This window comes from Canis lupus, chromosome 2 (genome assembly GCF_011100685.1).
Source record: "Canis lupus familiaris isolate Mischka breed German Shepherd chromosome 2, alternate assembly UU_Cfam_GSD_1.0, whole genome shotgun sequence".
In the NCBI taxonomy this organism is placed as follows: domain Eukaryota; kingdom Metazoa; phylum Chordata; class Mammalia; order Carnivora; family Canidae; genus Canis; species Canis lupus.
Window position 1 is genome coordinate 70,113,811 of NC_049223.1, and position 71,365 is coordinate 70,185,175.

The 71,365-nt window shown below is 52.1% G+C and overlaps 1 long non-coding RNA gene across 1 annotated transcript; it reads left to right on the forward strand.

Annotated features, from left to right (window-relative positions):
* The first annotated feature begins 20,154 nt into the window (after positions 1-20,154).
* On the forward strand, positions 20,155-44,270 carry LOC119870048. Its single transcript, XR_005355077.1, has 5 exons — positions 20,155-20,415; positions 29,982-30,133; positions 31,262-31,440; positions 31,982-32,052; positions 41,316-44,270. It is a non-coding gene; the product is annotated as an uncharacterized LOC119870048 (long non-coding RNA).
* The last annotated feature ends 27,095 nt before the right edge of the window (positions 44,271-71,365 follow it).

Sequence of the window (71,365 nt, forward strand, 5' to 3'; positions counted from 1 at the left end):
ACACAAGGGACAGGAGGAAGGAATTAAGATCATTTCATTGTTATATGCTAGTTACACTACTCGTGAAGTAGTATAGTCTTCTTTGAAAGCAGGCTTAGATTAGCTACAAACGTTTACTGCAAACTCCAAGGCAACCATTTAAAAAAAGTACACAAAGCTATATAACTGATATGCTAAGGAAGGATAGAAATGAAATCATATAAAATGTTCAATTAAAACCACCAAAAGCAGAAAAAAAAATCTGTACTGATTTTTTGCCTAATTACATGACATTCTGGAAAAGACACAACTATAGAGACACGAGAAAGATCAGTAGTTGCCAGTGATGGGAGTGAGTAGAACACAAAGGATTTTTTTAGGGCAATAAAAATACTCAGTATGGTATTATAATGATGGATGCATGTGTTTATGCTTTTTCCCAACCCCAGAGAATATATACCACCAAGAGTGAGCCTTAAGGTAAACTATACACTTCTGGTGATTATGATGGGGTGTTGTAGGCTCATCCTTGGGAAAATGAACCCCATTCTGTTTAGTGATGTAGATGATCTGGGAAGCTCACGTGAACAAGGTCAGGGGATATGTGAGAAATCTCTGTGCCGCCATCGTGATTCTGTTGGAAACCTAAAACTGCTCTTAAAAACATTAAGTCTTTGGGACACCTGGGTGGCTCAGTCAATTGAGGGTTCAACTCTTGGTTTTGGTTCAAGTCGTGGTCTCAGGATTGTGGGATCAAGCATGCATTGGGCTCTGAGTTCATTGGGGAGTCTGCTGAGATTCTTTCTCTCCCTCTCTCGGCCCCTCCCTCTGCAATCTTTCTCTCTCTCTCTCTCTCTTAAATATATAAATAAGTCTTTGAAAAAATGAATTCTTAAAAACCCCCAAAATTTATTACCCTAAAGTTCTGGAGATGAGAAATCTCAAATGTGCTATTAGAGCTCCATTTCTTCTGGAGGTTCTAGAAGAATTTCCCTTCCTTCTTTGTTTCCCTCTTTCTTTCTTTGTTTCCCTCTTTTCTTTTCTTTTCTTTTCTTTTCTTTTCTTTTCTTTTTCTTTTCTTTTTTTCTTTCTTTTCTTCTTTTTAAAATAAGCTCCACATCCATTGGAGCCCAATGCGGGGCTTGAGCTTATAACCCTGAGATCATGACCTGAGCTGAAATCAGGAGTCATTTAACCGACTGAGCCCCCTAGGTGTCCCTCACTTGTCTTTTTCAGCTGTAGGTGACCCACTTTCCTCGACTCATGGCTCTGTACCTTTCAGTCTGATTCAGCCATCCTGCCTCCTTCTCTGCCTCACTTACCTCTTCTGTTTTATAAGGACCCTGGTGATTACATTGGGCCCACCTTGAAACTCTAGAACAATATCCTCTCAAGATCCTCAATTTTGTCACGTCTGCAAAGTCCCTTTCAACATGCAAGATAACACACATGCAGGTACCAGGGACTATTATGTGGGCATCTTTGGATGGCCACTGTCTTGCCTACTGCAACCTGCCCTCTGTCCTCCAAAGATTCATGTCTATCCTACATGCAAAACTCGTTCACACCATCCCAACATCCCCCATAGCCTCAATCCATTGGTAGCATCAACCCTTCAACATCTCAACATCTAAGTAAACCAAATCAGGTATCTGATGAAATTCTGGGTGTGAGACATCCTGGGGCAAAATTCCTCTCCATCTGTGGACCCATGGAATGACCTTGATGTCATCTGGTGGAGAATAAGGATGTCAGTAGTGCCCACCTGTATCACTGTGTCAGGGCTCATCCAGGAGAGGCAGAACCAGTAGGACAGGGTATGTAGGCATATACCTCCATGCATGCGTGTGTTACACACTAGGGCTTGATTAGAGGGAATCAGCTTCTGCACAACTCTTGGCTGGCCACACAGTCTTCGTAAGGCTGCTCCCACATCTGGAGCCTGATGTCTGCAGGCAGGCAGTGGGGGGGAGGGATGAGAATGAACAGGGGCGGTGGTCTCGCTGCTCTGGGCCCCGATAAGGATGCCCCCCGGGGCTGCCGCAGGGAGGGACACACCCTGGTAGGGGCCCTGCAGCCTGGAGCCTGGCGCGGGAGGGTCCCAGACCCAGGGGACTCCCTCCTGCCCACACCCTGGGCCCAGACACCCCGCCCAGGAGCATGCTCCACGGGCACCCTGGTGTCCTGCGCCACTGCCCCTGGGGACGGGAGCCTGCGCCAGCCCCTCCCCTTCCCCGGGCCTCAGTGTCCTCATCTGTAGAATGGGGATAATAACAGCACCTCCCTGCAGGTGGCGGTGAGGACTTGGTGAGATAATCCTTGCAGAGTGCCTGGCACAGAGCCAGGCACAGATGACACGCCGGATCGAAGGCAGCAAGTGTCACTCCTGAGCTGGGGGCTCCACAGGGGCCTTTTTACACAGTGAGCTCCAGGACCCCGCAGGAGGGTTGTCATTCCCACAACTATCATCGGCTCCGTGTGTCCTTTCCAGAATCCACGTGGCTGTGGCTCTCCTGACTCCCTGCCGTCTTCTCTGTCTCTGTCTGGCTTTGACGAGAGGGGCCTGAATCAGTCTGCAGCAGGGACTTGCTTGTGCTCACAGGAACTGTCCAGTTACCTTGATCATCCCACCGAAAGCCTTATTTTCCTCTCCGTGGTTGATGCCGAGAGCACAGACCTGTCAGGGTCCCGCGCTGCGCCTCTACGCACAATCCAGGCTGCGCACAGCCTCCCCCACTCCCTCCTGACCAGCAAGGGGCTCGTCGCTGACAATTTGGGAGAATGCAGCCAATCCTTTAAGACACGATATGTAAAAAGCAAAATTGGCACAGTATGAGCTATTCCTTTTCTGTCTTTCTTTTTTTTTTCTTCCCTCTTTTAAATGACAGTATCTCTTGCTCATTTTTCTGTCTCACAGAAGATCTTGAAAGAATGATCCTAAGGAAATTCATTAACTCCTAGGAAGCTCTGGCTCCTCAAAATGCATTCATTTACTGTGTGAAATACGGCTCTGCGAATGTGGAAATGCAGGCAATTTCATGAGGCCATAAAGGTGCCAGCTTGAATTGTCTCGCTGTGGAGCTGTCTATAATTACCTGCTCCTAACTGGTGCTCGGGGCTTCTGTTTCCAGATGTGACACTCGGGGAAGTGATGCAGCCTATGTGGGTCAGTCAGCCTGCCTCCCCCCTGCAAGGCGCCCAGGTGAGGTCCCACCTGCTCCTCTCACCTGGGCCTCGCCCTAGAGCCCAGGCCTCTTCTCTGGATGACTTCACTTTTGGGCTCCAGGCCCTACCTCTGGATCTGTCTGTGGCCCAGTTGGCATGAGTCTGTGAGTCCTACTCTCCCTCTGCTTGTCCAGCCTCTTAGATCCTTTTCCACAGTAGAATTGGGCAGACAATCTGGCAGGTGGGGTTGGGCTGGATTTTGCAGCATCCCCAGACCAGGGGCGAGAGTTTGGGCTACAGAGGCACCTGCTCTGCCTGTCTCCTCCCCCTGGCACATGGAGTTAATGGAGCTAAAGGGGTGATGGGCCCACCTGGGACTGTCTGACACCTCTGCTCCTCTAGACCACTGTTGGTACCTGGGTCCCCAGAATTCCCCATCGGAATGGCCCAGGGCCCACTTCCTGAGCCTGGTGGGCCTCTCCCCTGGGTCTGTCTGCTGAGAGTGGACACACAGTGGGGTGAGCACCCTGGGCCTGATGGGTGCCCAAGGGTGTTGTGGAGGATTTGAAGGTGTGTGTTGGTGTGTTCTTGACACAGTAATGTGGTCCTTGAAGAGTGGGGTGGATCTGGGGATAAGCAGAGAGGGGGGTGGGCCCAGGAGGGGCCGTGGCTGGTTCTTCCAAGTCTGGGATGGAATTAAAATCAAACGTGGTCATATACGTTGTTGTTAAGTCATGGAAGGTTAGGATATACATGATTTTTTAAATATATTTTTAAAGATTTTATTTATTTATTCATGTGAGAGAGAGAGAGAGAGTGAGAGAGGCAGAGACACAGGCAGAGGGAGAAGTAGGCTCTATGCAGGGAGCCTGATGTGGGAATCGATCCCGGGTTTCCAGGATCAGGCCCTGGGCTCAAGGCGGCGCTAAACTGCTAAGCCACCCAGGCTGCCCACATAAATTTTTAAAGATTGTATTTTGTATTTTTCATGAGAGACACAGAAAGAGAGGCAGAGACATAGGCAGAGGGAGAAGCAGGCTCCCTGCAGAGGGATGTGGGACTCAATCCCAGGACCCCAGAATCACACCCTGAGCCAAAGGCAGATGCTCAAAGGCAGATGCTCAGCCACTGAGCTGCCCAGATGCCCCTAATGATTATATTTTAAAGTAATCTCTAAACCCAACATGGGGCTCGAACCCACAACCCTGAGATCAAGAGTTGAACACTTTGCCAACTGAGCCACCCAGGGGCCCCAGATAGGATAGAGTTTATCAGTTTGCAGCCTTGACTTATCATTTTAAATATTTAGGAATGTGGGGCCTCCATCTGTGCTGTTGCCTGGGCCCCTTAAATGTCAGGGACACACTGGAGCACCTCCTGTGTGCAGACAACATGCTGGGCCTGGCATTAGGCAGGCAAGGCAGGTAATGCAGGCTGCCTCCTCCTTCCATTGTTAGGAGGGGGGGAGCCGGGCCGCCTCCTCTGATCTGGTCCTGACCCAGGGGTAGGGAGGCAGGGAGGGCAGTGGAGACCTCGCCCGGCCACGGTGCCCACCCTGTGGGAGCAGCACGGAGCCCATCCATCTGTGGGGGTCATTATCTCATGCTGTGTGAGGGGCACACCCTGCCTGCCCAAAGCACATTTGTTGCTATTCTGGAGAAAACTCGGGCCCTGTGAGATGTGGCTCAAGAGGCTGATAGGAGCCTCGCAGGTGGGTTTATGGGACTCTGTCCTCTCCCCACGCTGTCTCATTTACTCCTCACAACCACTTTGCAAGGGCGGTAGTGTCATCCTTCCCGTTTTCAGGTCTGACTATTGGACGAGAGAATGTCAAGAGAATGTCAGCAGAATGTCAAGAGCAAGTACCAAGAGCAGAGTCAGAGACAGGGTAGTGAAGTGTGGGATCAATGGGGCAAGGTCGAGGTCATTCCCAGAATCCTTGTTACCCAGCACAGAGGATGGCCTGGAGAAGGCCTCTCCTGGAGTGTGCGATAGCACAGTGATGACCCAGCCACGGGCCCAGGGTATGGAAGCCTCACCAATGGGCAACTCAGCCTGATCCGCCTCCTTCCCCACTTTCTGTCAGGCCGGGCTTCTCCAAACTGTTCCCTCTGCCCTCTAGCATGTAGGCCCTTCTCTCAGCCTCCCGGAATGCACCAAGCTCCCGCCCGCCACAGGGCCTTTACACGTGCTCTTCTCTCTGCCTAGATTACCCTCCCGGTCCCCATGGCTCTTCCTCACTGGGCAGGCCAATCTATATTATTGTGTCTCTTTCAGAGCCTCCAGGCCATCTCCTGGGTGACACTTGGCCCAAGAGTGATGAGTTAATGATGTGGGCAGTGATGCGTCCAGTGCATCTCTCCTCTACTGCTGCGAGCTCCATGAGGGCAGCCGCTATGTCTGGGTCACCTGTCTCTCCAGCATCATAGTCTGTATAAGAAGAGGGAAAAGGGATAGAGGAGGGGAAGGTAAACCAAGTCCTGTGGCTCTGATTGACCTATGAAGCCTGGGACTCCTGACCCCAGCCACCTTCTCTGACCCCAGGCTCAATCGGCAGACTCAATCCTGGGCTCCTGTCATTAGAGCATATTGCGTACTGCTTCATACATGGTGTGTCCCCTCCTGCCTCCTCATCCAGCCGGGGGACCCTCTGAAGGCCAGGATTTCCCCAGGGTGGGGGCACAGAGCAGACATGCGGAGGGTTTCTGAATTAATGAAGGAGCATCAAGAGACGAATGGCTCTACTCAGAGGTCAAAAGCCCTTTGCTCCGCTGGCTGGACTGTGGGTGTCAGGGCTACACCCACGCCACCTGCCCAACCCGTGACCCAGCGGGTGCGACAACCCTCGGAGATTCTGGGAAAATACATCACGCTCAGTGGAGCTACGCGGTCTGGGGTGTGTGGGGTCAGGGTGCCAGAGACAGTCACAGTGAGGGGCGTCCACATCACTGCTCTGAGAAGAGGGGTCGTTGGCATAGCTGAGAAGAACCTCCTGAGAAGGTTCCTGCCGTGGCGGGAGCGGACGTGTCCAGAGGCCGTTGGAGACATCGGGGAACTGACGAGTCACCAGGGGGAGACGGTCCCTGATCCCTCAGGCTGTGACCACCAGCGAGTTCTCAACTTCAAAATTCAGACACCCTCAGAGTCTTGGGGCTGCAGGGAGGTTTGGCTACTGACTGAGACGCCACATGGCCAGGACGCGACGTGTCACCGTGCGTGTGTTCACAGCCATCCCCTCCTCTCTGCCCCGAGAGCACTCCCACCCGCCCCCTGCACGTCTCCCCTCGCTCCTCTCCTGCCGTCTGAGGAGGACACCGTCTTTGTGGGATAGGTTTTATATGTTGGGGTGCGGAATCAAGAGAACCGGTAGTGGAGTGAGAGAGAGCAGGGGAGCAGCAGCGGGAGGTCACCTACATGACGGGGAAGGGGTCAGAGTAGCAGAGAAGCCAAGCCAAGCCCTGTGGTGCTGCTGGGGTGACAACTGGGGAGTGGGGTGGGGTGGGGTGGGGTGCTGGCCTGCGAGAAGCCAAGAAGCCGGCCGCTGCTCCAGGGGAGGGATGGGCCTTTGGGAAGTCTCAAGGGGACGATAAATTGGCTCCTCTTCCATTTTCATTGAGAGATTGGAGTAAAAATTGAAATTCCTTTTAAGGAAAAAAAATTCCTTTTTAAGGTTATCTTTGTTGCAGCACATTTGTGTCTAAGCTTAATTGAGTCCAGACACGGCCTGGAGTTCACCTCGGACTCGAGGCTGGTGCCCCTGGGGCCAGCCTGCCAGGCTCCCTTGTCACGAGCTGTGCAGAACGGGGGGGGGGGGGGGGGCAGGCCCTGCGAGCCTTCAGACGGGGCTGGGCTCTGCTCCTCCCTGCACCCCCAGCACCCAGGAGAGAGAGAAGGGAACGAACATTCGATATATGGCTAAAGGAAGTTGAACAATTAGGATGCTTACCGTTTCGCACCCCCTTTTGTAACCAGGGAGATTGTGGGCGCCAAAGCAGCGAATAAAAAGACTGCCATGGGGGAAGAATAAAATCAACATATTTTGAGTGCCTTCTATGCGTCAGGCACCAATGTGGTCAGATGAGGAAATAGACTCGGAGACGGGCAGAGACTCACCCAAGGTCACGCAGCCAGGCAGGGAGGAGCTGGGTGCAAACCCTGCCTGCCTGGCTCTACCTCGCTCCCTCTCCATGCACCCCGGGGCAGGGCAAGGGGGGGCAATGTGTGGCTTTGGGGGGTCTGGGCAGCCTTCAGGAAGGCTGGACTTTCAAGGGTGCTGAGGAATTTTAAGGAATAGATAGAGGTGTCATTTCCAGGAGCATCAGGGACAGCATGTCTGGAAGGACAGATGGGACTTGACCATAAAGTAAGAAGACCCTCAAAATTCACAGCTTTGCATGACTCTTCCTTCCTCCCAACTGGGGTCAAACTCATGGAGTTCATGTGCCTGTGAAGACTCACGTAGGGCGTCTGGATGGCTCAGTGGTTGAGCATCTGCCTTGGGCTCAGGTTATAATCTTGGGGTACTGGGATCGAGTCCCGTGGCAGGCTCCCCACGTGGGACCTGCTTCTCCTCTGCTTGTGCCTCTGCCTCTCCCTGTGTCTCCTCATGAATAAACAAAATCTTTAATAAAAATAAAAAAGACTCACATCTATTTTGCATCCCCAGCCCCGGAGCCCCAGTGGCCTCCCCTTTGCTGTCCACAGCCCACTCCGTCCCTCTGCCCAGGCCCTGACCTCTCAGCTGAGCCCCGCATCCATAGCATGGCCCATGTCTGCAAGAACAGCTCTGATGGGATGGGACTGGCTGGAGCAGATGTCCAGTCATGGGGCAGCTGGCTCTGCTTCGGGTCCTGCGAGGGCTGATTCTGTGGAAGGAGAGGTGCTGGGGGCTGGAGAGGAGGGGTGACAGCCATGGGGAGGTGCGCACAGGAATGCCCGTGGCATAGAGGGAGACGTGACAGATTCTGACCTCTGACCGGGTCCCCAAGAAAGGCTTCCCGGAGAAGCAGCACCAGGGCTAGACTCTGGGTACATCTACTCCCACATCCCGTGGGCCACCTCTGCCCGCTGGGGGCATGCAGGATCACAGGGCCTTCCTGCCTTACAGACAAGACGGAGGCCCAGAGAAGGGAAGTGACTTGTTCAGGGTCACACTAGGCTCGTGGGCATTCAGGACAGGAATCTTGGACCTCGGCCCAGAAGAGCTGTGTTAAAGGGTTTGCTCATCCAGGATCCCAGGACACCCCCCCCCCCATGTCCACTATGCAGGATGGTCACAGCTGTCACTCCTCCAGAAGTGCTGGGGACATTGGGTCCCCAGCTGGACTCCTGGAGTTTGCAAACAGATGGGAGCTGCTGAGGCAGGGGCGTAGAGAGGACCCTCAGAGGTCTTGCCACAGCTTTCTTCTCCCAGACAAAATCGAGATGGAGAGATCCCATTTCCTCTTGCAAGAGAGAGAAGGTGGGAGGGGTCGGCTGCTGGCGTGGGCTGGCAGGGGGAGAGATGCGGCAGGGGCCGGGTTGGGTGTACAGTGCCCACCCCGAAGCCTATGTGCCCACCATCAGCTCTCCCACCCCCTTGGGCTAAAAGACACTCCTTCCAAAAGGCAAAGTCAGCTCTGGCTGCCCCACTCCTGGTCCTCATCCCTGCTCCCTGCTGTCCTGCAGCCTGCAAAGAAAGCAAAATCCCAGAGCTTCCCCAAGTCTGGCCCCTCTGATGCCTGTATTAGAATCAGCCAACACAGCACTAAGCCTACTGAGCCCAGCTGTCCCTGGGATGCTGGCCTTCGGAGCAGCCACTGGGGTGGGTGGATCAGGCCCTGCCTGGGGACCCGGCACAGGGGACTCAGTCAGCACCCGATCAGTATGGAGGCACCTCTGTGTGGCTCGGGGACACACTCAGCATCTCGGGAGGAGGATGGTTTCCGGCTGGTTGGCAGCCAGCACCTGCCTGACGCCTGGGCTTCCACCTGCTGAGCCGGGGGTGAGTAGGCCCTGGGCAGAGCGGCCTTCCTGGAATAGAGATGAAAGCAAGCACCTCACGCTTCCAAATGTTCTCCAGTTTCCCTCCCGATCACCCAGGGGTGCTGAGCCCCAGACTCAGGCCTTGTCACCGGGCTCAGGTGCTGATGTCACAGACAGCACAAGACTCTGGGTTCAGAGGAGCCTGAGTTCAAGTCCTGTCTCTGCCCCTCGTGCCCTGAGTGACCCGGAGCACATCCTCGATGGCTCTGGACCTCGGCCTCCCATCTGTCCTGGGGCAAAAGACGTGAGCAAAAAAGTAGGGCAAAAAGTGGTCAAGTGAGGAGGAGAGGATTCAAGCAGCACCTGGCCCTCCTGCATGAGGGAGGACTCCTCTGGTCCAAGCTGCCCATTGTCACCGTCACTGTTACAGCCACAGCCGGGCGGGGTGGTGAGAGCCTCGGCCTCCAGACTCAGCCTGGCTGCGAACTTGGGCTCCACTACTCACCAGTGTGTGACCCAGGCAAGCTGCCACACTGCACCGGGCCTCAGTTTCTGCATCTGTAGAACGGGGATGGTGGCAGTGCCTCCCCCACAGGGTTGCTGTGAGGATTCAGTGAGTTCACGAGCCTAGAGCACTTGGCCACCACACCTGCACCTGGTCCCAGATGACTGGCCCCAGAGCCCCCAGGGGGACGTCAGAGCTGAGACTGAACCCAGAACCTCCTGATGCTTCCCTGGCCACCGCTGTGACTCCAGCAGCCCCGGGGCTGGTCTCCCACCCCCTGTTGACGCCTCCGCAGAGTGCTCACTGCCTCCCAGCAGCGCCAACTTGCACGTCTCACTGTGGCTGTGCATGGACAGGAACAAGCAGCTCCCCAGCCAGGTTCTCCAGGCCACAGGACCAGCCCCGGGCATCCTCTGAGCCCTTGCCCAGCCCCGAGGGGGAGGCCGGAGTGCTGGGCGCAGGCTCAGGTTCAAGTCCTGTGCCCAGAGTGGGGGGCGCAGACACATCAAAGACGCAGAGCTCCTCACCGCCCCCAGGGCTGCGGGGCCCCACAATTCCACGACTGCTATCGCCCGCGTTTACCCCACCAGCTCCTCTGCAGGCTCATCCTCCTCTGCTCTCATCATCCTCCTCCCCCGTCAAGAGCCCCTCGACAAGCCTTAATCCACCTTTTCCAGACTGAAGCTTATTCTCTTCTACTGGTGATTCGGGTTGGCACATGGGCAGCCCCGTCCCAGCCAGGGGGGGAGGCGTGGGGTAGAAGCACGAGACTCCTGACCACCCCCAGCCCTCCTCGTATGGGAGCCGGGGGAGGGCAGCAGGGCCCACTGGAGGCCAGTGGGAGGCTCGAGTTCCCATCCTGGGCTCTAACTTCCACCTGCTGGTCTGAGGCACGAGCTTTTCTCATTGGTGAAAGTGGAGCAGAACCATGCCCTGGGCCACTTTCCAGGGCAGGAGAGGTTTCGAGAAACAGATGCTCTGCTCGTTAGAGTGCTTGGTCTGTTAACATTAACGCAGCTACGATGTGGCTGGAGAGGGCTTAGCGCCTTATTCTTGATCCCCTGTTCATCTCTTGTAGGGTATTTGCTGTTGTTAATTTGCCTCTCTGTTTCTCCTTCTCTGCCTTATTTTGAATTAATTGGGTCTATTTTTAGGAATTCCATTTGTATTTATCTACAGGCATTTCAGCGATACCTATTAGCATTTTTTTTAAATTTATTGATCTGAAGATCACAAAATACACGCTAAGTGCTGACCTTGTGTCCGTATTGTGTCGTGCGCATGGCAGCTTCATAGTAATAAATCCCTTAACGTGATGCCGTATTTTTGGCTGTAAGGAATCTAATGTGTCTTTAAAAATAAAATAAAATACCGCCTCATATTTACTCCCACATTTAAAATTTCTGGTGTTCTTCGTTACTCCTTTGAATATTTGCATTTCCATCTGGTACCATTTTCTTCAGCCGAAGGAACTTCGGTCTTTCGGATTTCTTATAATTCATTCCTACTGGTGACAAATTCCCTGAGTTTTCTTTTATGTTTTGATTTCACTTTGGCCTTTGAATGATAGCGACTACGGGATTGATGGTGCCTTAAAGATGTAAGGCCACCACCCTGTGGCCTCCCTGGCCTCTCGTCGGAGCTGGGCACTCTGTCATTCTCCCCGGCTCCGCAGTGTTTGCCACGGTGGTGAATTCACGTGGGTGTAATGCCATCCATCTCTGCTTTCGCAATGCTCTGGACTTTGGCTTTCAGCAATCTGTCGATGATACACCTAAGTGTAATTCTATTTAAATTCATTCTGGTTGGGGTTTGCTGGGATTCATCAACTTGTAAATATTTTTTCTTTCACCAAACGTTGGGAGTTTTCAGCCAATATTCCTTTAAATAGTTTTTTCTGCAGCCCCCAGCACACACGCGCACCTGCACATGCATGTGCATGCACACGTGCACCAGCACGCACACACATGCACACACGTACACACACCCTTCTGAAGTTGCGATCTCATATATGTTAGGGTTTCTACATGTCCCTGAGATACTGTTTTTTCTTTTCTAATCTTTATTTCTGTACCGTTCAGATTGGAAATTTCTGTCGATGCATCTTTAATCTCTTGATTCTTTCTTTCATCTCCAATTTTCTGTTTATCTATCTAGTGCTTTTTAAAAATACTGTATTTTTCAGCTCTACAACTTCCAGTTGGTTCATTTTTACAGGTTTAGTTCACTGCTGGGAATGTCTATCTTTCCATTCATTATTCTTTTTAAAAAGATTTTATTTATTCATTTGAGAGAGAGAGAGAGGAGAGCAAGTGCATAAGCAGAGGGGAGGGAGAGGGAGAAGCAGACTCCCCACAGAGTAGGTAACCTGATGCCAGGCTCCACCCCAAGACCCTGGGATTGCGAGGGTGGAGTGCTAGGAAGGCATATACGTAGGGGACCTTGTCTCAGAAGGCAGACGCTGAACGGACTGAGCCCCCCGGGTGCCTCTCCATTCATTTTTCTGAGCATATTTCTCTTTACCACCTTGAGTTTAATTATAATTCCTGCTTTAAAATTGGTCTCGGGGCACCTGGAGAGCTCAGTCAGTTAAGTGTCAGACTCTTGATTTCATGAGATCAAGTTTCATGGAGGGCTCTACACTCAGCATGGAGCTTGCTTCGGATTCTCTCCCTCTCTCTCTCCCTCTCCCTCTGTACCTCCCTCCAACCCCCCCGCCATATGAAAAGAAAGGAAAACGAAAAAAAATCTGTGTCTCATAGTTCTAACATCTGGATCATCCTGAGATGGTTCTCCTCTGATTGCCACTTTCCTGATTTTAGTTCACATTTTCATATTTCGAGTAACTTGGGATTTTTTCTTGGACATTATAGAAGTTATTTTGTAGACATTTTGGGTTCTTCCAGAAGAAGGAGGTTCCTGTCTGCTGACTCTGGGGGGCAGGTGCAGCCAGGGCAGGCAGGAAGGCCCTAATTAGTGGGGGTGACTGTCCAGCAGCAGCTGCTCTCACCCGCAGGATTCCCAGGTTCCATTTCTTACTTCCCCATCGTGATCTGTTCCCAATGTGGCAGGCAAGAAATCTTTGCAGAATACAGAACTGGTCCTCTGTGCCCCTTCTTCTGAGTCTCCCTGCCTTGCTCCTTGGCTCCCTCTCTCTTAGGCTAAAGAATGGATCCTCTAAGTTGGCCTGAAAGGCCCTGTGCATTCAGACCTGTGCCCTGTGCCTTCCGGAAACAATGCCTCACACGCTCCCCACCACTATCCACTCTGGAGGTCTTTGGGAATCTTCAATCCTCTGCGAGTGGCATAATTCTTCCTGCCACAGAGCCTTTGCACAGGCTCTTCTTTCTGCCTCTAGTGCTCTCTTGACCCACCTTTCCCCAATTACCCTTAACCCTTTAGTTTCAGCTCAACCATCATCCCCCGGGGATGTCCTCTCTGACCTTCTGTGACAAGGTCCCCTACGTATATGCCTTCCTAGCACTCCACCCTTCTCCCTTATAGTATTTATTATGATTACGAATTCACATTAACTTATGATATTCTTAGTGCCTGTTTGCTGAAGTAGATCGTCCATGATATCAGAGACTGTGCTGATCTTGGCTCATAGTGCAGTCCCCAAAGCACAAAATAAGCACTTAATAAATACTTGCTTTGAGAAAATAAATAAATAAATAAATAAATAAATAAATAAATAAATAAATACTTGCTTTGAGGCTGGGCGGTTAGGGGCTTGGCCTTAGCAAACACACTGCGCTTCTCAGTTCTAGGACTCATTTTCCTTTTGGAATATGGTTTTGACCCGTAAGTGTAGCTTATTTTAAGCAGAACCTTTCATAGCAAGGGACAGAAGCCAAATCACTTAAGCCATCTTCCCCACAGTGTGAAGAAAGGCTTCCTGAGAATGAGGCCAATACAGAAGAAAGCAGAGATAGGAAAATGAAGAAAGGAGGGGGAACCCCAGATCCAGCCACAAATGAATCAAGTTCTACCCCCCCCATGTTTTCTGGTTACATGGGCCAGTAAATAGTGACCCCTATTATCTTAAACCTTATAACCTTATTTGTAGGGAAATAAATGTATGAACCCATTACCTGAAATTTCCAAGGTAGCCCAAAGAACTAAAAATATAATAATGTTGGCAGACCGGGAGATGTGCTGGCATAGAAACAAGCTCAAGCCTCGCTCGTCATAGCAGGAAGCCGGGAGACAGCGGGACAAACGTATTATGTAGCTTTACGAGGATGCTGGTAGGAGAAACAGCTCAACCAGTTGAAAGTGGTTCCCTCTGCTGAGCGGAACTCAAGGTGAGAAGTTCAAGGGGCCCCTACTTCTCATTATCAGTTTCTCTGCACCATTGAGTTGCTTTGGCTGAAAAAGCCCACTTAATTCTTGTTTTATAAAAAATAGAATCTTGGACTTAAAACTAAGAGAGGTAAACATTAAAAGCCACATAGCTTATTTTGTTGATGGTATTGTGTGCATAGCATTTAAAAATAGAACCTGAGGGACGCTTGGGTGGCTCAGCGGTTGAGCGCCTGCCTTCAGCCCAAGGTGTGATCCTGGAGACCCAGGATCGAGTCCCACTTCGGGCTCCCTGCATGGGGCCTGCTTCTCCCTCTGCCTGTGTCTCTGCCTCTCTCTTTCTGTGTCTCTCATGAATAAATAAATTAAATCTTTAAAAAATATATAAAATAATAAAAAAATAAAAAATAGAACCTGGGAGAGTGCTCTCTCTAATGTTTAAAGAAAAAAAATGGCTTGGCCAGAAGTGGACTTGTTCATGGACACCACCATTCCAGGGAGCCTGTTTCTGGGGGAAGGAGTCTGAGCAGCAAGTGTTGGAGTCCCCCTTCCATGGGGTCCCTGTAGCCGTCTAGGCTCTAGAGCTATTCCTTTCTGGTTCACTCTCCCTGTAACTTCCCCTCCCAGGCCAATCTTTCCACAAGCCTGAATTTTCCTTTCTCCTCTGGGGGGAATTAGTAAGTGAAGCTGAGAAATCCCCCTGAACCTGTTTATTCTGAGTTTCTGTGATTCCGGAACAGATCATTTCTGAGGATAGAGACGATACATGTGCTGTGCAGCTCAAATTCCCAGCACTCAGCTCAGCACCTTGCACAAAGGAGTTATTCAGAAAATTTTGATGAAGTAATGAATTCTAAGATTCTGTAATCCTAAATGTCTTAGGCTGTAATTGAGTCTAGGATTCTGTGACTCTCTGATCCCAGAACTAAACTGCTGTTCCGTTTACCAAAGATCCCACCCCAAATGCCCACAAGGGGCAGGCAGAGAACGTGTATGAGTGAGACAACCAGACACAGTTCCTTAGGCCCTGTGGAGCGGGGCCTCTGCAGGCTTTGCAGATGGCACACTGGGACTATGACCCTCGCCCGGCCTACAGCCTGCGCCCTCGCCAGCGTGACACTGCCCATCATTACTGGCAGCTCAGCTGTGTGGCTTCTCTGTTTCTAGATTCTGGGCCTGGCTTCCCTTCTGGAGCTTGAGTCTGCCCTTTTGCTGCTTGTAGGCAGAACCTTTTACTGGAAGGAGCAGAACACAAATAGTTGGAGCAAAAGGTGTAACTATTTATATAGGGGATGGTGCTGGCTTTAGGCATGGCTGGAGGCAGGGACTCAAGCCTCTCCCTAGGGTCCTGCTTCCTTCCTTCTCTTAGCTCCACTTCCCTTTGTTGACATCCTTTTCTGGCAGGCTTTTTTTTTTTTTAAGATTTTATTTATTTATTCATGAGAGGCACAGAGAAGGAGGCAGAGACACAGGCAGAGGGAGAAGCAGGCTCCCTGCGGGGAGCCCAATGTGGGACTCGATCCCAGGACCCCAGGATCATGACCTGAGCCAAAGGCAGGTGCTCAACCACTGAGCCACCCAGGTGCCCCCTCAGGTGGGCTTTCTGTGCAGTGCCAGGAAGAGGCAGCAACCCAAGTCTCCAAGGTCCCATGAGCTATGATCCCAGAGAGACAAGTCTCCCGCCACATGCCCACACATCAAATCTCGGGGTGGGGGGCTCTGATTGTCTGAGGCCCGTCGTGTGCCCTGGTGGGCAGGGTCACTTGCACCACAAAAGTTGTCTCCCCTTCATAGACAGGGTTTTGTCGCCTGCAGCTGTGAGGCAAGTGGTGGGGGTGCTAGAAAGTCGAATGCTCAGGTGTCTTTTTTCCACATGATCTAGAGGAAGCAAAGGTCTCCCTGCTGTGACTGCAGCCCCCCTCAGCCATGGAGGGTGAGCGTGAGACCCCTGAGCTGATGGCCCAGGTCTGCTCTGCCCAAGCCCCATGGGCAAAGACAAGGGTAGGCCATTTAAAAGGCTGAGAGGCAAGCCTCGCAGAAGGAGCAGAAAAGCCCTCATCAGCTCCTCAGGCTCCCTGCGTGGTGGCAGGAAAAGAAGAAAAGACAGGCGGGACTGGGGCCCAGGACTGAAGTACTGAGCCCAGGCTCCAGGGCCCCTGCAAGGGGACGGGTCCAGGTGCCGGCCACAGCTCTGGGCCCCTGCTAGGCTGCCTATTGGCGGCAAACAATAGGACGGTGGATGCCTTAGAATAACCCGTGAGTGTCTATCACAGCCAATCAGGAAGGCAGCTGTCTACCATCGGGGCTCGCAAATCACAGGATGAACCAAGTGCATCCAGGTTCTCCATGACCTACAGGATCTCCCCACCTCTTTCCACCGGGAACAGCTTCTCTGACAAGCTCAAGACGAAATGGCCTCGTATGGGTATCCCCCCACCCAAAGTGCACAGGTGGGATCTGCCTGGCATGTCAGTTGGTCTTTGATATAGACTTGAGTCGTCAAGTTTGTCACAGGTGTCAAAATGTTATGATCTTCCTGGGAGAAGCGATCAGTGGAATCAAGCAGGGTTAAATACTTGTCAGGTCCCTGCGTGTGTCACCATGGAGACATCCCGACCTTCAGTGAACAGGGTCACCAGTGGGTCCCACGTGTGTTGGGGAAAAGGAGCCTGTCCCATTGTGTCAGTCTCGTTCAGGCTCTCTGGGGGTATTCAACTTAAAAAGAATAGCTTTATTGCAATAAAATCAGTCTACATTATTCTGCATATATCGAAAGAACACAGCTTGAGAGCTTTGACAAATGTCTACACCCCTGTAGTCATCACCGCAACCAGCACAATGAGCATATCCAACCCATCCTAAATTTCCTTGTGCCCCTCTGCCAGCTTCCTACAATGCCCTCAAGCATCCACCAAGCTGTTTGCTCCCTACAGACTAGCGAGCATCTTCTAGACTCACAAATCAAATCATAGAGTCACTCATAATTTTGAGATTCATCCACATTGGTGTTTGTATAATAGTTTGTTCCTTTTCACAGCTGAGGAATATTCTATAGTATAGATACACCTTGATTTGTTCAGAAAAGCAAATTCTCCTGTTGGTGGACATATGGGACCATTACAAACAAAGGTGCAATGAGCATTCAGGAATATACCTTTGTAGGAGCAGATGCCTCCTTCCATTGCAGGGAAGAGCCTGGGTGGAGATAGCTGGGTCCTCTGGTAGGCAGATGTTTGACCTCTTAAAAGAAACTGTCTGCGTGGTTTCCACAGTGATCGGACAGTTTTACTTTTAGGCAGCAGTGCTGAGATGCCTGCTGCTCCAAGCTTTGCCAATTCCCGTTATATGAGGCCCTTTTATAATTTGTGCCATACTTAAGACCTTCAAATCAGTTATGTGCTAGGTACAAAGCATACAACACGATGTGCCCTGTTCCTACACAGAGCAGAGTCCAGGGGAGTGGCAGACGTAAATAGATAAACAGATGAAAATATCATTGAAACTAGGGTGTTCCTTAGAAGGGAGAGAATGGGAGAACATGAAGGGAAGGAACCAAAGCTTTTTTTGGTCAGGATCCAGGGAAGGCCTCACTTAAAAAACTCAGTTTAGGGGCACCTAGGTGGCTCGGTCAGTTAAGCATCTGACTCTTGGTTTCAGCTCAGGTCATGATCTCACGGTTGATCATGATCTCAAGCCCTGAATCGAAGGGCATGGAGATTCAAATTCTCTCTCCTTCTCACTCTCACTCACTTTCTTTTTCTCTCTCAATTAAATAAATAAAATCTTTAAAAATAAACAAATAAAAAGTAAATTCTCTATTAAAAAAAAAAAAAGAAATTCAGTTTAAACTGAATCCGAAAGGAAAGAGAAGAGCTTCCTTGGTAGCAGGAACCACCTAGGCAAAGGCCCTGAAGCAGGAAGGTGCTTATGGCATGGAGAAAAGCTAGAATGTGACAAGGATCAGGTCAAGAGGGACCATGTGGCTGTGCCAAGATCCAGTGGCTTATCCCAGGGCAGTAGGGGCCATGAGAGAAGTTTAAGCTGGGGTGCCCGGCCACTGGGTTTGTGTGGAGTGTCCATACTGCTTTTGTCTACTGTATGGAGAGTGCTGTGGGGGGTGGACGAGGGGGACAGAGAGGGAGAAGAACGTTCCAGGTCTGACCTGCAGGAGAAGGACTTGCTCTAGGAACTGCCAGGAGCAGGAGGTAGGGAGCAGGGAGGGAGAGTGAGATACTTGATATGAGGGTAGAGATTAGGGCGCGGCCAGGCCACGAAGGACTTCACAGGTGCTGGTCCAGAGTATGACTGGGGGAAGTGATGTGATCCAATTTGTTTTTAAGTTCTCCTTAAGTTCATCCTTACTTTGTCCTACAGCCACCCTGGCCAAGATGTCAGAGGTTTAACCCCTATAGGACTGGAGACAGGGGTGAGGTAGGCCCAGACCAGGTGTTAGGGCCCCAGCTCTGCTTCCCAGCTTCCCAGCCAGTGGGTGTGGGTGAACTCCTGAGCTTCTCTGAACCTCAGCTCCTTCCTCAGGAATGGAGGCTGGGATTTCCCATGCCTGAGGGCTTCCCTGAAGGCCTGGTGAGCTTGTGTGTATGTGTGTGTGTGTGTGTGTGTGCGTGCGCCCCTCAATACTCAGTGCTGCCATCTGTATCCTTAGGAGTCCACTTCCCTCCTGGAGAGGGGGCACACAATATCCCAGGGAGACAGAAAGGCCAGGCCTGTCCTGCTTCCTTCTGTATCCCCAGACCAAGGACAGTGCCTGGCACATAGTAGGTCCTTAGTAAATGAGAAGGTTGGAGCCAGACATCCTCAAGTTCAAATCCTGGCTTCTTTACTCTGTCCAAAGTTTGCTTTGAATGAGATCCTTGACCTCCCTGAACTCAGTGTGCCTCCTTCTGTAAAATGGACCTAATAATCAAGCCAACTATTGAGAAGATTGTGAAGTTGTTAGAACTGATGCATCCAGGGGGCCAGCTGTGGGGCCTGGCACTGTAGTATATATTCCAGAAGTGAAAGAATTACTGGTGCTACTCTTGCTATTACAACAGTAGTAGGGAAGGGATTGGGGTGCAGTGATTTTATACATTTATTCATCGGTCCTTTCCCTCCATAATCTCTTACTGACACATCTGCTTTCAGGTGCTGGGGATACAGTTAGGCCTAGGGAAGATCACAGCTTAGGAGGAGGACAGACAAAGGGATTGGGATAATGAGGTGTTGCATGTGGAGCTTGGTCAGATGACCAGGGAGGGACTCAGTGATCAGAATGGGCCAAGATCAACTCAGGAGAGCAGCCAAAGAAGTGCATTCCATGTGGAAATGTGTGAGCTGTGGAATCTGGCTCCTTCAACTCCCAGATAACATCAGACACCTCACACCCAGGCAGGGCAGGGAGGACCGGTGGCTGTGAGGTCAGGAGAGCTGAGATGACCTTAGAGTCAGCCGGGGCACCACCCTCACAGCCCACAGGGAAGTCAGGAAGGCGGTTCTGTTGATTGGAACCACCGCCCCCCCCCCCCCCCCGCCCCGCCCGCCGCAGGAAAACCTGACAAGGACTAGAGAAGTGTTCTCTTCCAGAAAGCCAAAGGGAAACACATTTGTTTCCATGACACATTAATGTTTTTCAAGAGACAATGTGATTGTTTTCCTAATTTTGCACTGGAAAGCAATGAATGGAAGATTCCACCTGCTGTGACAGCCACTTCCTCCCCTAGGCACTAAACAATTGAAGAAGCTTCCAGGCCCAGCTCACTGGTGCCTGAAATTTCACCACTGGAGCTTCATCACTTTGGCTTGCCATTTTGTCCTTTGTAAAAATGCAAATATCTACACAGCAACCAGGTATTCAACAGAAATAGCATGTTCATTCATTCAACAAATCTTTTCTGAGTTTCTTCTTTAAACTAGGTAGTGGCTAGAGGCTGGGAATAGAGTGATTAATTAAGACTCAGCTTGTACTTTCCAGGAACTCACAAGCTGTGTGTGGGGAGCAGGAGAGGGCACACCTATTTGGGGAGGGCAGACACGGAAACCTAACATGACAGGGTTGCAAGTGATGTTATGGCAGTGGGTATAAAAGGTCATGGGAACCCCTAACAGGGATGATCCCAGTTATGTGGTTCTCAGGGTCATAGTAGGGATCTGACGTGTCATGAAAGAAGAGAATCCCAGGAGAGGGCACAGTCAGGACCCAGGAATGGCATCATGAGCCAGCATGGTGGGCTGTGGGGACTACAAGCCATTCAGGCTGGGACACAAGGCAGGACAGGGCAGGTGGGACCGGAGTGGCAGGGAGGGCTTCTCATTGATTGGATGCTACTCTTCAGCTCAGGAGGTGGCCTGTGTCACAGCGCTCTGCTGCTTCCCCAGTTTCCCCTCATCTCCTCCCACCAAGCCCACCAGACTCGCCTTCGGGGATCTGCCCTGTGCCCTTCTCAGCCACATGGGTCTGAGCGACCCACCCCCAGCTCCAGGGGTGGGACCCGATTGCTGTAAGTAGTCAGCCTATGCCCATCCTTCTGGTACCTGACTGGTTCAGCTGGGTGACCCAGCTCAGGCCAGTGAAAGGCCAGCTGTTTGCCAGGGTTTCTGGGAAGGGGATCCTCCCCTTTCCTCCAACAGAGATCGCCTACACGTTTCTCCTGGCTCCGTGGAGGGCAGGTGTTGGAGGCCAGGGGTGAAGGCTACCTGGGGAAGAAGGCAGGGAGGAGACAACGTCAAAGAAATAGGCTCTGGGTAGACCTACCCCTCTGTTCTCAGCTGAGCCAGCAGATTCCCTTTTGCTCAGCCCATTTGTTGTTACCTTCAAGTGGAAAGTTCCTCACTGGTACAGGGCATTCCTGGGGGAGAGCACTGGGTGGAGCCGGGAAAGGAGTGGCCAGCAGGTGCCTGGACCTGGGTGGGGTGGGGTTGGCCAAACCTCTTTCCTTTGAATTCCACCTCCATGTACAGTTCCTATCATGAGGGAAGATCTTTCCCCAGGAAACATCTCCTGACCCCTAACACTGGCATGGCACCTGGATGCAAGTCCTGGTCGGGTAGCCCGGCATTAGGGGTCCTGGGTTCTAGCCTAACTGAGCCACCTGTCTGACTGTAAGGCCCGCGCACCCTTTCTGGGCCTCTACTGGTGATTCATCCACCAGCCCCCGGCTGAGCAACCCAAGGGGAGGGGTGATGACCAAGCCAGCCCTGCAGGCCCAGAACCCAGGACAGGCCTGGCACAGAGCAGGTGTCAATGGGCCTGTTGACCAGTCAATGTGGGAACTGTGCCTTCCTGCACTAACCTCCCACAGTCAGGACCATGTGTGACGTTAACAGGGACTAGTTGCTGTGCCTCTGTCCTCCCCAAGAGCCTCCTGAAGACTCCAGCCCCAAGTTAGAGCAACAGGAAGAGATTTTGGAGGAGCTATAATACACAGGGTATATGACAAAGGCCTCAGATCACGCAGAATCTGTAGTGATTTTGAGCCATAATTATACTGCTGGGGAGAAAAAATCCACCAAAAGCTCAAGTCTTTACTTTTCAGCTGCAGCTAATCTTGGCAGCCCAGCTCTGGGACTCTTTCCTTGTTCTGTTCATTGGTGTGTGTTGGAGACAAGGGAGAGGGCAATGATCAAGTGTTCTCCACCAGAGAACAGACTCAAATTGTGAAGCCAATTGGTGGGGGCCAACTTGAAGCCCACTGCTCTGCTCCGCTTGGTGGTATGGACTGCTTCTCAGGGTGTTGGGAGGGAAAGGACCTGTGTGTGTGTATTCATAGACCAGAGCAGAGAAGGCAGAGGTGGGGAGACCTCAGGAGGTAGGTCTAGGTTGAGGTGTGGGCTGTCCATTTCAGGCCCACTGCCAGCCTAAGATTCAGGTTCCTCTCTTGAGGGCACCAGGGGTCAGGCAAAGGGAGATAGCCTGGGGGAGGGGGTGTACAGGATTATAAGGTTATGAAGAGTCATCATGGAACATGATATCACTCACTCAACACTAATTCATTAATTTATTTGTTAGTGTCTTCCATCCTGGTACTTGTTGCTAGTTGGAAAAGTAACAAACAGGAACCATATGAAAGTATATATTATATGATGTATTGTAATAAAGGCCATGAAGAGGGACATGATGGAGAGCCAAGTATAAATGATTAAAAGCTATGCAATAGACATCGCTGAAGAAGTGTGGAGGGGGAGTTAAATTTTATTTATTTTTGAATATGCTGATGCTCACAATAACCCAGCATACTCCAAACATGTCATTTAAAAGACAGAGGTTATGGGGATCCCTGGGTGGCGCAGCGGTTTAGCGCCTGCCTTTGGCCCAGGGCGTGATCCTGGAGACCCGGGATCGAATCCCACGTCAGGCTCCCGGTACATGGAGCCTGCTTCTCCCTCTGCCTATGTCTCTGCCTCTCTCTCTCTCTCTGTGTGACTATCATAAATAAATAAAAATTAAAAAAAAAAGACAGAGGTTATCAGATTGGGTAAAAAGGAAAGACCCAACTAGTTATCATCTACAAAAGAAAACACTTTAAATATAAAAACATATATTGACTAAAAGTAAAATGTTTGAAAATTAATTGCAAGCATTAATTGAAAGAAAGCTAGAATTGTATATGAGTATCAAAGTATATATAAGAAAAATATTATTACCAGAAGCAAAGAAGATAATTTAATAACGATAAAGAAGTCACTTCACTAGGAGAATATACAATCTTCAATGTTTATGCAACCGATAACAACCAAAATACATGAAACAAAAACTGATAGAATGGCAAAGAGAAATAGAGAAATTCAAAGTTATAGCAAAAGATTTTAAAGATTTAAACAACATAATCAACTGGACCTAATCACCAGCTATAGAAAATTCCAAATAATAGCAGAATACACATTTTTTTTTTACCAATGCACATAGATCATTTACTGAGATAAATCATAATCTAGGCCATAAAAAGGTGTCAATGAATTTAAAGGGATTCAAGCAATACAAATATATTAACTACAATAGAATTGAAGTAGAAATTAATAACTGAAAGACCCCCTGGAAAGCCACCAACTATTTGGAAATTAAACACATTTCTAGATAGCCCATAGGTCAAAGAAAAGAAATCAAAAGGGAAATTAGAAACAATGTATCAAAATTTGTGAGATGCCACTAAATCAGTACTTAGGGCCTTTACTGTATCACAAATGGCATATGCTAGAAAAGAAAAAAGGTCTCAACTCAATGATGTCAGATTCAGTCTTATGAATTAGAAAAAGGAGGAGCAAACAAAACCCAAAGTAAAGAGAATAAAGGAATTAATTAAGATCCGAGTAGAAATCAATTAAATAAATAACAGAAAAACAACAGGGAAAACCAATAAAGCAAAAGCTAGTTCTTTGAAGAGATCAAAAAAACTGGCAAGCCTCTAGCCAAACTGATAAGGAGAAAAGAGAAAAGACACAAACTACAAATATCAGAAATGAGAGAAGTGACATCGGTATAGATTTCCCAGATATTAAAAAATTAACAGAATATTATAAACAATAAGTTCATATAAACCAATAAATTTGACAACTTAGAAGAAATAGATTATAATTCCTTAAAAGGATAACCTAACAAAGTCCACTCAGGAAGAAATATGTAATGTGAATAGTTGTGAACCTATTAAATATATTTTGAAATTAGAAATCTTTTCCTAAAGAAAAATCCAACTTCAGAGGGCTTCACCAGTGAATGTTACTAAGCATTTAAGGAAGAAATAATACCAAGTCTACACGAGGTTTTTCTCCAAAATGAAGATGAGTGAATACTTTCCAATTCATTCTTTGTGGCCATCATTTCCCTTATACCAAAACCTGAAACCAAAAAGAAAACTACGACAATATTTATCATGGAGGTAAATGTAAAATATCTAAACAAAATTATAATAACTCACATCCAGGAATACATGTAGAGGATAATATATCATAACTAATTGGGACTTATGCCTGGAATGAAGAATTGGTTTAACATTTGAAAGTCAATCAATGTAATTCATCATATTAACAAACTAAAAACAAACAAGCAAAAAAAAAAAACAAAAAACTGTATGATTATCTTAAAAGACCCAGAGAAAGCATTTGACAAAATCCAACATTCATTCTTAATAAAAACTTGGTAAGCAAGAAATGGAAGTGAACTTCCTCAGCCTATAAAGGACATCTACAAAAACCTTATAGCTGACATCATACTCATGGTGAAAGACATAATGCTTTACCCTTAAAATCAGGAAGAGGGAAAATTTCTGCTCTTACCACTGCTATTCAATATTATACTAAAGCTTTGGTCAGTGCAATAAAACAAGGAAAAAGTTAAAATCACTCAGCAAGAAAAGGAAAAAACCAAACTGCCTTTATTCACATACAACTTGATCATTTATGTAGAAAACCTGATGGAATTTATAATACAAAAAAGTAGAACTAATAGGTAAGTGACTGCAGGATACAAGATCAATATGCAAATATCAGGTGTATTTCCATATGCTAGCAGCAAATAATCAAAAATAAAGATTATAACACATCTGGGTGGCTCAGTTGGTTAAGCATCCGACTCTTGGTTTCAGCTCAGGTTATGATGTCAGGGTCCTGAGATTAAGCCCCGCATTGGACTGGGCACTGAATGTGGAGTCTGCTTGGGATTCTCTGCCTCTTCCTCTCCCTCTGCCCTTTCCCCTGCTCACACACTCTCTCTTTCTCTCTCTCAAATACATAAAATCTTTTAAAAAAGAAATAAAGATTATAAAAACAATACCATCACAATAGCATAAAAAATTAAAATTTTAAGGACAGGTCTTATGAAATATGTACAAGTCTTGTATACTGAAAACTATAAAACACCATCAGTTTTGTCCTAATTGTTAAATAGATGCAATCAATCCCAATCAGAAACCCAATAGTCTCTTTTGTTTCAGATACTAACAAACTTATTCTAATATCTATAGATAAATGCAAAAAAACCTATAATATTCAAAAAACTTTAAAGTTAGAGGACTAACAGTATTTGGTTTCAAGACCAATTACAAATCTGCAGTAATTAAGACAGTGTAATATTGGCATCAGGAATGACAGAGAGATCAATGGAATAGAATAGGGGCCAGAAATAGACCCACACATATACCAACACCTGATTTTTTTTTTTACAATAGTGTAAAACAATTCAGCTGAAAAGCAGTAGATTTTCCCAACAAATAATTCTGGGACAATCAGATATCCAGAGAGAGAGAGAGAGAACTTTGATCCATAGTTAATGTAAAACATAAAACTATAAAGCTTCAGAAGAAAGTATAGAAAAAATGTTATGATGTTGGCTTAGGCAAAGATTTCTTAGATATAACTTCAAAAGCACAATTCAAAAAGGAAAAAAAACTGATAAATCGGACTTCATCAAGATAAAAAAAATGCTGCTCTTTGAAAGACACCTTTAAAGAGAATGAAAAGATAAGCCACAGACTGAAAAAGAAAATATTTGCAAGTCAGGTCTGCTGAAAGACATGTATCCATAATATATAAAGACCTCTCAAAACTCCATATAAGAAAACAAACAACGCATTTTTAAAAAGGTCAAAAAATTTAAACAAATACCTCATCCAAGCAGATATAGCAAAGTTGATGCAAACAAGCACATGAAAATATACTCCACAGTCGTATTCATTAGGAAAATGAATATTAGAACCACAGTGAGATATGAAATTCACCTAGCAGAATGGCTAAGATTAAAAAGACTGACCATACCTTGCCCTATATCTAGCACTTTACATGTAATCTTCCTGCAACTCTCCAAGGAAAATTCTACTGTTATCTTCTTTTTACAGGTACAGTCCTGCAATGTGAGAGCTGGAAAGTTCTTTTTTTTTTTTTTTTTTTTTTTTTTTTTTTAGAGCTGGAAAGGTCTTAAGGAATCAGTCAATCCAATATCTACCCTCACCCACTCCCACTCCTACCTCTATTTATAGATGAGGAACCTAAAGGACCCAAAGTAGAAGTGACTGCCCAAACTCACAATTAATGACTTCATCGAATTCCCATGGTTCACTGCTACTTGGAGCTAACAGTTTATGGAAGCAGGATCACATCATGAAGCAGGGTCACATCATGAAATGCCCCCATTTGTTTAGTCACTTGGTGTTACTTAAAAGGTGCACATACATATGTGCATCTGTGTGTGTACGGCAGGGTATGAATGTGGGAATGTACATCTACTTATAGGTAACCATGTCAACATGCTTCTATGTGTATAGTTTGATGTCTGTGTATGTGTACATATGTATCTAAAACCTTTTCAAATTTCTCAGGAACCATTTTGGGTCTGTTTTTCCAAAAGCCTTTTAGGGTCTATAGTGGCAGATGTGACTTACTCTACTCTTCAGCAGCCCAGCTCAATCCCCCTCTCCCTAGGTGGAAGGTAGATTGGGGTTGTTTTTCCTCCTTTCCTCACTGGTATAGCCACTGAAGAATAAAAGTTGGCCCTTGGGAAGAAAGGTTGGCTGTTATTTTCTTTTTTTTTTTTTTTTGGCTGTTATTTTCATAAACAAAGCTGTGAGCTTGGATGGCTTCAAGATAATAGCGTATAAGTGAGATGCGATTGCAGAGAGTTAAAGAAATGTTCTTCTCATTCAAAACTATAAAGCTTAAAAGAGTTAGATACAAGAGTAACACCAACCCAGTATACAGACCTGGAGTTCTCTCTCCCATCACCTCTTTGCCTGGCTAACACCTACTCGTATTAGATTCAAGTTCATTCTCCCCAGGAAGACTTATCTGACTGGCATGTTCCTCTCCCATGGTCCTACCACCCACTATACCTGTTCTGCCCCATTATACCTCACCATACTGGATGGGGAGAGGTGGGAAGAGATTGGCAGACAAAGGACATGGGGCAGCTTTCTATATCTTAATTAGAATAGTGTAATCCACATGTGTATAGATTTGTCAAAAGTTATTGAGCTGTACATTTAAAATGTGTCAATCTTTATTGCCTGTAAATTATAATGCAATAAAATTGACTAAAAAAATTTCACTCCATCATCCTCAGTAGTACTTAGCCCCTCTACTCTCCATTCATCTTTCACAGCGTAGGGACAGAATAGGGAAATTATGATGGGAATACAGCTTCTGAAACATTCTTTCAGCACCACGGACAGAGTCACCCCCCCCCCCCCCCCCGCCCATTGAGGCGGGGCTGGGGGGTAGCAGCTTTGTTAAGCCCAGGAAGATAACCAGGTATCTTCTGGCTAATGGTGTCAAGACACGTGGGAAACACAGCTCATTGCATCTACTCAGTATGTTATCTAGACCACTGCACGTTTACAAATGCGTAGAGAATGTTGTCAAGCCACGATGGGGAAAACACTGGAGGAAGTTCAAAAAAATATGAATCTAGTCCCTGACTCCTACCATTTGCTCACGCCATGACCTTGGGCAAGTTATCTTCGCCACCTGGATCTCCACTTCTTTGTCTTTAAAATGAAGGGGTGCACCTTATGATCTCTAAGGGCACTTCTATAACGACCCCCATAATAATATAACGACTTTATAACTTCCGTATGGCAATGTATGTGGGTTTTGCCCCCATTTTAGAAGTAATTCTGCATTCTAGTTTTGAAAACCATAGTTCCTGGTTGTATATCCTATATATAGCCCAATCAACATTGAAAAGAATCTCACCCTGGATGTCCACACCCCTCTGTCCTGAGCTGTTCTGGGTCCTTTCTTGCTGGGCAAGGGAGGTCAGTCATTGACAAAGACTCAAAATTGATCAACTTTGACAAATGGATGAAGTTTTGGTATCAGATTGAACTGAATTTGGGTCTGGGATCCACTATCCCTCTCTGTGGAATTTTGGGAACATAATTTTACTTTCAGAGCTTCATGGGTAGTCATTCACTGTCAGGCTGAGCCATTTGAATTCCTCTCTCCCATTGCTCTAACACTGTCACCTTTTTTTTTCTTTTCTTTTCTTTTTGCAATTGTACACAGAACAATGATTCACTCGTAATTCTCCATTTAAATTTCTTCTTGATTCATCTACTAGATGGAATTAGCCTTCAGCTTCTTATTACTATACTCATTATAGCCACCATTAGAACACGGATTCATAACTGTTCTTGCCACTAATATAATTGCTGCTGGACTGATATGAATAATTCCTACTATCATTAACATAATCAAAAGCTGTTAACTGCACTCCTTCACTTGCATAGTCTGGATCTCTGTGCCGCTCCAGATTTCGCTCTGCTTGGGCCAACCCTTTTGCTCTTCTCCAAAACCATGGCCTTTTCTCCTTCTATCCCCACAGTTGGTAGGATAACTTCTGCGTCCCCTCTTTAGGGAACACATCACTTCATCGATTTATAGTAACTACTCCTGCTGCTATTGCAACCACTGCTAAAAATGACCTGGGCTGGGTGTGGTGCTGAGAACTTTGCCACACGGGTGTCATTCTCATCCTCCATTTCACAGTCATGGAAAACTGAGGTTTAGAAAAGTGAGTTTCTCTCAGTCATTTAACTAATGAGTGATGGATCCAGCATTTGGTTTCAGGCATTTCTGACCCAAGAGGTCACACTTTTGTCAGTTTTGCACCACAAAAGGAGATTGTCCTTGCCCTGACCTCCTCCTCTGTGTTCCTTTTTCCCTTCCTCCACCCCAGATCTTTGCCCATAGCCCAGAACTTCCAAGTATCCTTGGACAGAGAGCCTCTGATCTGTGATTCCATCCAACTTGCTCTGGCAGCAAAGAGGATTTTGCCTTAAACATCTCTCTCATTTTAAAGGGAACATCTCAAGGAGTCCAAGCACTATAGTTCAGCCTGAGACCCCTCCCCTGTGTCTAGACCTTCTTATCTGGGACCTAATAAATTAGTTTCCCTTTGCAGCAGCTCAAATGTGGCCCTGATTCTCCTCCAAGCATCACTTTGCTGTTGATATGTGAGGCACGACATACTGCGCCAGAGTTTGTTTCAAACAGCTATACCAACAAGCTTCTGATTCTCATCTGACCCTCACAACATTTGGGGAAGTAGAACATTATGCCCACTTGAAAGACAAGAAATTGAAGCCCAGAGTAACATATTTTTGGGAGTAGAAAAACATTAGACATCATCAACCTTCTCCTGGTATAGATGAACAAACAGACCAAGGGAAGGGAAGAGATTTGGTGGGGAGGCCAACACCAGATCTCTCCCCCATCCATCACACAGGCTATGAAGAGATTCAGGGTTTTGTTTGTTTGTTTGTCTTTTCAGTGTGATTCTTACTTAGCCTCCTCTTCAGAAAAGCCGTGGGTAAGGCAGGAGCTATATGGATTCAGGCTCAGAGTCGCAGGTCTGCCAATGACTCCACATACATGGCCTCAGTTACCTCCCCTGGAGAATGTTCTTTCACTGGCCCAGGGTTTTGAGACCTGGGTATTCTGGATGTGCTTCAAATATCTCACCCCCCAGGGACATCAAAACTAAATGTGGTCTGTGCAACTCCGTTGATCTCAGTTGGCAGCAGGGACTTCAGTTCCCCTGCAATGACTTAATCCCTCCTGCCGGAAGCCCCAACCCATGCGTGTGGGCTCAATAAATTGATGTGTAGAAATTACCATTTTCCAGGGCTTGCTCTCATCAGCTGTGAATAGGTGGTTGTCCGAGGGCTTCTGAATGAGCCCTGGAGTCCAGCTGGGATAAATCTATCTCTCCCAAGTGACATTTTCTGGGAGGCGACATTGAATTATATCACATTATAATAGCATTTTACTTGGTTATTTAACCTTTATTTAACTGGAGTTGGAACCTCCTGCTGAGTCTGGAGACTTTTCCTAGCAGGAGGATGTCCTGATTATACAGAGATGGTTGTTGTGAACAGTGGACTGGGGTAACAGAGTGAAGGCTTTGAGGGTGCTGGAGGTGCAGTTTATAGACCTTTTGATGTGGTCAGAGGCTGACTCTGGTAGGGCCAGACACGTGGGCATGAACCTCTTCCAGCAGACACCCAGCTTAGATACCCTAGAGAAACAACTATTTTTGTTCATTCACTCATGCATTCATTCACTTTCTCATTCTCTTAAGAAACATTTATTAAGCATCTCTTCACTGGACTGATGCACTGGATGACAAGGACACCACCTTAGCCTCAGGGAGCCCAGTCTTGTCCCAGAGGAAGACTCTGTCATGAGAAGTGTCTGAAAGGACATCAGAGCACTTAACTCCCTTGGGACGGGGTAAGTGATGAAGATGTCTATCTTAAAGTGGGGGCCCCAAAACAGACCCAACATAAGGGTCTGAGTTCTAGTAGCTCATTTAGGGTCCAATTCAGGAAGCCCAGTGAGGAAGTGCAAAGAATGACACAGGGAGGGCAGAAAAGCCACAGAGGGAGTGTTGCTGAGTGGTTGCCTCTGTGGGCTGCAGACTTAGCCCCACTGGGGACCTATGAGGAGCTACATGGAGACACCTCGGTACCATCTTCCTGGTGGCTGGGAGGCTAGAGCTGTTACCACTGACCCTCACCATCAACCCCAACCAGTCCCAGTGGGATGTAAGTCCTCTCCACTTGGATGCTGTGATGCCAGAGAAAGCCCACAGGCAAAGAAAAGGGGAGTAGCCATTTAAGGATAGCATCTACCCCAGCATTTTAGAAGAGGAGATGACCAAGCAGACCTTGAAGATCAAGTAGGAGTTTTCAGCTGAAGCAGGTGTGCAGAATGGCTTTTCCTGGCAGCTGGACAGCGTGGGTTGGAATGAGAGGCAGGACGTTGTTTTCAGACACTTGTTGCTGAGAGAAGTAGCTTGAGGGCCAGGAGGGTTCAGAGACCTGTTTCTAGGCCAAGGATGGGAAAGGTTTGGGCAGTTTGTATATACATGGAGAAGCCTTGTGCCACTGGAGGGATGATCTGAAGAAAGGGAGAGAAACGGAGGGACGGGATGCCTGAGCTAGCTGGGCCCTTGCAGGCACCCCTGCCAGAGGGAGTCCAGAGACCACCAGAGGGACAGCCTTTCATGAAGGCCAGGCCCCTCTGCTGGAGACAGCTGCAAATCAGTAAGTAAAGAGCCTGGGAGTGTTCCTCCTGGCCCCCATTTTCCCAGTGTTGGAGGATTCCAGACGACCAGCAGGAACCGAGGACCCAGAAGGTTGAAGCTCTGGAAGGCAGAGGTCTGGGATGGCTTGTGAGGGTGAAAGAAGGGGGAGCAGAGCAGGAGGGACTCCAGAGGGAGGGGTGAGGCTGGCGTCAGCAGAGGCCGCCCAGCTTACAAATGAACAGAAAATCACACGTTCCCCAGCAGGCTTCCCACTCCGGAGAGAGGGCACAGGTAGGAGGAAGGGTTAGATGCATTTTATTTCTCATGAACAGACTTTCTCAGCCCCTGGGCTCCCACCAGCTCTGGCCATGCCCACCATGTGCACATTTCTCAGACACCAGTCCATCCAGCCATGCTCTGCGCACCCTCCTGTGTGCCTGGGGCTGCCCTGACCTGGCCCACCCTCCACAACATGTGACTGGAGGTGAAGATGGAGGGATGAAGAAAACAGGTGACCACAGTGACCCTGGGGGGCTGATGGGGAAGGATGTCACAAAGGGGATGCCTACTCACTGGAGGCAGACTGCTCTGATTTCCTATCTCCTCTCCATCCCTTAGGCCAGTGGAAGTGGGGGGCAAGGGAAGATAACAAGGGGATCCATTCTTGTCAGAACTCTGTTCTTGCTTTAACTTCAACCCTGGTGTGGTCAGCTGCCCTCTCTGGGCCTCCATTAATTGGAAAGATAATAAGATCTGTCCAGCCAGCTTCACAGGGTTCCCACAGGGTTCCTGGGAGTGGGAGAAATTATCGGTTGTGAGAATCTTTGCAAGCTGATTAGAGAGGCTCGAAGGCTAGTGGTTATTTATCATGATTTCCCCTCCTCAGTTTCTCCATCTGTAAAGTGAGGGGAGCCCAGAACCCAGACAAGCCTAGGCTCCTTCCAACCACCAGTTTGCCAATCACCCTGGGAGGAGTTTGTTGAATCAAAGGCAGGGGTTCTCCAGTGCCTTTTTCCTGGCAAGTGCTCAGAAAAGCCTTTATCTTTGCACAGCAGCCACCTGGTTCTCAAAACAGATCTGAAGGAGGAGGAGGCAAGGGGAGAGAAGATTCGAGAAGCCAGAGGTAGCTGCAGGGCCGGGGTGGGGGGGGGTGGGGGGGGACAGCAGTGGGAGGGAGCATTGTCCAACTGACAGGGTGGAGTGGAGATTGGAGCAAGGGGGTGGGTGGGGGAGCAGAGGTGAGGGAGGCAGGTCTAGACCGGAGATGGGGTCTCAGGGTGGGACTCAACCTCCAGCTCTCTTCAAACCCAAGGCATTCAGAGAATAAGCACGGCCCACAAAGGTGTAGTGTTCACTTTGAGTTGAGCAGGAAATGGCATTCCTGGGCAGACTCCCCCTTCCCACTCCAGAGAAAGGGGAGGAGGTGAGCTTAGTGCTTAGATGTGCTTCCTTTTCCCAGGACTTCTGGGCTTCTGGGCTCCGGGGCTCCCATTGACTCAGGCCACCCCATGGGAGATCTCGGCAGGCAGCGAAGCCCCCAGCAGCGTCTCTGGAGGGCCCTTGCACAGCCCAGCACCTGCAGCCGCTGTGGATGGTGGGGCTTGGCAGGGCTGAGCCTGGCTGGCATGGGTTTCGGGAGCGCAGCCTGGTCCGAGGTTGAGACAGGTTTCAAGTGGCTGGTGTGCTCCTGACTTAGTTTGGCTCATGCTGTTGCAGAGTTTTCATGAACCTTGGCTTAGGGACACACATGGCAGGTGGAGCCCAGTTCACAGCAAGGAGATGAGCCCAGCCAGACCTGCGGCTTGAAGCCACCCATCTGTCCAAGCCCCATCTCGGGTAACTGACCTCCAGCCGATCTATGAGACTCAAATGAGAGTAAATTGCTGCTATTTGAGCCACTGAAAGTATTACACAGCAACAACTGACTGTTGTAAGCGTCTAGCACGTGTCAGGTGTTGTGTTTACCTCAGGGGACACAGAAGTGACAGGATTCACATGGTTTCTGCCCTCGGAGAGCTCACCATTGGTAGGGGAGGCAGACAATGAACACAGCACCAATGAGTGAATGAGCCATGAAGCTTAAGATGGCTAAATCGAGTGGGAAGTGTCCCAGAGAGTGATGATGAGGCCAACTTTGGGTGGGCAGGGGGAGTCCCTAGGGGAGAGGACATGTGTATTGGGACTGAATGAGTAGAAAAGGCCATGCCAAGAGCTGGGAAGTGTTTGGGCAAAGGTGACACCAGGGACAAAGGTCGTGTGTCACAGCGACTCACCAGCCAGAATTGGATGAAACAAACAAAGGACCATGGAAACAACAGAAAGAGCCAGTGTTTACTGAGCATGTACTATGAGCTGTTTGAAGCTCTTTGCTTAAATGATCTCATTTAATCTTAACAACATGCCAAAGAAGTAGATACATTGGTCAGAATTCTTTTGAAATGATGGAGCTTCAACTCAAACTGGCTTAACTAGCCAGAGAAGTCCAATTGGCTCAGTGGATCTCTCTCTCTTTCTCTCTTTGTCCCTCCCTCCCTCCTTCTCTCTAATTATCGGACTTGTTTTTGTATGGAGGCCTCTCTCCCTCTTTGCACCTCGACCCCTTCAAGAGGAAGCAGGGAGAGAAGGGAGAATTAGAACCATTGATAGCTTCAAGCTCATGTCATCCCACTTGGTGCCTCTAAAGGAAGAGAGAGCTGTGGTCTCCAGATGCCCATATACACAATCCCAGAAAGGAACCAGACTGGCCATCTGCTCTTTGAATCTATCATGTGATTAGTCCCACCTGGGACTTTTACATCCATCTAAGTAGATAGGGTAAGGGCCGGGACGGGCAATCCTATCATGTAGGATTGTAGGATGTCTAAGTAGTGGTGATGGGTATCTCCTTTAAAACAGGATGGGGGGGGGGCAGTTACCAGAAAGAGGGGGGAGATACTGAACGAGCATAACCATAACCGAGATACTGAACTATCACTGTTCCAGTTTAATGAATAAGAAAGCCAAGTCTTGGAGAAGTCGATAAATGACATTAGTCATTTGCAGGTGGCAAAGCAGAACCTCAAATCCATCTCTGCCTGACTTAGGAGCCCCATACCACTAGCCATCAGGCTCTTAACCACTCCGCCAGCACCTATACCTGAGCCCCAAGGGGCCTCAGCTCATGATTCTGACCAAGACAGGAAGACTTCTTGAAGCTCCGAGACTCCGGCAGCTCAGGAGTTTACAAACCCATTCTTCCTGGTGGTTTTGATATGAGGCTGCCGAGCCTCGCCTTCCACGAGGTACAGAACACGCTGCACCAGGCAGTCTCCTGTTGTCTGAGCAGTATTGAGAGTGAGCATCAAAGGGAATAGAGACCACAGCTGTCATTGCCAGGGGCAATATTAGCCAAGAGTTATAAGATACATTAAGGGCACTAAAGTATGATCTGTCATTTGAGCCCGCTCTCCAGCAAAGTGCACAGCCCAGAACACCCCGGCACAATTACAGCCTCTTCCCGCCCCTCGGCCCTTCCCCTGGGCTCCTTCCCAGCAGCCAGATCCTCCTTCTACCTCTCCTGCCAGTCCCAATCTGTTCACTTCATTTAAGAGGTGATTCATAGCCATACAGTTCATCAAATCTGGAAGGACTTTAGGGAGCCCCTGGTCCAACCTTGTTCATTTAACAGATGAGAAAACAGAGCCCCAGAGAGGCTCGGGTACTGATTCAAGGTCATGGAGGAAAATACAGGCATACCTCATTTTGTTGTGCTTCACTTTAGTGCACTTCACAGAGACCGTGTTTTCTACAAATTGGAGGTTCATGGCAACCCTGTGTCAGGCAAGTCCTCAGCACCATTATTCCCACAGCATTGGCTCACTTTGTGTCTCCGTGTCACATTTTGGTAGTCTCACAATATTTCAAACTTTTCATTATTGTGATATTGGTTATAGTGATCTGTGCCCAGTGATCTTTGATGTTACTATTGTGATTGTGTTGGGGGCACCACGAACCAGGCCCCACATGGGACCGTGAATTTAACTGACAAATTTTGTGTGTTTTCTGACTGTTCCACCCACTTGCTGGCCATTCCCCCATCTCTCTCCCTCTCCTCAAGCCTCCCTAGTCCCTGAGACATGACAACATGAAAATTAGGCCCATTAATAACCCTACAGTGGCCTCTAAGTGTTCAAGTGAGAGGGAGAGTCACAGGTCTCACACTTTAAATCAAAAGCTAGAAATGATTAAGCTTAGTGAGGGAGGCATCTCAAAGGCCAAGATGGCCAGAAGCTGGACCTCTTGTGCCAGTTAGCCAAGCTGTGAACACAAAGGAAAGGTCTTGAAGGAAATTAAAAGTGCTACTCCAGTGAATACACGAATGATGAGAAAGCGAAACAGCCTGACTGCTGATATGGAGAAAGTCTGAGTGGTCTGGACAGAAGATCAAACCAGCCACAACATTCCCTTAAGCTGGAACCGAATCCAGAGCAAGGCCTTAATTCTTTTCCATTCTGTGAAGGCTGAGAGAGGGGAGAAGAAAAGTCTGCAGCTGCAGAAGAAAAGTCTGAAGCTAAGTGAGGTGGGTTCATGAGGTTTAAGGGAAGAAGCCACTTCCATAGCATAGAAGTGCATAGAAAGCAGCAAGCCCTGATGTAGAAGCTGCAGCAAGTTAACTCAGCAGATCTAGCTCAGATAATTGATGAAAGTGGCTACTCTAAACAACAGATTGAAACAGCCTTCTATTGGAAGCAGATGCCATCTAGAACTTTCATAGCTAGAGAGGAGAAGTCAGTGCCTGGCTTGGAAGCTTCAGAGGACAGGCTGACTCTCTTGTTAGGGGATAATGCAGCTGGTGACTTTAGGTTGAAGCCAATGCTCATCTACTATTCTGAAGGTCCTAGGGCCCTTAAGAACTGTGCTAAATCTACCCTGCCTGTGTTCTATTAGTGGAACAACAGCTGGGAGGATAGCACATCTGTTAACAGCATAGGTTAGTAGATATTTTAAGCTCACCTATTGTTCAGAAGAAAAGATTTCTTCCAAAATATTACTATTTACTGACAATGCAGCTGGTCATCCAAGAGCTCCGATGCAGATGTATGAGATTAGTGTTGTTTTCATGCCTGCTAACACAACATCTGTTCTGCAGGTCATGGATCAGGGAGTAATTTTGACTTTCAAATGTTATTCTTCAAGAAATATATTTCATATGGCCATAGATAGTGATTCCTCTGATGGATCTGGGAAAAGTAAATTGAAAACCTTCTGGAAAGGATTTATCATTTTCGATGCCATCAAAAACATCCCTGATTCGGGAAGGGTTTGTCCAAATATCAACATTCACAGGACTTTGAAAGAAGTTGATTCCTACCTTCCTGGATGACTTTGCAAGGTTCAAGACTTCAGTGGGGGAAGTAATTGCAGATGTGGTATTAAGAGAGAACTGGAATTAGAAGTGGAGTCTGAAGATCTGATTGAATGGCTGCAATCTCATGATAAAACTTGAACAGATGAGCAGTTGCTTCTCAGGGATGAGCAAAGAACGTGGTTTCTTAAAGAGGAATCTCTTTCTGGTGAAGATGCTGTGAAGATTGTTGAAATGACAACAAAGGATTTAGAATATCAAATAAACTGAGTTGATAAAACGGCAGGGTTTGAGAGGATTGACTCCAATTTTGAAAGCAGTTCTACTGTGAGTAAAATGCTATCAAACAGCATCGCAGGCTACAGAGAAAGCCTTCCTGAAAGGAAGAGTCCACCAAGGTGACAAATTTTAAAGAAACTGCCCCAGCCACCCCAGGCTTCTGTACCCACGACCCCCATCAATCAGCAGCCATCAACATCGAGATGAGACCCTCTACCAGCAACAAGATGACAACTCCTTGAAAGCTCAGATCATGATTAGCATTTTTCCAGCAATGAAGTATTGTTTAATTAAGGCGCAGGCCTGGCTTTTCTAGAAGCACTGCTATTGCACACTAACAGACTCCAGTATAGTGTAAGAATAATTGTATATGCACTGGGAAATCAGAAAATTCATCTGTCTCACTTTATTCCAATATTCACTTTACTGCAGCCGTCTGGAACCAAATTCACCTTATCTCTGAGGCATGCCTGTATGGCGCATATTTACGTAGTTGACCTCATTCAATCTTCATGCAGTGACCCTGGGAAATAGATGTTACTATTTTCCAGCTTACTTATGGGGAAACTGATTCTCAGAGAGGATGAGTACCTGCCCAAGGTCACACAGCTCGTAAGTAACAGAGCTGGTTTTCGAACAGATTCATTTTTGTTATAAAAATCCAAGCCATGAACCACTGTGCGCATCATTTGCCAATTTGAAGTTCCTCTTCCCTCCATTCCTGCTCTCCTGTGTCCTCTGGATCTCTGCAGCCTGCAGATGCCAGGCTAACCTTGTCATCTGGCTCACAGTTACCTGCACTCAAAGAGAGGCCCAGAGAAGAACTGGGAGGTGCAAAGAGAGGAGATACCATTGGGTGTTCTTTCTCTTTTTCCAGCATAGCCACAAGGAAGACGTTCTCACTCCTTTGGTGCTTTTCTCCATGTGTGTATGTGTGTGTGGGTGGGGGGGGGGGGTTCTGGCAACTGTGGTCAGCAGGGGCAGTAGGCACGGGCCACCCTGGGGCCAGCGGGAAGCGAGGTCCTGAGCCCTCCTGGAAGCATCTCACTCCTCAGGTAATAGCAGCTTCCAGAAGCATCTGACCTCAGGCTGCCTCATCTTCTCCTCTTACTCGGCTAGCTCTTTTAAGACCGTTATAGGCAGTTCCCTGAATCAAATCTCCTGCACTTGAAATTTCTCCTGTGGTTTTCCAAAATGAACCCTGATGGTTACAGCACTTGGGCCCAGAAGTGGTTGCAGAAACAACCCATCAAGAATGGGACTTTGGTGTCGGTTGTCTGGGGGATGCTGATGATCTCATGGCCAGTGAGAAATGGGATCCTGGGACACCCTATCTGCAGTGGCATCTAAATTCCTTAAATTCCCAAAATTGCTTAAATTCTGTGGTTGTGTGGGATGCAGTGCCAACTGAAGGGAAAACCTTAGGCAGACCCAGTGGCTGCTAACTTGACGGTTATGGTGGTTTTCATGGCTATCTACAAGGAATGTGCGGAGCAGTGGTTACCTATGACCATGACTGTACCAAAGAGTTTAGTGATGGAAATTCACAGCCTCAGGGCTTTAAACCATCAGCTCAAAGCCAGATCACAGAACTAGGGACCTTCTATGATCACTCTTATCTTTGGTAGCCATAGAACAGATACAGCTGAAAATCAGACCCCAAATTCATTCGTGAGCATTCCAGAATTACAATGCAAGTTGGACTCACAGCTTTGGTGTTTTCACCTGTAGAAGTTAGGGCATTTGTTGGGGAGCAGAGGGTCCCTGAGAGTCAGCTTGAGAACGCAGAGGAACCTGAATGTCTCATTCTTGCACATCCCCCTGAGAACTTCTTTGTCATCAAGGCAGTCTTCCCTTCACTGTCTGAGGAAACTAATCTTCATTTCTTGAAGATCCTATAATAATAAACACTCACGTGGTAATTCCAATCACAACCCATTTGACTTGCCTGTTTGCCTTGTGCAGACAGCATTTATAGCTCAGAAAATAGCCATGGATGACCACAGAATGAATCAGGGGGTGAATATAGTTGCAGCTACTCTTCAAGGTCAACACTACCTCTAGCCCCTGGAAAAGAAATGCTGTTCTGGAAGCTGTTTGCAATTGTTGAGCTGGCAAATGCTTTCTTCTCTATACTAATTTGCAATCACTACCAGAAGTGGTTCACTTAAATCTGGAAGACATGGCAGTAGAGCTTAGCTTGCGTCAGGGCTCTGTCAACACTCCTAATGGGTCTTAATCTACTCTGAGTCACCTTGGTCATGTTGGTAGCTCACAGAACATCATGCTGATTCTCCAGATTGATGATATCCTGCTGATTTGGGAATGTTCACTGGGAAGTAGAAAGTACTGTATGGGCCTTACTAGGGTGGGTACATGTCGGATGAGGGGGAAATAACCCCATGGACATTCAGTGCCTTGTCATCTTGGAGAAGTTTCTAGAGTCCAGGGGTATGGAGAATTTGGGAATATGTCATCCATAAAGGGAGAGAACGTTCTGTACCTTGCACCAACTGCATCCACTCAAAATGACTCAATAGCATGTGGAGCTGCCCATGATGAGTGGAACGTTCAGCAAGTAGATTTTGCAGGGGGGTAGGCTGCAGTGCAACATGCTTTGCCATCTGGACCTTTGATCCCCGGGGCTGTCATGGGAACTGAAGTTTACATGACAAACAGGGTTGGCTGCAACAGCCCCACCCAGAAGTGTCCCCAAAAGGTAAAAATGAAAGGATACTGTCAGGAGGAGAACCTCAAGCAGCACTTGTCTGTTCACTGGCTTGAATGGATAGAGGGCTAGAGGCAGAGATCTTCCTTGACCTGTGGCCTTGACTTAAAATCTAGCCAGGTGATGAGGGAAATCACCAGATGGGAGTATTGGTGATGAGGAGATTTGGCGAACAGCTAGGTTTGTGAGTCCTCAGGGGTGGCAGAGTGTACAAAGGGCATTAATGCAAAGGATGCAACAAACAAGAGGCGACAAGGAGGCCATCCTGTGGATGTGACCTAGCCTGTGTCCTCAGACTCCCAGGTGCTTGTAAGGCTCCCAGGTGCCACCGTCATGGTAGCAAGGGTAGATGCCATGCATGGGCTGCATGACATGGGCTCCTCTTACTCTCCTCTAATCTAGCTGCAGCCACCGAGAGCCAAATTTTTCAATATTAAAATCTTACACCTAGCCTTTATTATGGCAACATTACCTGGGATGACCAGCCAGCTCCCTGGTGGAAGGCTGATTACTTTTTCATTTATGCCTTTTACCAAAAGGGATAAAATAGAAACTAATGTTTCAGTCAACTCCTTTAACTGTGGATCTACAGAACACCTGACTTGCTATCATGATGCCCTAGCAGCATTGCTTCTGTCTAAGGAATTGATTTCCTAGAACAAGACATGAGCAGGGCTCTTGTAACTGTGGAATTCATTGTATGCCTCACTACCTCCTGAGTAGCTACCCTGATTGAGAGGGAGAATGGCCTCCTGATGATTTGATGAGAATGCTGTGCCAGTTCTGGGTGGACCCAAAAGATGAGGTACATCCTATGAATCAACCATAGGTCCAGGAATTGAGGGGTGGAAGCAAGAGTATTAGTATTAGACGTGATAGCCCCATCACAGAACCTTTGCTTCCTGTCCCCACAATTTGGGCTTTGGTGGCTAAAATAGAGTAATCCCCAATGAGACAATGTTTTCCCCTAGGAATCACAGCAATGGTTCCTTTGAATTAGGAGTTTAAGATGACCACTCAGCCAATCTAGGCAGCTCTTGCTTCTGAATCCCCAGGCAAAGAGAAGGGCTCTGAACTGGCTGGGTGATTGCTCCTGATTAACCAGAGTGAACTGGGCTACAGCTACAAGAAAGAAGGCAGGGGCATCTATATTTGAAATCCAGGGTATTTTCTGGGATGTCCCCAGGGGTAAAAAATGCTATGGAAGGCTACCTATCAACTCTGTAAAGACAGGCCCACCAGAGATTCAGATGTTTTAGGAAAAAGGTTTAAATTACCCATAAGGGGGGGCACCTGGGTGGCTCAGTGGCTGAGCATCTGCCTTTGGCTCAGGTCGTGATCCCAGGATCCTGGGATCACGTCCCACATCAGGCTCCCTCAGGGAGCCTGCTTCCCCCTCTGCCTGTGTCTCTGCCTCTCTCATGAATAAATAAATAAAATCTGTGATAGGTGATAGATAGATAGATAGATAGATAGATAGATAGATAGATAGATAGATAACCTGTAAGGTAAACAGCATGACCTGAGGGCCAAAGGACCAGGAAAGGGTAGTAGAAGAAGAAAGTTAAAATATTAACTAAAGTTATAAATACTAACATTAACTATTGCCCTTGGTCAGTTATAGAAATAAGGATGGTAGCAGTTATGAATATATTTATTTCCATGTGATATATATGATTCGCTGTACACTGAATGTGTTCTTTCAAAATTCCTGTGTTGAAGCCTAATCCCCAGGGGCACCTGGGTGGCTCAGTGGTTGAGCGTCTGCCTTTGGCTCCAGTCATGATCCTGGGGTCCTGGGATAGAGTCCAGCATCATGGCCCCTGCGCAGAACCTACTTCTCCCTCTGCCTGTGTCTCTGTCTCTGTGTGTGTCTCTCATGAAAAAATAAAGAAAATCTTTAAAAAAAAAAAAAAGAAAGAAAAGAAAAGAAACCTAATCCCTAGTGTGATTGTATGAGGAGGTGGGGTTTTCAGGAGGTGATCAGGTCAGGAGGGTGGAGTCCTCACGGATGGAATTTGTGCCCTTATAAAAGCCACCCCAGAGAGCTCCCTCATCCTTCTGCCATGTGAGGACACGGAGAGAAGCTGGCCATCTTAGGACCCAGGCAGTGGACCCTCAGCAGACATGGAATCTGCCAATGCCTTGATCTTGGACTTCCCTGTCTCCAGAACTGTGAGAAACACATTTCTGTTGTTTATAAGCCTCCCCTCCAGGTCCCCTGGCTTGTGTGATCTTGTTCCAGTAGCCCAAATGGACAAAAACACCATTTATGTTTTCCCACTCTCTTCCTCTATTATTTCCGGTTAGGATCTAGATTATAAGGATCCAATAAAGAAGGATCTACTTACAAGGATCTAGACAACTGCATTTTTACCCAATAACACAACACCCAGGTGAGACTGTGATGAAGCTGGAATAAGAACCCTCAGCACCCAGAGTTGGAGAAAGCAGGCGGCCGAACTTGGTGTGTCTCTCCCTGGGGAAAGATCAAGGATGTGTTCCCTTATAGGAGGGCTAATCATCCTGGGTGGATGCATGAGGCCGCAGCTGTTCTGCATGGAAGCTGTTGTTCGTGAATCTGGGTGGAAAGGTGAGGACACAGGCTGAGCAGGAAGGGTGATGAAGAGGATATTTCCTGTTTGCCACCAGCTCCATCCCCACGTCCCCCTCCTCTAGCCCATTGACTAGGGATGGATCCTTGAAAACTACATTGCCCAGAATCCTTTGCTAGGAACCTCCCTGTTACATTCAGCCAGTGGGAGGCCGTCTGTGGGCTGGGCCAGTGGGGACCCAAAGGAGAGCCAAAGCTATTCCCCTCTGGTTCTGGTGGCTTCTCTGCAGGGAAGGGTGACTATGGGCTCAGCAGATGTGTTCCCAACCGATTGATAATAAATTAATAGATCCGCTGGACAAGTACCCAGATACAAAACTACGTAAAGATCTCTGCCTTTAAGAAGCTCACATTTTAGAGAAGCAGCCAAACTATATGATCCATGAGCCAAATCCAGCCTGCCATGTTTTCCCCTGGCTGGCAAACTGAGAATTATTTTTAAATTTGTAAATTGTTGACCAAAAAATCAACAGAAGAATATTTTGTAACATAAGAGAAGTATATGCAGTTGATGTTTTAGTATCCATAAATAGTTTTTGGAACACAGCCACGCTGGCAGAGTTGAGAAGTTGCAACAGAGACAATATGGTTTCGAGCCTAAAATATTTACTATCTGGCCCTTTACAGAAAACGTTTGCTGATCCCTGACCCAGAGAATGAGACAGAGGGGAGGGAGCAGGGATGGGAGCTGAGAGCTCCTGTGCGGGGTGAGCCCTGCTGGAGCACAGAGGGAGGGGGCCACTTTGACAGGAGCAGCTTCCAGGCAGAGGGAAGGGTTCACAAAGCTCTGAAACCCCACAGCTTGTGTGGGATGCTCTGTCGTTAGTGCATGGTGAGAGGGGAGACAGGCAGGCGAGGACACTGACTTGGTCAGGGGTGCTGGGAAGGGCCTTCAGCACCAAAGGCCAGGGCGAGACTCCTTCTGGGGGTGGCGGAGAGACACTGCAGGCTGTGTGGACTGGGCAATGTTTAGGGAAGGTCGTTCCAGCTACAGAATGGAGTTACAGGAGGAAGTGACAAGCTGCAGGGACAGTGGTTAGGAAAGCCCAGGTGGGTTGTCCACCCCTGCCTTGCCCCCTCCTAGCCGCGTGACCTTGGGCAGGCACTTAACCTCTCTGGCCTCCCTCAGCAGCCCCGCGGGGACCACAGTGCCCCGCTCTGAGATCTGTCAGGAGGATTAGATGAGCGGATACATTAAAGTGTTTGGTTCTCGGGGCGTCTGAAAAATTGCTGTGGCTAGTATGGCAATCATCCTGCAACTGTCCTGGGGGGACACCTCCCACCCTAGATTCTAGGAGCTCCCTGTGGCTGCATCCTGCCGGGCCGCTCTTGACCGTGAATCCTGAGAAACAGTCCTGGGCCCTGGAGACTGAAGAAGGAAGGATCAGGAGTGGTTTGCATGACTGTCCTGAGACTCAGGGAGAGACCCCGGGGAGGGCAGTTGTTGGAAGTAAAACATTCATAGTGAGGTGGTTTGTCGTACAGCCTCCAGGCAGCAGGTCTCTAAAGGGCTGTGGGACCTCGCGAGGGTCTCCTCTGGAAAATCCGGGGGTTGGAATTGGTGACCACCGAAACTTTTACTAGCAGTTTCCAGGTACCCTTCACAGCACCCCCAGACTCCCCCAAATCTGGCTCCTGGGAGCCGGGTGTCTTGTTTCACCAACCGGACCACGAACGCCCCCAGCCCAGAGCCTGGCCTTCACGGCTCCCATTACTCTTTCCTTCCCGCTCTTTGTATCTTGGGCTTGACTCCACTTGGGGGGAGGCCTGCTGGAAACAGTGCCCATTGGGCCACCTGGCCATGCAGTGGGCCCACTCGGGCTCATGAGAACCGTCGCTCTGGGAATACAAGTCTGGGTGTGTGGGAGAGAGACACTGGGGCAGTCCCAGCCATGGCACCCAACAGCCAGTGGGACCTGAGCACCCATCTCCATCCAGAGGTGAGACCACCTTTCCAGATCCACCTAACCTCAGAATGGGAAAGGGCATCAGATTGCCCGGCCCCAGCCCTCCTGGTTCATGCATCTGCCCGAGAAGTCACTGTCGGAGCCAGGACTAGAGCCCAGGACTCTGGACTCCCTGTCCAGTGCTCCTTCCACCATGCCTTCCTGCCCCCAATTTGTCCTTCACTCTCAGGCTGGTGTAGACACAGCCCCAGACAGCGTCTTCCACCATGGGCAGGCATGTGTTTTAGTCATGGTGTGATGTCTGGTTTTTATTTAAATGAACCAGCACGGGGAGGACAAAATTACGACCCAGGAGAGATGAGAGTGCCTTGTGAGCTGAGGTGTATCCACCCCACCCTCTGACTCCCCTGTCGACTCTGAAGCGAAACTCAAGGGCAATTAGATTTTACATATTTTGCCTTTTATACTTCAATAAATATTGCCCATGAAAACCAATTGGCACTTTCTGTACTTAATGCATAATAACTATTCTTATAAATCTAAGTTATTCCTATAAATCTGATTTAAAGGCCTGGGTTTAAATGGATTGAGGACATGTAATTAACAAAGCGCTAGCACATCACCATTACTAATCTGTTTACTTCAAGCTAAACCTTCATTTCAAAGGAGTTTTTCTTTGCCATGTGGGGGCGGGGATGAAGAAGGGAGCCCAAGGGATCCCAGAGAGTTTCCAGACTCCTGTGGCCATCGTCCACCCCCTTCTTTAACATGGCCTGCTGCGACCTTAGCATAGCCACCTCGGGACGCCCGGATCCTACTCTGGCTCCAGGCCTCCAGACTGGGCCATCGTAACAGAAGAATGGTGACCCAGTTAAGGGGCCTCCAGGTGGCTTTGTCAGTAGCAGGAGGGTCCTGGCACCGTGTGTCCCTATTACCCCATTTCTGGATGAGGGATGTGAGGCCCAGACAGAGACCCAGAGTCGCCAGGCTGATGTTGAAAACCAGGTTGGAGCTGCTCTGGGGCACATTTACCGCCTCTGAGGTTCTGGGTAAGTGGCCGCACCTCTTGTGCTTCAGCCTCCCTGTCTGTAAAATGGGGATGATCCAATAGCACATTCTTCCCTTGGATGATGTGAAGATTAAAATGAGTTAATATGTATGAGGTCCAGATAGATCCCAGCCCTGGGCACACAGTAAGTGCTCAATAGATGCTCAACTCTTCTGAGAAACCCTGATTAGTGTGGCAAAGAGGTGACCCGTTGAAGTTGGAAGGATGAGCCAGCTCTCCATGGCCCCAACCAGCTCCCGTGTCCCAGATCCTGTGTGACTTGCTCTCACTGACGCAGAACACACTTAGGATGCTGAAGCACTGATTGTGTGAGATTCCAGCAAACCAGGCGAGCGCCCGTCTCCCAGAAGTCACTCTGAGACACATCTCAGCTGGATGGTTTGTACAATCCACCTCCGAACCTGCCACGGGTACTGGTGTTGGCCTGGGCCTCTCCCTGCTGCCTGTCCCTGGCTCCGCTCTTGGTTGGCTTGTTCATCTAACACCTGTCATGTGCTGGGCCCTGCGCTTGGTGCCAGGGCAGACAGGTAAGCGAAAAACAGACCTTGCCTTCCCAAGCTCACCGTCTAGTCAAACAAATGTGGACTGGGGACATGACACATTCCAAGAAGGAGAGGATGTGACGCTCCAGGATGTTAAAATGTGTATGTGATGGTGATTCAGGCCAGCGGGGTTGGGTCCTTCCCCTCCCTCTGCTGGAGGGAGCAGCCCCAGGCTGGCCGGTGAGAACAGAGAGAGGGAGGTGGTGGTTGATTAAGGAGAGGTCCTGTCCCCACAGCAGAGGGCACGGGGCTGACGGTCCAGAAATGCCTCTAATCTGCCACTATGACCCCTTTTGTTCCTCTCACACCTGGATCCTTCCAGAATGCACCTGAGGGGACTTGCAGGCCACCAGGACCTGTCCAGTTTGGCAAAGGCACAGAGGCCTTGGAGGCAAGTTGCTTCTGCTGTGTCCCTGGTGGGGATGACACCTGCCAATGGCTCACCTACACTTGGGCTGGGATGAGTCAAGTGGGGTGTGGCCTCTTGTTTGTGTGTGTGTGTGTGTGTCCCTGGGAGGCCCCCCAGCAGCCCTGCTCTGAGCTCAGGTAGTTTTCCTGTTCTAATTAACATCGCTGAGAATTAAACTCTCTACCCCGACATGAGCCCACTCCCCTGAGAGCGTTCCGGCTCAGATACTGATTAAATATGAAACGGCTCCTGTCCTCTGAGCCCAAGTCAGGGAGGCACAAGCCAGAGATGGAAGCTGTAATTACCAGCTGATTATGCAGTGTGAGTTATTAAAAGATAAAATAAAATGAAAACCAACATCCTCCAAATAAAAACAATTAACAACACTCACAGCTATTTCTGCTCCATTTAAAGGGACATGGACTTTTTATTTTTTGCTCCCTTCAGAGCCTCCCTTCAGAGCCTCCCTTCAGAGCCTCCTTCAGAGCCCTCCAGGAGTCCATCCGGGTCATCTCTGAAGCACCTACTCCATGACGGTAGACGCTGGGCCAAGGATGGGAAATGCGCCGGCCTCCTGGGGCCCACAGTCCAGAGGGGGACATGGCCCTTCAAGGAAAAGTCACGCAGACAGCTTTACCTCTGGATGGGGCCAAGCGTACTGGGCACAGGAGGCAATGTGGGAGGAAAACGAGGAGGACCAACTCGGGGGAATCAGGAGCCGACATTCCAGCTAAGATCCGAAGGAACTGGTTACCTGAAGAGTGGGGAGCAGAGTGATGTAGGAGCACAAGCAGCATGTGCAAAGGCCCTGGGGCGGGAAGGAGTGTTGGGAGCTGAATGAGGGCTCCTGGGCAGAGTGGTAAAGAGGGAGCACAAGGAGGGTGCAGGGAGCAGCGAGACCCTGGGGGGCCTCACTGCCTGGGCCGGCAGGCCCCATTTACTCAGGCCTCCCTGATTAGCATGGAACAGTGTTAAGCAGGGGAGTAGCCTGATCCATTTGGGGATTTCAGAAGGCCTCTGATCCCTCCATGGAGGCTGGAGTGGGAGCAGGAGCGAGTGAGGAGGCTGAGGGGGACCAGAGCCATGCTGAGGGACAGGCAATGGCCAGGAGGACAGGAGGAACCCCCGACTTCCCAGAGGCCTTCTTGGAGGAGGTGAGATTTGAGCAGAGACATGAAGAGAGTGAGAGTGTGAGCATCGGGCATGTCAGAAAGGTACAGGCAGAGGACAAAGGCCCTGAGATAGAAACAGACTTGAGACAATCCGAGGAGCCCCAATCATTGGCAGTTCCAAGGCCTGCCTGATGGAGGAGGCACGGGGAGGTTTAGGAGCAAGGACAGAACTCCGTCCGGGTCCGGTCCCGGTGAGGGTGGAGGAGTATTCAGGGAGGGCTCCCTGGAGGAGGCACTCCTGCCCAGAGACCTGAAGAATGAGGAGTTGGCCACCTGGACCATCACCCCCTCACTGTCTGCGAGTCCACGAGGGCCGAGATTTCCACCTGTTGTGTTCACTGCTGTGTCACCAGCCCTGAGAGGGATCCTCACGTACAGTCAAGATTCAGTTAGTACTTGTTCAGCGAATGAAAGAATGGGCGAGGGAAGGGACAAACAGCTCTAAAAGTTGTACCAGAGGCTGCCTTTATCCTTAGGGCAGAAGGACTGTTAAGGAGGGAAATGACAGGGTCTCACTTAGGAAGATCTTCGGTCCAAATTAAAGGATCCTAAGGGCCTGGGGACAGAGACGGGGCTATGTCGCCCTTCAGACGTGAGCTGACAGGTCTGGACCAGGGCAGGGAGGCCAGAGGGGACACGGGATATACTAACCCCAGGGGACCTCAGCTCCTGCTTGGCCTTGGCCGGTGGGGGGTTGGGGGCGGTGGGAGCCACTGACTCGGACAGCTGAGCAGGCTCCAGGGCCCAGAGAACCTCAGAGGCAGCCTGGCTGTGCTGGGGGGGCCCGGGGACGTGCAGGTCTCCCAGCGGGTCCCGGCCAGAAGGAGCAGGACGCTGGTGAACCCGGGTGAGCAGGGCCCGGGAGGCGCGGGGTGCGGCGGGCAGAGCTGCGGCATCTGCAGAGGGACAGGGAAGGGACAGGGCTGCCCATGGGGGGCGAAGGGGGAGGTAGGGGCCTGGTGCTCAGGCTGTGTGACCCCCCACTGGGCTCAGACTGGAGACAGCCCGGCAGACCTTCCAGAGCTCAGAAAGAGAGAGAGAGGTGGGGGGGGCACCGAGGCTGTGTGTGCTGGGGTCAGAGGGACGGCTCTCAGGGACCCGGGCCATGAGGGGCACCGCGGGGACCGCACCCAGGGCACAGCGACCCGGACAGGGCAGGTCAGGCCTCTCGGCTGTGCCCGCCGCCCCCAGGGGGGCCCCCCAGCTGCCAGCGCCCGGCTGCGGCCTCCCCGTCGGTCCCGCCCTGCCCGACCCCTGCCCCGCGCGGCCCGGCCTCCCGCGACTCCTCGGGGCTCAGGGGCCTCCTGTCCTCTGCGGCGGCTGCTGCCCTGGCGTTCGGGGCCGCTCCGAGGCGGGAGGCCGTCCGTGTCCGCGGCTCTCCGTGGGCCTGTCGTCGTGGCCCCTCTGGGGCTGGCCCGGCCACAGGAGTCCATCCACGAGGAGGAGAGCCGTCCAGAGGAGGGGGGAGCCTGGCCCAGCCCCCATCGGTTGGCCTGGGGGGCCGGGGGGGCTACGGCAGCGCTGGGAACGGGCGCACGGCTCTTCCCCGGGGCTGAGCCCCGACGTCGGCACCAGGCGGTCTTGCCTCGGCCCTTCCTGGGCGTGTTGGGGAGAAGCGCTGGCCCTCTCGGGGCCCCGGGTCTCACCTGTACCCCAGGGATGCTAAGAGCGCCAGGAGGCCCAGTGCATTGTGGGAGATCCGTCAGTGGCAGCGGCTCCTGAGATTGAGCTGATTACCCTCCTTGTCACTGTGGCCACCGCGCCTCCCGGGCTAGGTGCCCCAGGGCGGAGCTCCTCCCTACACAGACCCAAGGCCAGAGAGCGGGTCAGGACCCCCGACTCAGGCCCCAGGATAGGGGGCCGATGGCCGTCTGGCTCTAAGGTGGGGGACAGGTGAGCAGTGGGAGGCTGCGCCCGCTGGGGGTCTTCTGTGCCACCTCCATACCGTGCTTTGAACCCACGAGCTCCCTGCACCCAGCCCTGCTCCCAACCCATGTCCCAGCTTGTGAGTGTCCCGGGATGGGCTCCCCCTCAGGCCTCAGACAGCGTGACCACCGCATGCCAGCGTCCAAGCTCCACCTGCCTGTGTTCTCGTGTCCCCAGGACCCCACTTGCCGAGAAGGGAAAAGGGAGGGGGAGTGACCTACCTGAGGTCACACAGCAGGAGGACCTGTGCCAGGGGGCAGAGGCCCCACACCTGGGGAGAGGGAGTCCGGTCCAGACCTGTGCCTGGGCTGTGCCCTGGCCTGCCCCTCACGGTGCTGTCCTCGTGCTCTGTTACCCACTGGACCCACTGGGGCCTCAGGGCCGGGCCGCCTCCTTGGCCTCCTCCTCCCACTCCACCCGTGAGGAGACTGAGCAGGACCGGAGGGAAGAGGTCTGCACCAGGCTTGGGGCTGGAACGGGGACTGGAGCCCATCTGTGCGGCCTCCAGAGCCTGCATCTTCCCTGGGTCGCTCTCAGGGACCCGCCCGCCCCCTTGGAGGGATCCACAGGTGGCAGTGGGAGGGAAGCAGGGCGGGGTCAGCCCAGAATGCAAGCAGGGGAGCCTGGGAGGAGTCAGGCCTCTGCCAGCTGGGCTCAGGCGCCAGGACTCCCACCTGGGGGCTCCTGTCTCAGCCCCGCCAGCCCGGCAGCCTCTAGGCCCCACCTGGTGCTGCTCCGAACCTGGGCCCCACCTGCCCGGGGGCCTCTTCTGACATCTTGGAGGAGGATGGTGCCTTCAGCTTCAGGGGCCAAGGAAAAGTGGGAACGCCTGCCTCCCTGTCCTAAAACCTCCCTGATTTGTATCAGAAATGTGCAGGGCTGTTTTCCTGAATCTCCAGAGCGGATTCTCTTGTGCTGTCTGCACCGTGACTGCACTAGGCCTGGAGGTCAAGGCAAGGCGTGTGGGGGACCTGTTGCTTCCTCCATCCTGGCATCTCAGCGTCGTGGCTGCCGTGGGCAGCAGGAGAGGAGGGGGACGGAGGGAGCTGGTCCAGCGCCTTCGCCTTCCATGCACCGACCCTGCCCCCACTGAGCCCGGCCCATCAGCGTCCGCCCCTGAGCAGTCCTGTCCATGCAGCTGCCTTCCTTGGGGACACACAGGGGTCTCAGAAGGACAGCAGAGGTGGGTGTGCCTAGGGGTGATGGTCAAAGGTTTTCTCCTTAACAAAAATGATGAATCAGACCAAGATGGTTGCTGCCGTAGGGGTTTAAACAATTCACTTTGCAAACACCAAGCAGGACATTACTACTGATTTCACTTGGGAAGAGAACCAAGTTTCAGGAAGGTTCTACTTGCAACCTAGGCCTTGAAAGGGAGATATCAACAAGCGGATATGGAGATCACGGTTGGGAGTTGGGAAGAAAGAGCCGAGGCGCCCAGACGGGTCAGGGATGCTGAGGGGTCTGGTGTGTATCCAGGACAAAGGACCCAGTAGGTAAGGCCAGTCTGAATAAAAATGAATGAAAAAAGGGGCTGCTGGCAATAAAGACAGAAGAAGATTCGAAGTCAGGCGGGGGTCAGAGACAAACACTCCTTGTCCATCAACAGACAGATGTGAGGCTGGGAGAAGTATGGCCCATGGCTCATGGGTTGAAAGCCTGCTTCTTTGAAGCACACAGCCTCAGCTGACTAATAAGCTTTAGGCAAAAGCAATAATAAAATCATAATTTCTTAAAGCCTTAGAAATTTAAGGAACTTTATAATCTTGGGATAATTGAATGATTGGATCTCAGAGTCTTAGGTTTTAAAAACTACAGCAATTTGGAATCTTGGTTAGTTCCAGGTGTCACAACCCAGCCCCCCGCACCCCTGCCCCACCAATGACATCATGCACTCTGTGCTCAGTGCTCTGTACACACCATGTCACTTAGTCTCCATGACAACCCTGGGAAGTGGGAACTATTATTTTGCCTGATTTTCCAGATGAAGAAACCGAGACTTCCCGAGTATAAGTCATTGCTGAAGGTCGGACACCTTGTAATCAGTGCAGTTGGGATGTGGTCAGGACCCGGCTCAGCACTCAGCCTCCAAGGCCCGAGCTCTCAGCCTCTCGGCGAGTTTGCCTCCTCGGAGGTCTCTCTGCTGAGTGCTCACCTGTCCTCCTTGCACACCTCCAGAGACGGAGACTTCATTACCCTCCCCAGGGCCATCCGTGCGTCCCAACTGTGGACGCATCTCTCCTCCACAGGGCATCCACCTGCTGTCCTCACATCTGCCTTGGGGGACCCCAGAAGTAGACAACGCTTCACCCAGGACTCCCCTGGGGGGTGGTGAGCAGCTATCCGAGGTAGGGCAGTGACCCCACTGGAGGCGAGAGTCTCAGGAAAGGCCCAGCTGCAGCCCCCCCGCCCCTGTGAAAGAGAGCGGGGTTCACCTGAAGGAGGGGGTCAGCAGAGCCTGTGGGAGCCGGTCCACTAAGGACCAGAGAGAACAAAGCCCAGAGCCCGGGGCAGCAGGGGTGAGGGGTGCACGTATGATGCAGAGACAATCCTCCACCAGAATTTCGGGGCCTCATAAGAGTAGAACCCTAAGTGCTGTGGCTTTAATTTCCTGGCTCTTCTCCCTGAAAACTTATTCTACAAAATGTGCCTGTGCCATCCATCCTCCCAGATGGCTTTTTAAGTGAAGCTGTTGTTAAGTGGGGGAAGAAAAAGGAGGGGCAGGGAGGAGCTCCAGTGGGAGCAGCAGCACATGGGGGCCTCGGGGGCCGGGGGGTGGGTTTCCCAGGATGGAGACCCCAGGCTCGACCAGCCTCACAACGTGCCCGACGCCCAGTTATAACTGCTGATGCTTTCTGAGCTCTCGCTGCCCCGTTCTAACCATTTTAGAGACCTTTGCCCAATAAATCCGTAGCCAGACCTAAGACAAACCAAGTTCTTGTACAGAAGGGAAGCCAGGCCTCGAGGGGCGGGATTGGGACAGGTCACAGGGCATATCTGTCCCTGGATGAGGAACTGGCTATCGCTGGCAGGGAGCCCACGATGGATTCCCTCCCGCCTCTGCCTTTTGGGGCCTGTTTTCCTTCTCCTTCTCCCTCCTTCGCTGGGACAGCCCAGCCCTCCGGCCAGCCGCGTGGGCCCATGTGGGCTGCAGGAACCCTGCCCTCTCCGTGGCTCTCCCCGTGCAGCAGCCGGGCGGCATCATGAGAGCCTGCAGCTGGACAGCCAGAGGTTTCTCAAGGCCCCCCAGGCCCTCCGCAGGCCTCGCAGTCCCACCTGCCCTGCAGGGTGGGGAGCAGCACATCCAGAGGTCGCGTGGGCCTCCCCTCCTGACGGCAAACTCAGGAGAGGAAGGTTTGGCCCTCCTGTGTGTCCTGGCGAGGGCGTGCCTCTTCGGGACGAGAACCTCCCCTGCTGCAGAGCCTGGGGATGCAGAGCTGGAGACAAATGCTGTGTGTGGTGCGTGGATGCGAGCTGTTCCTCATGCTCTTTTCCAACAGGGATGGGAAGGAACACATCCTCTGAGTCCGGGCCACATACCACCGACCTGGATTTTTCCAGTATCCATTTGTTTCTGCAGGGGCCAGACTTGCAGATTAGAGACATGGTGGGAACACTGGATCTGCTCCACTTTCAAGGATGCCACTAATCTTCGACATCCCTTCCCACCCCTACCCCCGCCGCCCCACCCAGATGTGTTCTTGTTTTTGAGAGTAATCTTGCCTAGGGCAGAGGATGGCTATAAAGATTTTTTTTTTTTAAGGGGGAGGGCCTGGGGGTGGATACAGAGGGAGAAGGAGAGAGAAAATCCCAAGCAGGCTCCACGGAGCCCTACACATGACCTGAGCCGAAATTAAGAGTTGAACACTTAACCAGCTGAGCCCCCTCCGGTGCCCTCCAGGAGATTTTTATTTGGGGCTACCATGTAGTTCCTACGCCGCAGGCCAGGGACCTAAATTTGGGGTTATCCCAGCTTTCCAGTGTTTCAGGCCCAAATATCTACTCTGGGATTGGGGAAAGGGCCACTGCATAGGCCCACACAGCCCGGGGGCTTGCTGCACGCTGGACTGTAGCCACAATGCCAGTGGGTGCCAGGCTCCTAGGGGCTCCCACTCTAACCGCTGGGTGGTAGGACAACCCACTAGGTCTCCAGACGCCCGTGTGAGTTCAGACCTTATGCCCCACAGTCCCCAGGAGACCCCTTCCCAGGCTGGCTATTTCCTTTCCCCAGTGCACAGTCACCTGAATAAATAGCCATCAGTCCCTTCGGGGAAGGACTGGGGGAACCATTATGGTCCATACTTGCCGTTCTGTTGAGGTCCCTTCTTCCCAGGGGCCTTGCCACCTCTCCCTACCACCAGTGGGCTCCAGGGCTGACCTCTGGCTCAGGCATGGTAACTGAGCAAGTGATTATTATGTTTTATTTTACTGAGGGGGTGGCCATAAGCCACCTGTCTTGCTCCATTCCTGTCTTGCTTTTTAAGTTTTAATCTTATGAAAATTACAGCTCCACATGCAGTTGCAAAAATAGTACAGGGAGGTTCCATGTGACCTTCAGGGGGTTTTCCCCAACCGTGACACCTTCGTGACCACGGCACAATGTAAACCAGGAGATCGACCCCTGTGTGACTTCCATGTACTATCCTGTGCCGTGCTGGTCCCATATGCAGCATCCACACCACAGTCAAGACCAGAACCACCCCGTCCCCCACAAAGATCTCCGAGGTGCCACCCCCTGCGGTCACACCGACTCTCCCCCATGCCTCCCACTCCTCCTAACCCCCATGTGATCCCACTCAGCAGCTCAGGTCTCAACAAAGTGGGATGGTAGAGGCTGAGCCCGGCCAGGTCCGCTGTCTCTATGGGCACTGCGCCCCACACCTCCCGCCACACGCATCCTTCCCATGTCGGCCTCGTTGTACCCGCCCCAGGATATCCTCTCCCCAGGTAACCCCAGATAAAAACCTTTAGTAACTGAGGCACCCCTTTTCCCAAGCACCGTCTGTACCCAGCGTTCCCACCAGGATGGTGACCTCTCCCCTGTGCAAGGGTGGGTAAGCCAGCCCCAAAGAACTTCTCACCATGGGCTTCCTGGGACCGCTGCCACTCCCTCTTCAGGCCATAGACCGTGCTGGTCGGAACCTTCCAAGAAGCATACGTGAAGGGGGGATCATACATGCATGAGATGAGTTATGGTAAACCCTTTGAGGGGCAAGGGTGGGGGGCCCAGGGGCTGACACCACCATCAGCTGCAAAGCAGTCTGATCCTTGTGAAGCAGTGAGAGGAGAGATGGTAGTAGATGCAGAGAGTTCCCCCTCAGGAGAAGATGAGAGTTCACTTTAATGGAGCACCTACTCTGGGCCAAGCCCTCTATTCTTTTTTTTTTTTTTTTTTTTAGATTTTATTTATTTATTTAAGAGAGAAAGAGAGATTGGGAGCATGATCGGGTGAAGGGGTCAAGGCAGAGGGAGAAGCAGACTCTCCACGGAGCAGGGAGCCCGATGCAGGACTCGATCCCAGGACCCTGAGCCTGAGAAACAGCACTTTCCTCGATGCCCCTATTCCACCTGCAGGAGCCAGTGCTGAGGACTTGGTCCGGGCCCCAGGCACACGGGGTCCCCAACGGCCATCACCGCCTGACGTGCACCAGGAAAGGCTGCGATCCTCCACGCGCCTGCCTGACGGGGCAGACGGCCAGGTCAATGTGGGCACATCTAAATGAGGTACCCTCCGAAGCTGTTAACACGATGCTTTTGAGGAATTTTCAGTGATGGGGGAAAATGCTGATGATGTATGGGGAGTTTTTTTTTTTTTTTTAAAAAAAGCCCCGAATAGCTGAACAAATTGTATGATTCAGAGTACATAGAATTCAGTATGTGTGGAGTGAATGGTAAGAAGGTCGGGGGAGGAGCTGAGAAGGAGGAAAGGAGGGAAGACCGGAGGAGGGGAGAGGGAGGAGGGAGAGGGGAAGATGATGAAGAAGGAGAAAAGTGGGGAAGGGAGGAGAAGCCTCCTCTTCACCATTTGTCCTGGTTGAGCTAAGATACTGATCAGGATTTGAACCGAGATCTCGCTGACTGGAGCCCTTCATACTTGCCGAACTGAGGGAGCTGAGGCAGGGCTGAGGCTCCAGCATGGAGTCCCCAGGTTCAGGCTTATTTGGCTGGTTGTTAAGGGAGTCCCAAGAGCTTTACAGGTCGTGTCACCTCTCTGAGGTTGGTATCCCCAGCAACCCCATTTCACGGGTAAGAAGGCTGACATGGTGTCTCAGAGTCCAAGGTCAATGGTGGAAGTGGAGCTGGGACCCAGGTGTCCTCTTCTGTGAGCTGCTGGGATGGGGCTGGGTAGAGTGGCAGGCATGGACATAGGTCAGTGACAGCCCCCCTGAAAAATCCTTGCCTAAGGCTGGGAGGATTCCTCACTTCTACTTCTGGAGAGGAGGGGAGACCCCTGCCCCATTGCTGAGTGAGCCCCACCAAGTGTTCCCCACCTAGGCCAGCCCAGAGCCCTCCTACAGGAAGCTTCCATAAGAGTCTTTGGAATTCATCCATGTCTTGTAAAGCTGAAGCTCCCTAGCGAGAGACGGACAGCGAGGGGGCTGGGTACCCCAGCCTGTGCACGCGTGCATGCTTCTGCATCCTACATCTGGGAAGAGCAAACACGAGGCAGGAGGAACCACTCTTCAAGGGCCCCTCCAATGCAGGGCCTCTCCGACTCACCCCCTCGCCTCTCTGGCCACCAGCACCAGCCCCTGCCCTACCAGAGGCTCTCAGAAACTTTCTCTCAGGCCTGTGTGCCCACTGGCACACCAGTCATGACCTGTGATAGGTCCCCGTGCGCCCAGCTGGCCCTGGGCTTTGTCCTCTGTGCCTCCTCTCACCTACATGTGTTGAGGGAGCACGATGTTTTGATGTGAATTTTTTTAAAAAAGATTTTATCTATTTGAGTAATTGAGAGAGAGAGAGAGCATAAGAGAGAGAGAGCAGGGATGGGGACAAAGGAAGAGGGACAGGCAGGCACCCCGCTGGGCAGGCCATTTGATGCAGGACTTGCTTGACCCCAGGACCCCAGGATCATGACCTGAGCCAAAGGCAGATGCTCAACTGACTAAGCGACCCTTGCACCCTGGACCTGAAATATGATGCAGCAGCTGAGCACAGGAGTGAGGCTTCTGGGAAGGACAAGGGAATAGAACACTTGCCCAACCCCCCAGGCTCCCATCCCCACCCTCTCATGCCCCCTGGGCCTCCTGCTCCCCTCCTTGGGTGACTTGGGCAGGAAGCTTTAATGGACACTGTGCTGCTCTTTGACCTGTGGAGTCTGGCTGTCCAGGCTCTTTCCCAGCAGAATTTCTGATACAGTCCGTACCATGTGCATTCACAGGGGCAGAGGGACTGCTTTGAGAACATTAATAAACTCTGTGTGTGTGTGTGTGTGTGTGTGTGTGTGTAAAATCCTCTACAAAGCACTTTTTCCTCACCATTCCCCATAGCCCAGGGGCTAAAGGAATGACTACTCCCATTTTACAGGTGTGACAAAGGAGGTACAGAGAGGCGAGCGATCTGCTCTGAGTTTCTAGCTATGAGTGTGGCAGGTAGACTTGAACTTGGGTTTGAGGGATGAAACACAATCACAGCATCCCTCAGAGAGAGAGAGAGGGAACCCAGACAATCTGGGCACAGGAGGAGGGGAGGAGTCATGAGTGGGAAGGCCCAAGGTCATAAGGACAGACATATTCCCCCCACCCCCCGTCAGTGCCTGAATCTCTTCCATCTCCTTCCTTCGTGGATCTTTCAGGGTCCTCAGAATCCCCCCAACCCCGAAGAGAGAGCAAAGTCTCCCTCCTCCTGAGGCTGCCCCCCACCAGGATCAGCTTCGCTATGAAAATTCTTCCTCCCAATAAGCCGAGATTGCCTCCTTTGTTCCTTCATTTATTCATCATCCATATGAACACAGATAATGTGCCAGTTCCAGGCCCAGGGACACAGCAGCGAAGCAGGCAGATGTGCCTTAATGAAGCAGGCGTGGTTCAAAGACAGATACGTGGAGTTAGAGGAGGAAAGAGCGAGGGCTCCTGGGGGGAGAAGGATGCTGACGTTGGGCCACTTCTGGCCACCCCTGGGGACCATGCAGTGCTTTGGCTGACCCATGGCTGCTCGGCTGGCCTGCTCTCGGAGGCTCCTCCCCCCTGCCCTGAAGGGTCTGCCCAGCCCTGTCTCCCTGATTCTCAGGGGATTTTCTCACCTTGACGATGGGAGTGGCTTCCTGCCCTGGCCACCCTCACCCTCCAAGGACCTGCTTTGGCTTCCTGCTGTGGCCACCCTAAAAGGCAGAGTTTGCAAAGCCGATCTGAGCTCTGTCTTCCCTCCCTTTTGCCAAAAAGCTAATTGGTTTTGCAATTAAAAAATGCGGAGAAACAGGCGATGCAATCAATTTTAGGAAAACTTGTTCAGTAATGAAGTGTTTACTTCCAACTGGGATGCCTTCGCTGCATATCAATCTGGGCCTCTCACACAGCGTGACGAAGACAATTCTCTCCTGCTTTACTTTCAGGCTCCCTCCTGAGGTTTACATGCCGGATCCTGGGAGGACTTTGAGGTACCACTGAGGTATGGCCACCCATCTCTCCGTTAGAGACCAGTACACCTGTCTTACAGACAAAGAGACAGAGGGTCAGGGAGGTGTGGAGTTGTAGTGACTCATCCAAAATGCACAAGGAGGCAGAGGCAGAGGCAGAAGAGAGAGTCCAGTCAAGGGCAACTGTGGCTCCTGGCCTCACTGCTCTTCCTGTCCCATGGCTTGCTTAGAAGCCAGTAAAGTCTCTGGGCTCAAAGAGAGAATGCAAATCCTTTCTCCAAATGGAGCAGCCTGGTGGACGTGTGCCATTCCACTCAGCCCTTGGCTTATATCACCACATTCAGCGCCCCTACCCCCGGCAGCCTTCTAGGAGGGCACTGTGCTCCAGTCCTGCGGGTGGGAAAGCCAAGGGTCAGAGAAGCTCGGGAGCCTGGCTGAGCCCACACAGCACAGCACAGGTGTCCTGACCAGTCCTTGGGGCAGATAGATTGCAACTGGGTGTGGTGTTGTCATTTATACTTGTGGGAAGAGCAAAGGTTTTGGCAGCCAGCCATCATCCACCTACCCATCCACCCACCCATCCATCCATCCATCCACCCATCCATCCACCATCCATCCATCCATCCTTCCACCCATCCACCCATTCATCCACCCACCTACCCACCTACCCATCCACCCACCCACCCACACATCCATCCATCCATCCACCATCCACCCATCCATCCACCATCCATACATCTATCCATCCATCCATCCTTCCACCCATCTACCCATTCATCCACCCATCCCCCATTCATCCACCTACCCATTCATCCACTCACACACACATCCATCCATCCATCCACCCACCCACACATCCATCCATCCATCCATCCATCTATCCATCCATCCACCCACCCACCTACACATCCATCCACCCATCCACCCATCCATCCATTCATCCATTCACCCACACATCCACCCATCCATTCATCCACCATCCATCCATCCATCCATCCATCCATCCAACCATCCAACCATCCATCCATCCACTCATATCTATCCATCCATCCACCCACCCACCCATCCACCCATCCATCCATCCATCCATCCATCCACCCATCCATTCATCCACCCACCCACATATCCATTCAAATCACTCATTAATTTAGTCACTCATTAAATAGATATTGATTAGACATCTATTATGTGTCATGCTCTGTGCTAGGGATCCAGCAATGAGCAAAGCGGCCCAAACCCACTCCCATGGGGCTTACATTCTGGAAACGGGATGGCAGAGACATCCCCCCATTTGGCACCTGTGGCAGGGCTGACAAGGCAACACAGATGGAGCCATGAGAGCCTGTGATGGTGTTGTGACCTAGTGAGGCAGGGCTTCCAGAAGGAGGTGACACTGGAACATGATCTGAGGCCTCAAGGCCACTTCTTGGCTCTTTGCGGAGGGAACTTGCCTGTGGGTTGGGCATCTAAGCAAGCTGATGATTACAGTCCTGGAAATGCTCAGATCCCTTGGTCTGACATGAGGTTCACATTCTATGATTCTGATTCAATATTTTGCATTTCAAAAATTCCATTAAAGTAAAAGGTTTAATATTGGAGAATCTAAGATCCTGGGATTCTGACTCAAGCTTTTGCAGCTTTAAGATTCCATTAAGACTTGGGAATTTAAGCATCTGGGATTTCAAGGCTGTCAGGTCCTTAGAGGCTGGGATTCCAGTCAGTGGCCTTTGCTGCTGGAGAAGCACCTGCCAGAACCTTCCATCCACTGGATGTGAGTTCTCCCCTGGCTCACAGAGTAGATGTATATGCAGCTCTTTGTGGCATGGAGAATGCAAATTTATTCTGCAGTTCCAGAGTCAGGCGTTTGCCTTATCTACATGTTCCAGTTTCCAGAATAAATATTAGAAGACAAGTCTGTGGAGATTTTCTGTGTGTACATGAGTTAATTCCTCCAGCCAGAGGCTGATCCAGACACGGATTTTAACACGGGGATGCCAATCCCTCGCTCACCGCAAGGCAGGCTGGTGATGGGGCTGCCGCGAGCCCAGCAGAGGCAGAAGGGATGTGAGGGGCCTTTGTGTGCGGAGGCTTCGGGCCGGGGAGGCAGGGGGCGGGAGGGAGAGCATCCCCCAGTGGGTCTCGGCCACGTGGGCGCAGGTGGGGCCGCCCTCGCCGAGCACCTGGGCTCGCCCCTGGCCCCCTGGTCTGGGCTCTCGGGCCGGCACAGTGGGAGCCTCCCCAGGGGGCTGGGAGGGGCAGGGCCGCGCCCCGGGTCGGACACTGCGCTGGGCACGGGGTGGGCTCCAGAGACGGAGGGGTTCGGGGGGCAGCCGTGTGACCTCCTGGCATTCAGTCTGCCCGCTGGGACCCAGGGTCCTGGCCACCTGCCGCCTGGTGGTGCCCGGGGCTGGAGGAAGCCCCCGGGCGGGGGACACGGGAGGAGCATGGGTCCCAGCAAACACCCTGGTACCGTCCGCTGGGCACTTCACACAGGTGCGTCCTCGCCCCAACCCGGGAGGGGAACTGGCAAGACCCCTTCACAGATGAGGAAACTGAGGCACGGAGAGGCTGAGTATCTTGCCCAACAGCAGGTAGTCGCTCTAAAAGCCTGCAATCCGGTTTGAAAACCTTTACATCTTCCCCACAAGCCTCCTCGCCGGTGCCAGGAATGGGCCACACGCCGCACTGGCACCCTAGGATCCGGCCCTCGCTCCTCTGTCCGGACCGATGCTCGGGCTACAGGCAGGAAGCGGGACATGCAGGTGATGTCTCCAGCCGCGGCTCACCTGCGCTCTCCCTGGGACACCCTGCCCCTGCCGGTCGGTCCCGGGAACCCTACTCACACCTCAAGGCCCAGGCTCCGTGTTCGCTGTGCACAGCCCCACCCCACCCACCCCTGCACCCCCTGCTCCCCCTCTCGCTGTGCACGGGGGCTGCGGTGCAGGATCCGACCTCAGGACCTGCTGCCTCTCTGTGTGCTCCTCCCTCCTTCCAGCAACATCCACGGAGTTTGGCCCCTGCCAAGTGAGTCTTAACTTGGGAACTTGGGACGTTGGGACCTTGGTATTATTACCCCGTCTTAAGAAAACTACTCACAAAGGTCTTGTAATCTCCCGAGACCACAGGCCCTGCTAGCAGGTAGCGGTCTGGGGCCTCTGACCCCAGCAATCTGGAACCTCTGACCCCGCTCTGGGTCACCGGGCTCACCTGGCAGGTTAACAGAGCCGCTGGTCCATTCGGAGGCTGTAAGGTGCCCCCCACCCCCACCCGTGTCAGTCCCTGCTTCCCACAGCCCTGAGGGCGGGAGTCACACCTGTTCAGTCGCCCCCCGCCACTACCAGTTAGGGGTTCACTAACTCCCAGCAGATCCTAAGAGCGTTACTTGGGATTCACAAGAGATGCTCAGGAACCAGGTAATTAACTCAAAACAATAGGCGATAAACACGGACCCACTTTAACGGACTCCCCTGGCATCGTTCCAGTTCTCAAATCCTTCACGTTGAGACTCACCTGTGCTGGCGCCCGATTCGTATGGATTAGCAAACTGTTAAAAATTGGTAACAAGTTGAAAGTAATTGGCCACAGTGAGGGGTGAGTTTGACCCAGGCCAAGGCTCTGTGGCCCGAGCTTCGTGAGCCCTGAATGGGGAGGACTCTGTAAAGGAAGCACCAGCCGCACAGACGGCTGATGCCTGGGTCACTGTCCTTCGAACGCTCTGATGGGGTCTGTCCTGGCCTGGGTTCAGGCCCCGTCCTGGTGCACCTGCATCGTGGCTGCAATGTCCCATTTTGTTGTCTCAGACAGGCAGCCTTAGCCTGGCCTTTAAGACTCTTCGTGATGCCTCCAGCCTCCTTCTACCTTGGGTCCCTCCACACACTCCCCCTGCACTGGGGCCACACCACAGTATCCCCAGCGCTATATTGACCTGGGTTCCAGCAGGCCTCTGGGCCTTTGCACATGCTGGTTCTCTCACCCTCTACACCCCCCCCCCCCGCCTTGGCCAGTTCTTGCCAAGGTGAGGCAACTCTGTACCCTGGCTTGGGGCTTCCTCCATCCCACCCCCAGACGGCTCTGGGACTCTGCTCCCCTGTCAGCAGCCACAGGATTCGGGAACAGAGACAGGCTCAGGCGTGTGGTGAAGGCCTGAGTCTGGGGCCTGGCTGCAGGAAGGGAGCTCATCCTGAGCTCGCACCCCTGAATCCAGGCCCTGCCAGGAACAGTAACAGGGCTACTTGAGTGCCAAGGATGGTCCTGCAGCCCTGCAACCCCCCTGGTGGTCCCTGTCCTTTATACTCAGAGATACACGGCCCTAAGAGGGCTGGGAGACAGACAGAGAACCAGGGGCGACTGAGGAGAGACAGGTGAACAAGAGCAAGGTGATGAGAAAGTGGGCTGGGCCCTGGAGGGAGGGGTATCTGTGCCTGCCTCCTCCACTCACCTCCTCCATCACCCCTCCACTCACCTTGGGGCAGTTTCACTGCTGCCTCCTGGTGATGTGGGTGGCGTAGGGGTCAGGGAGTTGGAAGGGGTGTGGGCAATGTGGGAGACATGGGTGGCATGGGTGGTGAGAGGTGTTTGCGGGGTTGGGGAGTGTAGGTGATATGGGGGACATGGGTGGTGTGGGAGGTAAGGGCTGTTTGAGGGGTGGAGATTGTGGGTGATGTGGAGGTGTGGGGGGATGAGAGGTGTGGAGGGAAGTGGGAGGTATGGGAGGGTGCCTGGGGGTGTGGGGTGGGAGGCAAAGGTAGTATGGGGGTCTGGGGGTATGGGGATATGGGCTATGAGGGGCTTGGGGGGTGTGGGTATGGGAGGTGTGGAGGATATGGGCCATGTGGGGGCTGTGGGGGGTGGTGTATAGGGAAAGTGGGGGGAATGTGTGATGTTGGGGGTGTGGAGGGTATGAGCGGCACAAGCACAGGCTGGGGTCAGACACCCTTACGTCCAAGCCCATTTCTATCCCACACTCCCTGAGTGACCTTAGGTAAGTCACTCAGCCCCTCGGTGCCTCAGTTTCCTCATTGCAGCATGGAGCCTCTGGGGACTGTGGTGTGGGTGAGTGAGGCAAGGCAGAGGCAGGGCCAGCCGGGGCCTGACAGCGTGGTGGTGCCGTCTCTGGATGCCCATGTCACTGGGGGCATCGCTGTGTGGTATTGGGTCCCCAGACACCTTGACACATGTGTTCTCATCGGATCCCCACCACGACCATCTTGAAGATGAGGAAAGCCAGGCTCAGAGAGATGAAGAGCTCTGTGTCTCAGGGAGCAAGAGGGCCAGATGGAGGGGCTCTGGGCCCCCCCCACCCCTCCCGCCACCCCTCCAGGCGCCCTCTCAGACGCAGCAGCAACAGGACTATGTGTGTGCTTTACACACACCCTCTCCCACACACGGCAGAGGCCGGACTTGAGAAGCTCATAGTCACATCTGCCGGCAGGGAGAGGCCAAGTGTCCTGCCCACGCAGGAGTGAGCCCCATCAGAGGGACCCCGGAGCCTGTGCTCCCCATCCCAGCACGGAGGCCATCCTGACGCCGTGATCGCCCCAGGCCAGGTGCTTGCCCAGCTGGGCTTTTGAGGAGAAGCCGTCCTCCTGCAGCTGCAGTTTGGGGTCACTGTCCACCGGGGCATCTGGCCTGCTCTCTGCTCAGCCTCAAGTGACTTCTGTATCACACGGACCCCACTGGTGAGTGAAGTGTCTAGACTGCAGACCCCGGTGAGTAAGCATTCGCAGGGGTGGGAAGGGGCTCCTGTGGCACCATTCCCCATGGTCGGAGGGAGAGACAGTGGCCAGGGGGTGGCCAGGACACCTTCAGGGCATGGATCCCATGCAGGTCATAGGGGCTGAGGGCAGAGGCTCAGAGATGAGAGGAAGAGCCAGCTCCCCACTCATGCCCAGGCCTGCCTCCACGGGGACATCGCGGAGTGCTAGGGCAGGGGGTCTGGTCACTTCCAGGTTCTTCCTGCCTGAGCCAGGGCTCCCGGGGCCTCCTCTGACCAACTGCCCACAAAGCCTGGGGGCACTCTCGGTAATTCTTTTTAAAAGAATGTTCGAGAACGTATCCTTCTATGAAAACTCAGGTCGACAGTAATGAACGGAAGGAATCCTCCTTCCAGAATGACTCTGCTCTCCAAGCCGGTGGCTGCAGACCTATCCCACCAGCCCCAACCTCTCTGAGCTCCTAACTGGGCATCTAGCTATGTGCTCTGCATTTCCCTGGAGACCTGCCCTGTCTTAACCTTGCTGTCCAGGACAGGACTCTGCATTTCCTCCCCCAAGCTGCTCCTCCCCTGAGCTGACCGGCTCAGGGCAGGGCACAACGACCCACCCTTGGGGCTCAGGCATCAATGCCCCCCCCCACATCGGAGCCATCGGCAAGTCCCAGAGGTGTGCGTGTGCACCACATGTCCCCTTCTCAAATCTGCCCACTTACCTTTACTCTGCCGGACACTGTCCTGGCTCTGGCTCTTGTTACCACCCATCCCCCCACCCCTGCCTCCAGCCCTGCCAGGTTCTAAGGCCTGCTCCCCACAGATGCGCTGGTCACACCCACCTGGTCCACATCCTGGGCCTAGCACCATCAGAGGGCACAAACATTAGACACCACATATCACAGGACGACACCTCCATGAACATCCTGCAGGTATAAAATGGAAAGTCGCAAAGAAAGTTCCGAAGAAGAAACGAACATTTGCTCCCAAATATCTTTCAAAAAGTTTCTCTCCAAAAAAGTAAGAACGACACAATTTCATCATAAAAGACAGACCCTTCCAAGAAAAAATTTGGCAACTTTACAGCACCAGAAAGGATTGACCTTCCCCCCTCATTTTATCAAGCGCCTGTGACAGTCTCATCCTGGGCTGCCGAGGCATCGGGTTCAAGTCTGTCCACTGGCTTCGGTCAGGACTGGGAAGACCCTCATCCACTGTCCCCTCCAGAGCCCGAGGAGCCCCAACATGACCCCAGGGGCTGAATTCCAATCCCTCCCCCCAGGCCTCCGCCTCCCTCCCCAGCTCCCCCTCCCTCATCTGCTCCGGGCTTGGGATTCAGGCCCAGCCAGCCCCAGCCTGGGACCCCGGGGGGAAGGGAGCTGGGTCAGCATCCCCCATGGGTCAGCACAGCGAGTCCTGCCCCCTGCTCTCCCTCCCACTCACTGAATGACCTCGGGCTGGTCGCGTCCACACTCAGGGCCTCAGTTTCCCCAGCAGTGCCCCAGCTGGATTGAATGATCTCCTGGTGCCTCCCTCTCCGGTGGCCCAAGAACCTATGATTCTGGGCAGGAAGGTCTTGCTGGGCTATTCGTGGGAAATGGCACAAGTCCTATTCCGACGGTCACTCCTCGGGAGGTGAGAAGGGAGGACAGACCTCGTCCTAATTATGAACCATGAGCACCACGACCAGGAACCAGGGGACCCAGCCGTGTGCCTGTCACGCCTGGCCTGGCTGCAGGGAGCTTTCGCTTCTGGTGTGAGTGGAGTGAGATGAAGCCCTGAGCAAAACAAACGTGCGCCCTCCCAGACATGGAGCTTTTAGGATGAACTGAGCCGGTGACAAGGAGTGAAGTCCCTCCAGGATGACAGAGCCTTGGGGGAGGCAGGCTACTGGGTGGGTGGGGGTCTGGGGAAGAAATCTGGTGGCGGGAGAGGGGACGGGGGAGGGCGCAGGGAGTGTCATCAGCAGCAGCAGCAACAGCAGCAGCAACAGAACAGCCACGAATGAACAACCTACTATGCACCAGGCTCTGCAGCAAAGCCACAGCCCAGGGCCCTGCACACAGTAGGTGCCGAGTGGCTGCACTGACTAACCCCGGGGCCGCCAGGGAGGTCTATCTGTGAATCTTTTGAAATCGCATCTCCTCGCATTTCTGGTGTCTCAGACCAGCTGTCAGGTACTGCTACGAGGAAATCTCTGAAAGAGAAAGCGAGCAGCAATCTGGAAATAGAAAGTGTGGATTGGATCCAGGAAATAAATACAGTCCCCACGGCGAGAGCCTCGTCCTCCCATGAAGGAGACTGACCTGGAAACAAAGGGGGAACCGCAGCATCCTGGTCTCTGTAACCACTGCCCCCGTTTTACACAGAGAAGAGGGGATCCCCGAGAAGTCTAGGGGTTTGCCCAAGGTCACCCAGCTCGGGTGGCAGACCAGGCCCAAACCCCAGGCTCCTCCCCCCACCCACCCTGCCCCGCAGAGCACGGGAGGGGAGTTAGGGGAGGAAGAGGCCAGCGTGGGCTGGAGGCATCAGGGAGGGCTTCCTGGAGGAGGACAGACTCGAGGAGGAAAGCAAGCAGGGAGGACGGAGCAGCCCCCAGGCCTCTGCGTCTGGAACCCTCCGTGAGGAGGCTCAGGGTGTCTCTGGAGCAGGGACCCTCTCGAGCCGCTGGAGCTGTGTCCTGCGGGGGTGGGGGGCGGCTCCCAGGCAGGGGGAGGCGGGCAGGGCGGAGCGGGGGCTCCCGGGGACTCCTGGTCTCGGGCTCCTGTCCCAGGCGCCCCTGAATGGGCGAGGATGGCGGTGTCCGCGCCCGTCTGCGGCGAGGGGAGGCGGTCCCCCGGGTCAGCCCCGCGCGGGCGTCCCCCCCCCCCCGGAGTGTGTGCTCACCGGGGACCCCCCTGCCCCGGCCCGCGGTTCCCCTGCAGATGCCCCGGGGGGCGCGCCCCCGATGGTGAGCCCCCCCTTATGTCCAGGGTCTGGGTGTCAGTCCTTGTCCCTCCCTGCTCTGGGGACGCCCCTTCCCGGGGAGGAGCCCGCAGGGGTGGAGCAGAGCCCCTGAGGCTGGGAGGGGGGTTGAGGGGGGTGCGGCTGGGGGATGAGGTTCCAGAGACACTGGGCGCTCTCGCTCTCGTGGGCGGAGCGAGAGCCGGGACTATTTTGGGAGCAGAGGCCTGTGGGGGTGGGAGCCGCACCCCCTCCCTGCACTGGCCGGCTCTGGGGCGGGGGAGGGGGCTAAGCCAGGGATTCGTCCAGCCCAGCTCCCCCTCCCCTCCCTCCCACCGACCCTTCCTGTGTGCCATCAAAGGGTGTTTATTGATCCCAGTTAGGTGCAGACCAGGCTATGGGGACAACTGAGAGGGGTTCCAGCCTTCGTGGACACCCCACTCGGTACAAGAGCAGGGACAGAGGGAGTCTGCCGTGACAGCAGTGGCAGATCCTCAGCAGACCTGTGGAGCACCTGCCAGGGGCCAGCAGCTGTAGGAGGGGAGCGGACAGTGGGGGAAACCACCTGGTGACTGCCCCACGGAGCTCCCAACCTAGAAGGGGTGATGAGATTATTCTAAAGTCACACATTTAGGGACGCCTGGCTGGCTCAGTTGGTGGAGTGTATGACTCTAGATCTCGGCGTCGTGAGTTCGAGCCCCACGTTGGGTATGGAGCCTACTTAAAAAGATAAATAAATAAAACCACACAATGAAATACAGTGATGTGGGCCTAAAGAACAGGCCTCCGGTGCCATGAGAGCAGATGATGGGGGTTGGGGGTCGGGGGAGGAGGAACAAGGCTTTCCTGAGGATGGGTGCCTGCCTGAACCTGGGTCTGGGGGAGAAGCAGGGGTTATCTGTCAGAGGATCAGTGCTACCCAGACAGAGCCGGTCCTCGACTCAGGTTCAGCTGCCGCCCACTTGAAAATCAACACTCGAGAGACAAGCGATGGTGGGAAATGAAAGTTTGCTTTATTCAGGAGGGGGCAACCCCGGTAGGTGGTGGACTAATGTCTCAGAGCCTGTCTTCCCCATGCAGACGAAGCCAGCGGGATTTCAAGGGGAAGGCACGGGGACAAAGGAGGGGCCTCTGCGCAGGAGGGGCGGGTGGCCAGGTGGTGAGTCGCACCCGGGCATGACCCCAAACAGGCGCACTGGCATCGGCAGCTGCTGTTCTGGAATGGACTCAGGCCCTATCGTCTGGGAAAGATGAGTCCTTTAGTCCTCAAGGCCAGCAGTCTGCAAGTCTCAAAGAAAGTGAGTTAATTCTGCTACAGATCAAGGGACTTAAGTCAGCAAGTAAGGAGTACGTAAGCTTGAAGCGGCTTAGCCTGTAAGATTGGCTGCAGTGCTGTTAGGAAGGCATGTGCAAAGGCCCTGTAGGTGGGGGCAGGGCTGCAGGAGGCTTGGAGCCCATGAAGAGCTTTAAGACCCAGGTGGCTAAAGGGCAGGCAGCGGGTAGAGGCCTGGAGCCGGGGCCCTGTGCGGCCTCACATTCCAGGCCAAAGATCTGAGCCCTCCTCCCAAGACTGGCAGGGCCCTTGGAGTGTTTAGTGGCGGCACCAGAAGGGAGAGTTCGGGTTCGGTTCATTACGTGCTCACTCATCCACCTAACAAACATGACCTTGGAGTGACTCCCTTGACACAGTCTGCACTGGTTTCTGCTCACTCTCTTCCCCGTGGTCACACCACACCCAGCCCAGGTGTGCTCTCCTCCAGGATCTGTCTCCAACCCACAAGATGAATCCACACACCCACTTTCGTGCCCCACACCCCAGTAGCCTGGGAGCTTCCCTACAGAGGCATTGCCGATTTATGTGCCACGTAGGGTGCCCCAGGGTACCCTAAGGGAATCGGACTCTGCGGGGGACAAGAGGCATCACATTTTAATGTCCTCCCTGCCATTTCCCCGCCAGACTAGAAGCTCCAGGAGGGCAGGCCAGGACTGTGGTCATCTCATGCCCTGCTGTGTTCCTGGGACCTTGCGCAGTGCGGGACACACAGCAGGACTGGGAAGTCTGGGAAAAAGACATAAAGGGACTTGTCCCATAAGCACAGAGGGAGGACAGGAGACAGAGAAGACCACAGGGGTTCATGAGTGGTTCGCCTGTAACATTTTAAGCAGGTACAGGTTGCTCTGGGCCTGGGGTAGCTCTGAGCACTACAAAAAAAGAGCCTCCAGCTGAGCACTGGTCAGCATCTGCATCTCAGAAGAGCCTTCTGGGGGCGCCTGGGTGGTTCAGTGGCTGAGCGTCTGCCTTTGGCTCAGGTCATGATCCCAGGGTCCTGGAATCGAGTCCCACATCAGGTTCCCCGCAGGGAGCCTGCTTCTCCTCCCTCTGCCTATGTCTCTACCTCTGTCTCTGTGTCTCTCATGAATAAATAAAATCTTTAAAAAAAAATAGAAGCTTCTGGAGTGAAACATTTATGAGGGTCATTTCACACTAAGCTCGGTACATCTGAGATGCCAGGGGCAGGAGAGCCGTCTAGCACCTCAGCGGAGCTGCCTTTGGGAGTCTGGCTCACTCCTGCCAAGGCTGAGGCTTTGGGCAGAGGCTCCGGGGAAGCACAGGGACCCCCAGCCATGCCCTCCTCAAAGACCTTCCCACAGGTCATGACTTCCTGGGACCCCCGTGTGACCCCTGCTCGCCCCTCCTAGACCCACCTCTCTCATCTGAGGATGAGGGCTGAGCCAGGGCCGGCCAGGAAGTCCCAGGTCCCCCAGCATGTCACACTCAAGCCCCACCTGAGGGGCCCTCCCAGAGCACCCCAGGAACACTCAGCGAGCCTTCCCTGCTGAACTGGGAGTCCTCCATGCCTGGATGGATGTCGGCTGCCCTGCCAGCCATCAGCTGCCTCGTCCAGACAACGGGAATACTTCTCTCATTCAACAAATGTGAACTGGGGGCCTGAGCATGCCAGGCAGCGTCCTAAGTGCAGGCTGGTGGGGACAGGCCGGGGCCCTGCTTCCGTGGCGTTCCATCTAGTGGACAGTCCCCCCATACTCCAAGCTTGAGGGGATCGGGGTGACAGATGTAGGACCCAGGACACAGGAACGCTGTGTGGGATGAAGGACAACAGCGGGCACCGGCCCTGGGCTTTGAGGTTTCAGAGGCACTGGCGCCTCCTTGCCCCGGCCCTGAGGGTTGGTGCTGCTTCCCCACAGACCTGAGGAAAGCAAGACTCAGAGAGGTTAAGGACACACGGCTAGCCCAGGAGGGCCCAGATCAGGTCCTGTCCCCGTGCTCTTCCATGACCCCAGGCTGTGTTTCTGGCCCCAAAGATGCTTTCTGCAGCCCGAGGTCAGGTCCCTGGGGCTGTTTCCGTGTCTGCCTCCTGCCTTGGGCTCCCCCTGTCCCGTGGGTCTGGGTCTCAGCCACACCCCCAGGCCAGTCCCGTGCGCCGCGTACTGGGAAGCCCAGTGGAGAGGAAGGAACAAAGGAATGAGCACACCAGATTCTCTTGGTCTCAGTTGCCTCATCTGAAAAATGGGGTGACTGTTCCTCCTTCACAGGGTGGCTTCAAGGATTCGAAGTTATGATGTGAATGAGCTAGGTCGCTTGCAAAAGTGTCTGCAATTATTCCCAGAACCCTTAGCCCGCATGCTGGCCCTCTGCCAGGTGCCTTTGCGTCTCATCCCATGGAGATGTGCCCTCTTCCCCGCCCCCCACCACTGCCCCTTATATCTGGCCTGATCTTGTGACTTGCTCCAGCCAAGAGAATGTGCAAAAGTGGCATTGCCTCTGTTCTGCCCCAGACATCAGGGGACTCAGCTTCTCCGTCTCTCCCCGGCACCCCAGGACCTCCGTGGGAGTAAATCCAGGCGCCAGCATGTGGACCAGAGCCAGGCCATCAGCACCAGCAGAGCCCCAGGGGCGGGAGAGAGCCCAGCCAAACCAGCATAGCCCACCGCTGCCCACTGCCCACCGACTCCAGACATGCCAGCCGGGCGGTCCTGGGCCAGCCGGGCCTCCTCTGCGCCCCAGACTCGTGAACCAGGTCGGGGCTCCTTGTCCGAAGCCTCTGCGTGTTGGGCGAGCTCCCTCTCCTCTGAGCCTGCACCAGGCCGGTGCTGGGACACAGGCGAGTGACGGGAGGTGATCCCCAGCAGCTAACTGGTGGAACTGGCAAAATGCCTGTAGCTGGCTTGCAGCGAGTGTCACTCTCTCGTGCCTTCCCACAGGAGGCAACAAGGAAAAATCCATCACGAGTGTTCCAGGCGCTGCTCATAATAGATCGGGAAACGAGTGGCGAGCCCGAGTCGTGTAGAATCGCTGCCGTCCCGGGGTGGACCGGGGGCTGGAGACTTCTCTGCCATCTGAATACCCGGGCGTGGGCGGAGGTAGAAATGAAGCCCCCTCCCTGCGCAGACACTCCAAGAAGATAAAGGAAACTTGACTTATCAGCGGCGCTCACGACATCGGCGGCGGGCGAAGATGCATTTTTAACAATTCAGCCTTGCAGACTCTCACAATTTATCTCAATAAATGCCAGGGTGACTTGCTTCTTTCCCTTCCCCCTGCGATGAAATGCTCAGGGAGTAGTGCCGGGAGAAGATGAAGGATTGACACGCAGGAAAACTCACATGGAGATTTTCTGATAACGTTTCATCAGCCGCGCTCCGCGCTGAGCAGACTGGCGGGCCCAGGGGGCCAGGCCGGGCGAGCGAGACAGGGCTGGGGATGGGGATGGGTGGCTCGGGAAGCCCTGGGGTGAGGCAGGTGGGGGAGGAAGGGCACCCACATTTAAAGGAACCCACCCTTCGGGCCGGAACAGAGGGCCCCTGTCCTGAGTCCTCCCACTGGAGGGCCTCACAGCTCCACAGCCGCACAGGGATTCCGCAGGGCCCAGACGATGTGCCCACCTGACCCTGTACCTCCCCTCGACCACTCCAGCCTCCTAGAGTCCCTGGCCTCAAGGCCCCAAACCCATTTTGGATTCTGTGCAGGACTCCTCCCCCAAGAGCAGCCCACACTGCCTATGTGAGCACTCCTAGGCCCATGGGGGCCCCGGAGCAGCTGTTGGGAGATGGTAAAAGGTACAGGGGGCTCTTGGATGCGCAGACTATGGACTCAAGCACAAGTCAGGCCTTGGTGGCTCAGGATGGAGCTGAGGGTGGGAAGAGGAGGGGTAAGGGATGAGGCTCCCATGCACACGCTCACCCCGCAAGTGACTGGGGG